The following is a 72,089-nucleotide window of genomic DNA, read 5'->3' as shown; positions in this document are numbered from 1 at the left end:
AGGAAGAAGAGGTGAATGAGCAGAGTCACTATCCAGCCATCTGTGAAAAATACCTGAAGTCAATAAAATGCAATACAACAACCGAATGGTGGGTGACAATGGTAAAGAATGCAGACACCTGTGCAGAAAGAGATAAGGAACTATGAAATAAATGCACAAGGGAAAAAATTCAGTGATAGTAATATTTACTCAAGAGGTAGAGGAGTGTATACTAATGGGCCATGCTGCACTCACCGCACTGCCCAACTAGTTTCAAGGGAAGCTGCGTCAGGGGTATCATTCAGGTCTTGGATTGCATTGTATTGCCTTCAGATATTTTTCACAGATAACCAATATTGGCAGCCCCAGTGGGAAATTCAAATGTCTATTGACGGGACTGCCAACTGGTATTGCAACGAGAACTACTGGGGATCCCCTTGCAAGATGACTGAGGAATAGAGGCATAGAACAGAAGACTAGAAGAACAGACAGAATATTCCAAATAATAAGCATAACAGAAGAACAAAGGAGGAAATTAAGTATACAGAAAAGAGTAGAGACTAGCTCATAAAATTGGACAAGGAGGTTCTGCAAAGGGTGAATGCGGAGTGCCCTCCAGCGTTATGGACCATGTGGGGTGGTATGCCATAAGGCAGGGCTGTCAGTCTCCGGTCTTTGAGGGCCAAATCCATGCCAGTGTTTTTCGATGGACAGAAAAATGGAGAAACATATTCTACTTCTTGGACCCCACCTTTCCTGATTTAGTCTCATCAATTAATTTGAGCTGTGTTAAAAAAAATTTGAGGATCTCGGCTCTGAGGGACAGGAGTTTGACAGCCCTGCCTTAAAGTGAACCTTAAGTGTAAAAAGCCTGTAAAAAGTTCCCCAGCCTGACGGGTCCTGACGGCAAAACCGGAAGTGGCCGCCAGCGGGACCCGGAGCATCAGAGCGACTCGTCGTGGGCACCGATCAGCTGCAGGGGGCCGAGGTAAGCCCCAGGTGAGTAAAACTCAATTTATTTTTTACACTTAAGGTTCACTTTAAGGCATGAAGGCACATGCTGATGGGTTCAAATGTCTTGGGTTATACCAGTCTGCACCGGGGAAAGAGGTTAATGGGGCTTAAAAAATATTAAAAACACTTTAATTTTTTATTTTTTTTAAATGTAATGAAACCCCCAAAGAGCCCTTTGTTAGTGATTTATAGATATTTTCAAGAAATTTTTAAAGGACACCCAAGGCGAAAATAAACTAATTAAATAAACAATTGTATCTATCTTCCTTCCCCTAAAAAAAAGACTTTTTAAGATATTCCACAGTTTTATTTTATGTTTAAATCTACTTTTTAACTTGAAACTGTTTTATTGTTTTTTCTCAATGACACCTTCATTGAAGTATGCTAGAGCTAAAATATATGAACTATTGACCCTTTTTATCTCTTTCCTGCACTCAGAAGCTATTTTCTGCTAGGAAAGTGTTTTATAGTTGGAATTTCTTATGAGTGAGAGTCACACTGTAGTCACTTCCTGTCTGAGTCAGGACTGAGAAAGCTACTTACATACCTGACATTTAACTCTTTCAGGCAGAGAAAGAAAAAAAGGAACACAGCACAGTTATTTGTGTGCTAGGTACTGTACATACCCATGTCTATCTCATCATGTCACATGTCACCTCAGGTATCCTTTAAAATACATACCAGCATACTGTAAATGTTTCAGTGCAACAGACAAGTCCTGCGCCATTGCTGATGGCCAATATTCCCTTACTGACTTGTGCAATTATGCATACTCCAGGTTTTACCAGCCTCTTGACAGAAGCTTAGAGAATTATGCCCCCATCTATGGTGAGAATGGGGAGAATGTAAAGTATTTGAGCTTATATTTGCTACATTATTTCTGCTTGCCGTGATGCACCACATGATCAAGATACAACATAGCTGAAATATTTTGGGCTTGTAGGACTTTGCTGTTACCTTGACAACCAAATCTGCCACATTCTTTGATGAGTTGTTTTTATTTACTAAAGTATTTCCAGGAAAAATGGATTAGTCACAGTAATGCTTTCTTGTTCATTTTTCTCTATATCAAATCTCTCTCAAACAATTCAGGCATCCATCTTTACATTGCGTATCGGCAGTATTTCACAAGAAGCTATGGACGAGACACAGCTACAACTTTGGTAAAGTCTTATCTTTACCATATTTTTCAACTTCTACAAGTGGAGTTCTGCCGATCTCCGTGTTTATAAAAGTAGCAATCAGCCAAACTCATCACTACTTTTATAAGGGATTGTAACTTTCAATTAAGTCTCATTTTCCACACATTCATAAGTGTCAATTTGTGAAATCTAAGAGTTGGAACCACCTAAACACAATAAAGAATAATAATTATTCACCAAGAGAGATGGTCAATGAGATGAAAGTTGTTTAGGCTGGGTGCACACATAACATAACATGAAAGGATGTATTTTATGTCATGTTTTATGTTAATGTTGTGTGGGTGTTTTGTGCGTTTTTACTGCGTTTTGGTGCATTTCTGATGCGTTTTTCATGCGTTTTAATTCAACTGCGGTTTGCATATACAAAACACATATGCATTCTGTATGCAGTTTTCATGCGTTTTTATAATTCCATTTGCATATCACTAGGAACACAACAGAAAGCAGAAATACAGCATAACATTTTTTTTTTGGGGGGGGGGGGACGCATATAAAAACGCATGAAAACGCATTAAAAATGCATACAATTGCGTTCCCATTGACTTTTATTATGTGTGTTTTTGATGCGTCTAAATATTATGAAACAAAACCAGCATTTTTTAAAATGAATGCAGGTTTGAAAACGCATATAAAACGTATATGCGTTTTTTATATGCATTTTTTCCTGCAGCCTATAGAATGCTATTAGCGGCAAAAATGCAGCGTGTTATGCAATGCTAGCGTTTCTGCTATGTCTGCACCTAGCCTGAGACCTGGAACCCACTACAAAACACTATCGCTAATCTCAATTGCTAGCAGTTTGTATGAGCGGTTTGCAAGAGATTTCATGAGTGTTTCAGGAGCTATTTTAAAACGTGTATTCAATATGCCAGCGGTTGTGTAGCGATTAGAGATTAGCGTTTTAATTCTAATTGGTCACTTCAATTAATTTTAATTTTGTTACAGTGTGCAGTAACTTCAAAACGCTAGCAAAATTGCTCTGTGCAGGTTTTGATGAGCGATTACGCCAGCGTTTATATACTTTACATTGCAGAAACGCTAACCCTAAATGCCTAAAATGCTGCATGTCCTGCGTTTTGCGATTTGGTAATTGCAATCGCTCCAGTGGAATTTGGCCCATCCATTAACATTACCTGGCAGTGGCTGGATAGTGTAATGGTTAAGGGCTCTGCCTCTGACACAGGAGACCCGGGTTCAAATCTTGGCTCTGCCTGTTCAGTAAGCCAGCACCTATTTCAGTAAGGAGTTTCTTGGGCAAGTCTCCTTAACACTGCTACTGCCTACTGAGTGCGCTCTAGTGGCTGCCTCACAAGTGCTTTGAGTCCGACAGGAGAAAGGCGCTATACAAATACTGCCATTATTATTATTATTATTACCTGAGCATTTAGGGAAATCGCTAGCGGTTTGAATCGCTCCCTAAACACTCATAAAATCGCTTTAGTGGGTTCCAGCCCTTAGAGTTCATGCAGCATTATGCAAATTTAATCTGCATTTTTTTTTGCAGCACGAAAATACACACTTTCGATTATGATTGGCTAATCACTCAGGGGCAAACGCAGGATTTTTAAGGGGGGGGATTCCTGAAAGGTCCAGAAGCACTTATGTCCCCGAGTGCTTCCGAATACAGGTGGCTCCATACTGCCCATGCACAAAAGTGCGCTGGCGTATTACGGAGCTGCCTATCTTTGGAAGTACTCAAGGACACAAAAGTGTTTCTGAGGGCTTCTGGTAGCAGCAAATTTGAACAGGGGACAGCGCTGGCACAACTCCCGGAGAGAGGAAAGGGAGATGGACTTAGTTTGGACAATTCAGTGGAATATGTCACATAGCGCCAGCGATACCCATATGATGCAGGGATATATGCATCTGCGGAAGATGGCGGCGCTATATAAATACTAAATAATAATAATTTGCCTCACCAGGATTGCACTTTTATTTAGCTTTCCTGTATGACAAGAAGACACAGCCAGCACTAGGGGAAGAGGGAAACAAAGGTGAATGAAAGAGGCTGGTGCCAAGCAAGAGGGCTTCTGAGCGTTTTTTCAAATCAACATTGATTTGAAAAGCGCTTGGCTAATGTTACTCTATGAGGGTGTTCCCACAGCAGCGTTGTGATTTTTTAAAAATAGCAGGTATACCGCATGTTGCATTTTTTTGAGTGATTCATTCAGAAATCGCTCTGAAAATCGCACTCACTAATTGCTAGCGATTGCTATTGTGATTTTGGCGTGCACTAGCCCAGAGACAGGAGGAGTGGAGAGAAATTGAGAATAGCCTGAGATGGAGCATTATCTGTATTGCAGTCCCACATCACACAGAGGCTACTTGCCTGTAATATGACTCCTGTCCCTGTCACAAGTCAGAAAGCAGCCCTCCTGGAGTCTAGGGACTGTCAAAAAATGTTCACCTTGTTTAACACCTTATCCACACATGCAGTCATTATAACATAGGGGAGAGACAGATTTTTGCCCATGGACCCTCCAGGCAAGCTCTGCATCATGCTGTGTATATTTACCAGCTTGCCTGCCCTTTAATTGCAGTTTTATCAGCTAGCCTAGTATTTTGCATTGCCTTACAACAACAAACCTGAATACACCAGACACCAGCCCTAAATCACTGAATGAACGGGGACCTGGAGATTGCCCCCCAGGTGGAGTGGAGAGACTGAGATAGAGCAGAGAGCGTATCTGTATTGCAGTCCCACATCACACAGAGGCTACTTGCATGTACTGTGTCTCCTGTCCCTGCCAGCCAAATCCAAAAAAGCTTTATTGGCAGGACCAAATACATTTAGCATTGCCAAAGCAAAAACAAAACATTAACAACATGGTGGTGGGGGGGTTGTGGGAATAGGGGAAGGATATAGGTATACTGTCCATAGGGGTGTGGAGAATGTAAGGGATGGTCAGCCTCTCACACAAGCTGCAGGCAGCCCTCCTGGAGTTTAGGGACTGTCAAAAACTTTTCAACCTGTGACATACCTTATGTAGCTGTCTACATTCAGTCTTTACAATAGGGAAAGAGATGAGTTTTTCCCATAGACCCTGCAGGCAAGCCTGTCTGCTTCAGCGATTTCAGGGAATTTTTTTAAAGGTACAGGAGTCTCAGGGGGGTGTTCCATACACCCAGAACCCCCGTCTGGATACGCCAGTGTCACTGACCAGTTTTCCTTCCTCCATGTAGTATGAGGGCCCGTTTCCACTTGCGTAGAAACCGGGCCGAATCCGCAGAGTTTCCCCGCAGGCAAATCATGTGGGGAAACTTTGCCGTAGGGAGTAATGGAGCTGCCGGCTGAATCGCTTGCGCTAGTGATTCGTCCAGCTTTTCCATCCGAATCTGTGTGAATCCCATAGCTGTGCATGGCACGGCTCATGGGATTCGTCAGCGTAACCCCAGATCTGGAAGTGCCGCCACGCGTCTCGCAGACGTGTTCGGCTGCAGTGGAAACTGCCCTGAGGGTTTATCTACATATTCTGCTCATAGTATTCAATATCTGTGTCTCACACTACACAGTGATTCTCGGATACCCCCAATCATGAATTCAAGTACATCCGGCCACGGCAGAATCAAAATCCGGATACGCCGTGATCGTGATCCGTATTTGAATCAGAGCTCCGAATTCGACTCAGATTTTTGCTGTGATTCCATGTAGAATCCGTGATCACGGCCATAAACACAGATTTGACTTTAATGTTAATAGCAAAGCCCTCATACATGCTACAATCACCAAAATTGCATGAATTATAAAGGTGATCAGTGGCTACAACTTAATCTTTTTTTAAAAAAGACCTTATAGTTTTTGAGAAAATTGATTTTAAAGTTTTAAATGAAAAAAGTATTTGTGATTAAAAACCGCCAAAACCCATCGAGTTTAGCGGTTAATAGCAAAGCCCCTTACATGATATACACACCAAATTTGCAGGATATGTTAAGTAGAACAGTGGAAACAAGGGGAATTGATTTTCTCAAAAACTATAAGATCTTTTTGAAAAAAAAAATTCCCTTGTTCCCACTGTTCTACTTACCACATCCTGCAAATGTGTTGTTTAAGTAAGGGGGCTTTGCTATCAACCACTAAAGTCGACGGGTTTTCAGGTTATAATCACGGCCAGCCGTGATCATGAGCCGGATTTGGACTACGATCACAAGTGCATTCGGAACTGAATCCGTGATCGAGAGGCAATCACAAATTCGGAATCCGACCTCATGATCAGGAAAAACAGCTCGTGATCACGGGTTACCCGTGATCACGAGGCTGTGGACAGCAACACTGATACTACATAGAGGTGGTAAAATTGGTCAGTAGTCTGCCAATAATAATTGAAAGCGTGTACCAGGTTTAAAGGAGAGGTCCAAGGTAAAAATACAATCAAAATCCACTTACCTGGGGCTTCCTCCAGCCCCTGGCAGCTGTCCTGTGCCCTCGCCACAGCTCTTCTCAATTATAAACTTGACCCTAATAAGGAGCAATGAGCAGCCACAATGCAAGTCAATGGGATGTGTAATACACCACTTTTTCTAGCAGGACATAATGATTGGGATTGGTGGTGGTTGAATGCAGGCTGCAGAGAGCAACTTTATAGAACTACTGCGCCTTCGTTACATGTTGCAACATTTATAAATGTGACAATTAACTTAAATGACTACTTATTCTATAAGCAATCTTAAATTTCCTGTGATCGCCACTATTGCCAATAATCATCAGCAATAAGAGTTTATCACCATAGTAAGAAAATGGGGATCAGGATGACTGCCACTTATAGAACAGAAAACAGCATTTGGCACTTTAAAAATGGAGAAAGCAAGGTGAGCAAGGAGCACGTTCCTCTGGACTGTCCCCCACAACAAGTGGTTCATCTGTGGCATTTTCAATGGGCCATTTAGGATGGAATTTTCCATGTGAACGATTGATATGCCTTTGGGCACCCTTGTTAAAGTGGACCTGAACTCAGAGTGTCCTCTCTGCTCTATAAGATACGGAACAGCATAATAGCTGTTAACCAAAAAATGTTTTTTTTGTTACAGCTGAAACAAATCCTAAAATATATCTGCTCTGTTTCTACTTCCTGATTCATGGAAGCAGACATATTGTTAACAGCCTGTGCTTTCAAATGAGCATATCTGCCTTATCTGCCATGGCAGTCATGTGACACAGAGGAGAGGTCAAATTACAATCACAATCAACTTGTGATTAGTCACAAATGAGGGGGAATTAGCCAGGATAAACTCTCCAAATATGTACAGGGTGCATTTCTCTAGGTTTTCCTTCTGTCCTGTGCAAGAGTTCAGATCCACATTAATATTGTTTATAAATGGAAATTTGGGTGCCCTATAAAATACAAACCATGGCTACAAATAGCGGACACCTTGTGCCTTCTATATGTAGCTGAAGTTTGTATAGCGGGCAGCCCCAGCACCCGCTATTTTATCGGGCACCTCTGGCATTCAATTTCCATTTATAACTGATCACATGGGTGCCTATGGGGTGCCAAAATTTCCATGGCACCTGATATTTATCATATATAGCAGTGACGTCGGGCATGGGTAGCAGTGGGTTTATGGCAGGGGTGACAGTTAGAGTTAGGCATGGGGGGAAGGTTAGTCATTGGTGGGGGTTGGTTAGGTTTAGCGATAGTAAAATATCAGTAACATTTACTGATATTTCACTATTGGAATTACCACTGCCCCGTGCCCATTGCCCAATAGTAGGATAATAGTCATTTTACAGATATTATACTAACCGGTATCCCCAGCTCCCATTTTTCTGGGCGTTTTTTTTTTCATGTGCACATTAAACCACCGTGCTGTATAGGCATTCTTTTAGCAGAGTTCTGTCTGGAAAGTTATATGTATACACTTGTTCTTGTATCTGTACTGCTTTTATGTCACAATAAAAGTTACTTTATGTTTTATTACTGTTTTTGCCACAACTAAACTCTCCTGCATTTTTTTCTTGATGTATACAAGAGTCATATAGACAGTAACAGTTGTTTTCTTTTAACTAAATGAGGAAACATTGCTTTATTTTATTTTAGACACACTGCATCTTCTGATGGGGCGTGGGTTGTCATGTTAACCTCCTGGGCGATAATCCCGAGCTGAGCTCGGGGTATGTCGCGCAGGAGGATTTCTCAGGCCTCGGTAGGCCGATTTGCATAATTTTTTTTTGTTACACGCAGCTAGCACATTGCTAGCTGCGTGTAAGTTCCGATCGCCGCCGCTCGCCGCCGATCCGCCGCTACCCACCGTGCCGCACAGCCCCCGCCCAGACCCCTTGCACAGCCTGGCCAATCAGTGCCAGGCAGCGCTGAGGGGTGGATCGGGACTCCCTCTGACGTCACGACGTCGATGACATCATCACGAGCGTCGCCATGGTGACGGGGAAAGCCTAGCAGGAGATCCCGTTCTGAACGGAATCTCCTGCTTGCGCTGATCGCCGGAGGCGATCGGAGGGGGTGGGGGGATGCAGCTGCACAGCAACTATCATGTAGCTAGCTCTAGGCTAGCTACATGATTTAAAAAAAATTTTTTTAAAAAAAGTGCTGCGCCCCCTCCTGGGCGATGTAATTGTATCGCCAGAGGGTAAAGTGGATCCGAGATAAACTTTTACTCATTGCATAATTGTGCCCCTTACATATAATTTATTGGGCATTCCTCAAGCCAAATACTTTTTTTTGTTTTAATACTCTAATTCCCTATAAACTAAACAAACCTCGACCACAGCTCCTCCAGCGCCTAGGCATTCTGAGTCCCATGTAGCAAGTGCTCATGGGAGCTCAGTCTGAGGAGGAGGAGGCTTTTCCTGAAGGAGCAGGAGGAAGCGTTACCAGCGAGAGATTTCAGAGGCAAGGGGGGGGGGGGGGGGAGAGGGGAGGAGTTTTCACAGGCTTAGAGGTGGAGATGCAGAGCAGCTTGCCTGTGTAATGATCACAATCAGAATATGGCTGCTCTCATTGTATCAAAGGAAGAAATAATCATATACTGTTGAAGCTGTTTGCAGCTAGATTTGCTGTGTAAACTATCGAAACTTTCGATAAGATATATAGACAAGTTACTTGTTATAGTTATTTTTTCATCTCAAATCCGCTTTAATGCTGCTGATCAATCAGTTACTGGTGTCCTGTAGTCATGTGACAAGTGGTGAATGGAGAGAAGAGGTTAACCTGGCAATTGCAAGTTACATTACACTGAAAGATTGCCTAGTGTGGCAGATACAAGCAGATAACTGTTATGTTCTGTATGACCCTCGTATATGATCATTGAGGGGTGTGGCTCACCCACTTTTGACTATGTTACTGTATATTTTTGGTGATCTGCCAGACTGATAAAAGGACAATCTGACTTTTTACAGCACCAATCAGCTCTTTGATCTTCTAAAAGAAAGGGTAATCAAACAATTGGTGATCTAACGCCTCTTTCACAGTGCGACGTTAAAGTCGCATGTTAGGAAATGGTTTAACGCAGACTAACGCACAGCCAATATTAATCACTTCTGGATTTCCGGTGGTTTGGCTGATCTGTGCTGTGGGGGCTCTTCAGCCCGCAGCACAGATCAGATATCAGGCAGGGCGATCAGACTTCCCCCCTTTTTTCCCCACTAGGGGGATGTCCTGCTGGGGGGGTCTGATCGCCACCGCGCTGCTGTGCCTAGCGGGGGGGGGGTCCTCAAAGCCCCCCTCCGTGGTGCTATTCCTCCCTCTGCCTCCTTCCCTCCCTCCCCTCTGCATTATGGGCTGCGCAGGACGGAAATCCGTCCTGCGCCGCCTCAGATACGCTTCAGCCTATCAGATGCCGGCGATCCCCGGCCAATCAGAGGCTGCGGATCGCCGATCTCCTTTACGGCACTGCTGTGCAGCAGCGCCGTATGTATGTAAACAGCGGGGAAGATGTTCCCCGCGTGTTTACATTTACCCTGCGAGCCGCGATCGGAGGCTCGCAGGGTGTTCACGGAGACACCCTCCGTGAACTGACATGGAACGGCTGCTTCCATGGAAACCGCTTCAGGATTCAGGGGCGTACTTATGCGTACGCAGAATCCTGAAGTGGTTAAGTCTGTGCGACATTCACAGTGCACACGTTGTGTTTGTGTGCGTAACGTGTAGCGTTATTAGAAAGTGCTGCATGCTGTGCGTTATACACATTATTAGCTGCATTGGACTGTTTGCACATGCTCAGTAATGACTTGGAAGCATACTTTTCATTGCCTGTATGATCTACTGTATGCGACGATAGCGGGGCATTAAGTTGCGTTGCGACTTTTTTCGGACGTTGCGTTGTAATTTGCGTTGCGACTTTAACGTCGCATCAAAACGCAACGTCCTATGTGAAAGAGGCATATCATAGACGGCTGATAATTATAGGCAATACCGTCACAGTAAACTGGCTCACGCTTATAAAAGTAAAAAAAAAACAAAAAACAAAAAAAACAAGCTTAAAGCGGATCCGAGATGAAAAACTAAATATAACAAGTGACTTGTCTATATATCTTATCTAAAGTTTAGATAGTTTACACAGCAAATCTATCTTCAAACAGCTTCAACAGTATATTAATATTTTTTCCTGTGATACAATGGGAGCAGACATGTTTTCTGCTTGTCACTATTACACAATCACACACACAGGCAAGCTTATCTGTATCTAGGCATGCTAATCTGCATATTCTGTGAAAACTCCACTCTTATCTCCTCCATTACACAGGCAACTGATCTGTATCTGCACTGCAGCTCTCAGATTGTGAAAACTCTGCCTCTGAAATCTATAGCTAGTAACACCTTTTTCACCTGCCCAGACTGAAATCCCACAATCCCTTGCAAGCGCCAAGGCACTCTGGAGAAGCTGTGGGTGTGGCTTATTTAGTTTATAGGAAATTAGGGTATTAAAACAAAACAAAACAAGTATTTGCCTTGAGGAATGCCCTATAAACTATATGTAAGGAACACAATTATGCAATGAGTAAAAGTTCATCTCGGATCCACTTTAAAAGCCAATGCTATCTTATGATTTGACCTAAGGCTGTAATCCTTCACTTTCTATATCAGCCCTACATTTTAACTATGTGTTTATTACAATGGTGTCCTTTTTAACATAGCTGTAGTTTGTATTAACTGTATTAATCATATTTACATTTATAAAGCCATAATTGTGTTACTATAAAATGATTACTTTGCTAACGCCTTCTTTAAATTATCTTTTAAAGCTGTTATTAATTATTAACATTTATAATTATAAATATAATGTATCCTTTTGTTTTATACAGCACAAAAGTTTTCAATGACAATTATTCTTTGTGAATTAATTATCATTAATAAACTGTTTGTTGCAGTGCTTATTTGCAAATTTAAATTTGTAAATGGCATAAATAAAAGCAAACAGAAAATGTACATATTTAAAGCGGATCCGAGATGAAAAACTAACTATAACAAGTAACTTGTCCATATATCTTACCCAAAGTTTAGGTTTACACAGCAAATCTAGCTGCAAACAGTTTTAATAGAATATGATTATTTCTTCCTGTGATACAATGACAGCAGCCATGTTGTTTGTAAACATTACACAGAGACAGGCTTATCTGTATCTTGAGCCATCAGCCTAATCCCCTCTCCACCTCCCTCCTCCCTCCTCCCCTCTGCCTCTGAAATCAATGGCTAGTAACACCTCCCCCTCCTCCTGCCCAGACTGAGCTCCCATGAGCCCTTGCTACTGCCAAAGCTCTCTGAAAACCTGTGGGCAGGGCTTTTTTTAGTTTATAGGGAATTAGAGTATTAAAACAAAAACAAAAAAGTATTTGGCTTGAGGAATGCCCTATAAACAATAGGAAAGGAACACAATTATGCAATGTGTAAAAGTTGACCTCGGATCCACTTTAACATAACTTCATTCCCACACATGCATCCTAAGCCCTGGAGCTGCAAAATCAAACTTGCTCCATAGCATGCACTAACACACCCATGTTCATGTAGGACAAAAAATAAACTAGGTCCGTGTATTTGGACCCAGTGTAGTATACAGTATTTGCATGTTTGGAGAGTATGCAAAAATAGGTACTCACAAAACTGGGTTATCAATTATAGGCAACCACTTGTACCGCCTCCTCTACAGAATGCATAACTCCCTGGTAGTTTATTGTAGATTGAAGGCTGTTAAGTGATCACATTTATCATATTATTTAATTAATATTTAAAATGTTTATTAGTTTGGATGGTATCAGATTATAAAGTAGTTAAGGTGGGATAAAATTCTGACATAACTTTCAATAAAAATGTGTTTTCCATTTATTACTCATACAGTTACCATGTTCGCTTTTGTTCAGAAGTAGTATTGCCTGTTTACAAATTACAAGTTCCCAAAGTGCAGTTTATCTGCTCTGAAAGCTGCCATTGCATTTTCTTGCATAACTACTGTATTTATGTATTAAAATCCATCTAGTGACCACTTCTCAGCTCTCTTCTTCTAACAGCAGAGAGGTCATTTTCAGCACAGCAAGGAATGTAGCAAAGGAATATAGACAAAAGATAATGTTTTCACCTCTTTGGATGTGGCCAGAAGCTGTCCACTGAAGCAAGGAGCTTTCCACTCTACTGTGCTTAACTATTTGAATGCTGTTCTGCTACAATTTATTTTGTGGTAGTAGATTTTATGCTGTAAATAGTCTTTTAAAGCAAATAAGACATGCTGAGTTTCATACCACTTTAAGAAGCTAAGCAAACCTTCCAACTGTGCAAATACGAATATGAACTTTTATTTATTTATAAGGATGTGTAGGGATGGTGGATGAAATGATAATAATTTTGAGTTTGTGTAGATTGTATGCAATTTTAAAGTTTCAAAATGAATCAATCAAATACAGCTGTCTATTTCCAAGCTGCGTAAATTTGCATAAACTTAACATGTGCTTTACATCAACTCAGACTTATTGTTAAGGTGAATAGAGATGGGCCGAACCTCCGATTTCAGGTTCGCGAACCCTGTTCGCGAACTTCCGCGAAAGGTTCGGTTCGCGAAAAAGTTCGCGAACCGCAATAGACTTCAATGGGGAGGCGAACTTTCAAAGTTTTAAAAAATTCTATCAACTGGAAAAATGATAGAAAACATGTTTCAAAAGCTCTAATACCTGGAGCCCCACCTAATTGAGTGAAATACACATCACTGCTGGAGGACCCGCCCACCTCCAAGCAAGGTCCTTTATACCATTTGCCTACCTACACTAATTAGTTATGGGACAGCTGCTACACACTCTTCTAGGGAAATTTTAATTGCCCTCCTCCCTTCTACCCATTCCCTCCTACCGGAGGGAGGAGGGTCTCTTCTGCCAGGGAATTATACTATTTTAAAAACCAGTATACATCATACCATAGCTGGTACATCATACCATAGCTGGGAATACATACATGAGTATACATCATACCATAGCTGGGAATCGAACCCAGATCTCACTGTGTGGTGGGCACGTCACCCTAAGCACTGTACCACTACAGAAGTAAGTGAAGCTAGCCTAAAATTTAACATTTATGTTCAATGCAATAGAACCATTAGGTTGCTTAAAGGAGAACTGTAGTGAGAGGTATATGGAGGCTGCCATATTGATTTCCTTTTAAGCTATACCAGTTGCCTGGCAGCCCTGCTGATCTATTTGGCTGCAGTAATAATAATAATCCAAACATTTGTATAGTGCTTTTCTCCTGTCGGACTCAAAGCGCTCAAGAGCTGCAAGCCACAGGGACGCGCTCAAGAGGCCACCCTGCAGTGTTAGGGAGTCTTGCCTTGAACTCCTTACTGAATAGGTACTTGACCTAGACCAGGATTCAAACCCTGGTCTCCCATGTCAAAGGCAGAGCCCTTAACCAGTACACTATACAGCCACTGTAGTGTGAATCACACCAGAAACAAGCATGCAGCTAATCTTGTCAGATCTTAAAAAAATGTCAAACACCAGATCTGCTGCATGCTTGTTCAGGGTCTAGGGCTAAAAGTATTGGAGGCAGAGGATCTGCAGGATAGCCAGGTAACTGGTATTGCTTAAAAGGAAATCAATATGGTAGCCTCCATATACCTTTCACTACAGTTCTCCTTTAAAGGGAACCTTAACTGAGAATGATATGGATGTTTCCTGTAAACAATACCAGTTGCCTGGCAGTCCAGCTGATCTTTGTGACTGCAATAGTGGCTGAATCACACCCTGAAACAAGCATGCAGCTAATCCAGTCTGACTTCAGTCAGAGCACCTGATCTGCATGCTTGTTCAGGGGCTGTGGCTAAAAGTATTAGAGACACAGGATCAGCAGGCGATTCAGGCAACTGGTATTATTTTAAAAGGAAAAATCCATATCCTTCTCCGTTTAGGTTCCCTTTAAGGATTTGTAGCATAAAAGCCAACTCACATTGGCTGGGATTTGAACCTGGGTCTCATTGTATGGTGGACAAGCACACTAACCACTATACCAACTGAAGCTGGCCTGAAATTGCTGGCCTAAAATTTACTATTTATGCTCAATACAAGAGAAAAAGTAGACAAGACAAATAACATTTATTTCACACTTTTCTCCTGGCGGACTCAAAGGACCAGAGCTGCAGCCACTAGGGCATGCTCTATAGGCAGTAGCAGTTTTAGGAAGACTTGCCTAAGGTCTCCTACTGAATAGGTGCTGGCTTACTGAACAGACAGAGCTGAGATTTGAACTCTGGTCTCCTTTATCAGAGGCAGCGCCCTTATCCATTACACCATGCAGCCACTGCTTACAGATATTTAGCCAAACATGGCATTCTCTTTTGTGTTATTTGTCTTGTCTACTTTTTCTCTTGTATTGAGCATAAATAGTAAATTTTAGGCCAGCACACTAACCACTATACCAACTGAAGCTGGCCTGAAATTGCTGGCCTAAAATTTACTATTTATGCTCAATATGAATGATCCCACACCTCTCATACTGGCTGGGAGATCAATCGCGTTAATTTTCTTGGACAATGGGAATGGTCCTATAAATCTAGGACCCAGTTTGGGTGACAGCTGCTTCAAGGCCAAATGCCGAGTGGATACCCACACCAAATCTCCTGGAGAGAACTTCCACTCTACGGACCGCCTTTTATCTGCCTGTCTTTTCTGGTTTTGGAATGCTTTCCCCAGGTTCCTCTTAACCATTCTCCAAATTTCCTTTAAAGCCCTCTGCCAATCCTCCAAAGCCGGGAATGGTGTAGATGCCACCGGCAATGGAGCAAACTTAGGTGATCTTCCCAAGACTACCTGGAATGGGGAAAATCCTGAAGAGGAGCTTTTCAGATTGTTGTGCGCAAATTCTGCAAACGGCAAAAATTTTACCCAATCGGATTGTGCATCTGCAACATGACATCTGAGAAACTGTTCTAGGGATTGGTTAACTCTCTCGATCTGGCCATTGGTCTGTGGGTGGTAGCCTGATGAGAATGCAAGGTCCATATCCAGCTGATGGCAAAAAGCTCTCCAAAACTTAGAAACAAATTGGACTCCCCGATCTGACACTACATTTTCCGGAATACCATGCAGCCGGAAAATGTGCTGGATGAAGAGATCAGCCAATTTCTGGGCCGAGGGGAGTCCTCTCAAAGGAACAAAATGAGCCCTCTTACTGAATCTGTCCACTACCACCAAAATGACCGTCTTGCCCCCATACCTGGGGAGTTCACCCACAAAATCCATGGACACATGGGTCCATGGTTCACTTGGGACTGGCAAGGGTTGTAAGGTACCAACAGGGGCCTGACGAGAGGGTTTACTCCTAGCACATACTGCACAGTCTCTTACAAACTCATTACAATCTGTTGCCAATGTAGGCCACCAAGCACATCTGGCCAGTAAATCCTGAGTTCTGGTGGCCCCGGGATGACCAGCATTCTTGTGGGAATGAAACAGTTGCAAGAGTTGTAGATGGAAAGGCAGTGGCACAAACATGACCCCATCAGGCTTCCCCTCTGGAATATCCTGTTGGTAAGGACTCAGAGTGACTGTCCAATCCTTCCAGGTCTCAGTGGCTGCCAGAACTACCTTCTGAGGTAGAATGGTCTCAGGGGCTGAGGGCTGTACTGTCTCGGGTCCGAAACACCTGGACAAGGCGATGTTTTTACTACCAGGGGTATACGTAATTACAAATCTGAATCTTGCAAAGAACAGGGACCACCGGGCCTGATGGGGCTAAGTCTCTTGGCACCCTCTATGTACTCCAGATTCTTATGATCTGTATAAACTGTGATAGTGTGTTCTGCACCTTCTAGCCAGTGTCGCCATTCCTCAAAAGCTCATTTGATGGACAAAAGCTCCCGGTTGCCTATGTCGTAGTTTTTCTCTGCGGGTGAAAACCTACGAGAAAAGTAGGCACATGGGTGGAGTTTGCCCTGCAAGCCTGATCTCTGAGACAATACGGCTCCCACTCCCACCTCTGAAGCATCAACCTCCACGATAAAGGGAAAGGTGACATCAACATGCCTCAATATAGGTGCGGAACAGAACAGTTTTTTCAGTGTAGAAAAGGCAGCATGAGCCTCTGCTGACCAGTGGTGAGTATCAGTCCCTTTCTTGGTGAGACTGGTGAGAGGTGAGACCACAGTAGAGTACCCCTTTGTAAACCTCCTGTAGTAGTTGGCAAAGCCCAGAAATCTCTGGAGTGCCTTCAGTCCTACAGGCTGAGGCCACTCCAGGACAGCAGAAACCTTCCCTGGATCCATTGAGAGGCCAGATGTAGAGATAATGTACCCCAAGAAGGCAACTGAGGTCACTTCGAAGAGGCATTTCTCCAGTTTGGCATAGAGCAGATTCTGTCTTAACTTCTCTAGAACAAACCTAACATGCTTGCGGTGTTCCGAGAGATTGGATGAAAAGATCAGTATATGGTCCAGATAGACCAAGACGAACTTCCCCAACACCTCCCTGAATACCTCATTAATCAACTCCTGGAAGACGGCCGGAGCGTTACACAATCCGAAAGGCATCACCAGATACTCGTAATGCCCGTCGGGCGTGTTAAAGGCCGTCTTCCATTCGTCACCATCCCTAATACGAACTATGTTGTATGCACCTCTCAGATCTAGCTTCGAGAAAATCTTGGCATTGGTAACCTGAGTGAATAAATCGTCAATCAAGGGTAAAAGATATCGATTTTTCACTGTGATCTTGTTTAAGCCTCGATAATCAATGCAGGGACGAAGGCCTCCATCCTTTTTTTTTTTTTACAAAAAAGAATCCTGCCCCTGCTGGTGAACGGGAGGGATGGATGAATCCCTTAGCCAAGTTTTCTCTGATGTATTCCTGCATAGCTAGTTTCTCAGGCCCAGACAGATTATAGAGGTGACCCCTGGGAGGCAAACAACCAGATCTCAAATCGATGGGACACTCGAAGGTACGGTGGGGGGGAAGTTTATCTGCCGATTTGGGACAGAACACGTCAGCAAATTCTGCGTATTGTTTTGGCACACCTTTAATCTGAATCTTGGTGTTACTCAAGGTTACTTTCGCTAGACAGTGATGATAACAATGGGTAGACCAGCTCGTTAGCTGACCTGAAACCCAATCTATCTGAGGGGAGTGAAGTTGTAACCAGGGCATGCCAAGAATGACGGTGGAGGCTGCCATGCGCAGGACCAGAAATTACAGATTCTCCTTATGTAGCACCCCAATACTGAACCTCAAATTCGGGGTTCGAGAAAGAGGATGTCTACTTTGCAGAGGAGAGTTATCTACAGCGGTGACCAAAACCTGTTGGTCTAATGGGAGTATAGGAATCCCCAAATTTTTTGCAAACTCGTAATCTATAAAGTTAGCCGCTGAACCAGAGTCTACGAAAGCTTCAGTGGTAACAGTCTGGCCCTCCCATGTGACAGAATAGAGAAGAAGCAAACGATTGTTGTTTAGAGGTAAAGAAGACTGCGCGCCTAGGGTATTACCTCTGACTACACCTAGGCGGCAGCGTTTCCCGACTTCTTGGGACAATTCTGCACTTTATGACCCTCCTCTGCACAGCATAAACGGAGCTGTTCTGTTTTCCTGCGATTCCTCTCCACCCGTGTCAATTTGGACTGTCCAATTTGCATTGGCTCTGGCGGAGGTGAGACGGGTGGAGGTGAGGCATAGGAGACATATCTTACAGTGTTCTTACCACGGGTTTGTTTCTGATACCGTAAATGGCGATCAACCCATACTGCTAAAGCGATTGCCTCATCAATAGTTTTTGGTTCAGGGTGTCCCAACATCAAATCCGAGACTGCGTCTGACAACCCTGATAAAAAACAGTCTAACAGTGCAAATGACCCCCACCTAGCTGACACAGACCACTTCCTGAATTCATCTGCATAGACTTCTACTGGATCCTTGCCTTTACGCAAGGTCTTGAGCTTCCGCTCAGCAGTGGAGGCAATGTCCGGATCATCATAAATTATGGCCATGGCCTTGAAAAATTCTTCAACTGATGTTAAAGCCTCATGCCCTACCTGCAGGCTATATGCCCAAGTTTGAGAATCCCCTGACAAAAGGGTCCTAATAAATGTAATTCTCTGTGCCTCAGTTCCTGATAAATTGGGTCTCAGTTCAAAATACGACATTACTCCAATTTTAAAGTTCTGAAAGTCAGATCTATGACCAGGAAACCTTTCGGGTACAGACATGCGTAAATCTGTAACTGGAGGGGATCGCACTGCGTTTACAGTGGTCTGAAGGACATGTATGGACCCAGACACTGCTGTGATCTGGGTCTGATGACCGTCCAGAACCCTGATGAAATTTTCCACCAAGGTGGTGAGTGCATCAAGACGGCTGTTAAGTGCGTCCATTTTGTTTTTCAGGTCTGCCGTTCTGTAACGATTGGTGTCAGCACACAGAGAGAATCTGATTGTTAATGATCTGCAGAATCATCAACAATACAGATGTATACTTGATTATGGATGATCTGCAGAATCACCAATAATACAAGTATGACTAACCTCTGGACACCTAATGAGTAAAGTGCTAGATGAACTGAGGGCTATCTCGCGAGGAGCGGGAGATGTAAACGGCTCGGCCAAGAGCCACCTGAGGGGCAGGTGGCCCTGGGCAGTGCAGAAACTATCTCCTCGATAGTGAGGACCTGGTAACCAGGGATAATGATATCAGATGTTAAACAGTACTGCAGCCAGAGTAAGAGACCACTGGCTGCTAACAGGCCGGACTCTCTGAGGAGCAGGAGTCCTGGTTGCAGCTGACACCTGGTGGAATGGTGTTACTGCTAGTACCGATAAACTGAGCACTCAGGGAGAGTGACAGCTAGAGTGGTCGGGCAGGCCAGGTCAGCAACACATGAGCAGATCAGGTACAGAGAGAGAGAGACTGATTCGGTAACCCGGGTACAGGCAGGGTCTGGCAACAGGTGGGCAGATATGCAGAGGTACCGAATCAGAAAGCAAGAGAAAGGTCGACAGAGCAATTGGTCATAACATATAAGTATAACAAAGTCCTAGACTGGGGTGTGAGTTCCTTGGTCTCGACACCCCGGAACTGGTCTAAAGTATAACACAGCAATAACACAGTATCCCTAAGCTTGGGTGTGAGGTCCTTGGTCACAACACCCTGGAACTGGTCTAAAGTATAACACAGCAATGACACAAACGTAATCTGGCTAAGTGTGAATTCCCAGGTCCTCCTGGTTCTAACACACTGTGAGATCTGACTGGTCTGAGTGCTCACACGTTAGTATTCAAACGGCAGACAACCAGCAATTGACAGGCAAGAAGTATATATAGTGCAGCGCTCCTCAGCGCCACCCAGTCCCACTCAGCCAATCACCCATTGCGCTGGGATCAGCTGATCGTCCTGATCAGCTGATCCTTCTCCTATTGGCATAAAGGTCCTGCCTCCTAGCGTGCGCACGCGTAGCTCTCCATCTGTGTGCACTACTAGGCTCAGACAAACCAGACGCATGCTGCTGTGCGGAAACCGCCGGTCTGAACGCGGAGACAGCCGCCCCGCTGCCAGACCGCGCGGCGGTGTCTCCGCAATCCATTACACTTTCACTACATTTTTATTGTGTATAACTTCTGTAAAATGTCCAAAACATGGAACAATTTCAGGTGTACAGGGCTGAAGAAATGTGTTTAAAGTAAAACTGAATTTATGGAGAGGCCCGTCTCCCCAACCCAGAAGTCTCCCCAACCCAGAAGAGAGCAGTCCACGACCAATTGCGGAGGAACGCGGACACTGGAAGGAGAACTGGAAGGCTCTATAGCAGGGGTCCCCAACCTTTTTGAGCCCGGGGCCCACTATCCCGACCAAAATTTTCTCCGGGGCCCCCCTGGGGGCGGGGTGGGTGGGGGTGGGGTGGGAGGGGTGAGTGGGCGTGGCTAGTGTTAGCGGCAGCAGCCCCCCCTTTTTTTTCTTAGATTCCACAGTATAGCAAGTACAGTTTCCACAGTATAGCAAGTACAGTTAGCCTAGTATAGCAAGTATAGTTACCCCAGTATAGCAAGTACAGTTACCACAGTATAGCCAGTACAGTTAGCCTAGTATAGCAAGTATAGTTACCCCAGTATAGCAAGTACAGTTACCACAGTATAGCAAGTACAGTTACCACAGTATAGCAAGTACAGTTAGCCCAGTATAGCAAGTACAGTTACCACAGTATAGCAAGTACAGTTAGCCCAGTATAGCAAGTACAGTTAGCCCAGTATAGCAAGTACAGTTACCACAGTATAGCAAGTACAGTTAGCCCAGTATAGCAAGTACAGTTACCACACTATAGCAAGTGCAGTTAGCCTAGTATAGCAAGTATAGCTACCCCAGTATAGCCAGTAGTTACCCCAGTATAGCAAGTACAGTTAGCCTAGTATAGCAAGTATAGCTACCCCAGTATAGCAAGTACAGTTAGCCTAGTATAGCAAGTATAGTTACCCCAGTATAGCAAGTACAGTTACCACAGTATAGCCAGTACAGTTAGCCTAGTATAGCAAGTATAGTTACCCCAGTATAGCAAGTACAGTTACCACAGTATAGCCAGTACAGTTAGCCTAGTATAGCAAGTATAGTTACCCCAGTATAGCAAGTACAGTTACCACAGTATAGCAAGTACAGTTACCACAGTATAGCAAGTACAGTTAGCCCAGTATAGCAAGTACAGTTACCACACTATAGCAAGTACAGTTAGCCTAGTATAGCAAGTATAGTTACCCCAGTATAGCTAGTACAGTTACCACAGTATAGCAAGTACAGTCAGCCCAGTATAGCAAGTACAGTTAGCCTAGTATAGCAAGTATAGTTAACCCAGTATAGCAAGTATAGTTAGCCCAGTATAGCAAGTATAGTTAGCCCAGTATAGCCAGTAGTTATTCCAGTATATCAAGTATAGTTAGCCCAGAATAGCAAGTATAGTTAGCCCAGAATAGCAAGTATAGTTAGCCCAGTATAGCAAGTATAGTTAGCCCAGTATAGCAAGTATAGTTAACCCAGAATAGCAAGTATAGTTAGCCCAGTATAGCAAGTATAGTTAGCCCAGTATAGCAAGTATAGTTAGCCGAGTATAGCAAGTATAGTTAGCCCAGTATAGCAAGTATAGTTAGCCCAGTATAGCAAGTATAGTTAGCCCGCAAACAAGCCAGCAAGAGGTGGATCAAAAACTGCACATAACTATGATCACTGCATACTTGTTAAATTGCATGTGTAACAATCCCAGGCCTAAGGCCTGACCTATGCAGCACAGAAGTATCGGAACAGGTAGTGAGGCTAGATTGGTATATAGACAGCCGCCTTACCGAGAAGAGAATGTATTTTGAATACGGTCCACCACAGCCACGCTATCACGGCACGCTATCCCCCTGTCTCGCTGCCTCACACTGCCCGGGAAAAGCGCAGCTGCATAGGCTACACACGCTGACGCCGAGAAAGATGGGATGGGCTGGGCTGGGCGTGACTTCCGGCTTCCGCGGCTGCGCTCTAATGCGTGCAGACGGAGATGTAGCCGCATGCACTCGCGGCTAATGAAGGAGGGGGCGGGACGGTAGTCACCAGCAAAAAAATCATTGTGAGGCAGGGGATTTGCCGCGGCCCGGTGCGAAACGCCCCGCGGCCCGGTATTGGGTCGCGGACCGGGGGTTGGGGACCCCTGCTCTATAGGACCCAGAGCCTTCCCTCTCCTTAGGTGAGTATCTGTTTTTATTTTAGATTTCACTTCAAAATCTCTTTAAGCCAATAAATGTACATTTTCCATTTAGCCAAGCTATACAAGTCTGTAACTAATCAGAAATGAAGTCTAAGCATCAGCCACTGTATCTCTATCTCTTTGGGCTATATTTATTTGTAATTTTAAAAATGCTTTATTTTACAGATTGATTCGGTTTTAAATAACAAACAAACAAAAAAAAGATTATTTTTTTTTTTAGTAAAATACAAGGATGGACCTGCAATGCTATACTGATTTTCAGGACCTCTATCTCTTTTCTTTACAATTCTGGCACAGTATAGCTGCACAAAAATGAATCTCCCAATATTCTCAAACTGCCCTTCTCCAAATGGCTTACCTTGACTTGAAAGTGTATCTGAGGTGAGGAAAATGTATGCAAAGATGGTTAACCTTTAAAGTGCTCAGACATTTGAAACCCCTTACTGTGCCTGGCCTCCCATCTGTGCTGTCGCTGTTATGCCCATTCACAACTCCAACTGAATCAAACACTAGATGTGTGATTCAGAAAGATTGTGCATGCCCAGTACACTCCTGGCTGCATTCCGTGCAGGAGGGCACACAGAGAGGTACTCTGGAGGGCTTGTGGAGTGGGCAGAATAGGAGCTACATTTGCAGCTCAGAGGGGAGGCTGGGCACAATAAGGGGATATCAAGTGTCTGAGAACCTTAGAGATTAAGCATGTATACATAACTTTAGTTTTTCCTCATCTCAGTTTGCTGTACAAAGTTTGAGGTGAGGTTGACCCTCACTTAGAGTCAGTATTGGCTCAAAATCTGTTCAGCAACACCTGACCATTTCTGGGATCGAGAAGTCAAAAGTAAGGTAAAAACTGCAGGATTTGCTGAATTTGAATGTTGTTGAGCACCTGATATTCTGATCTATGGTAATTATAAGGAACCTGCCTGTTTCTGGTGATGTTTCTGCTGAGACCCAGGCAGAATCCGTTGCTTCCGGGTCTCGCGCTTGTTCCCCACTGATGACGCTGCTTTTGAGACACAGGCCGCACATTCTGATAGGCGGAGGGCGCGTTCTCAGTATGCCCTCCACAGATGTAAACAATAGTCAGCTGACTCCGGTCAGCTGACAGTGTGGTGTCAGCTGACGTAACAGATACTCTTGTCTGCCGCCTGGACCGACCTCTGCCTGTTACTGGATACTCTTGCCTGCTACCTGGACCAACCTCTGCCTGTTAACTGGATACCCTTATCTGCCGCTTGGACTGACCTCTGCCTATTACTGGACACTCTTGTCTGCCGCCTGGACATACCACTGCCTGTTTACTGGATACTCTTGCATGCTACTTGGACTGGACACTCTAAGTATACTTGAACTATCCTTGTCTTTTGCTTGAATAACCTTGCATGCAGCCTTTGGATAAACTCTCTCATATATTACCTGGATCATCCATTACCTGTTGAATAACCTTGCATGTGGACCTTGCATGAACTCTCTCATTACCTGGATCATTCACTGCCTGTTGAATAACATTGCATGTGGACTTTGCATGAACTCTCTCATATATACCTGGATCCTTCACTGCCTGTTCCTGATACATCTGTCATTACTGGCAATCGAATCAAGGTAATAGCCCTGTGTGATACTTATAATCTATTGAACTGTGTTACTTGCCTCATTGAGGTTCTGGTGGGTTATTGTCCTCTCTACTTCAGTCTGTATGCCTTGCACATGAAGACCTGGGGGTAACCGTAGTCAGGAGACAAATACCGTGTCCTGTTCACGCGGGGGCTTGTCTATAGGTGAAGACCATGGGCCAGGCTCAAAGCTGTGGCAATAGATTGGGGCATAGAGACTGATTGGGGACATTACCTGTCAGGTCTTACAGTAATGTTATGATTCCAGATGGGTAATATGGCTGTTAAGACAGGGATTCTACAAGAAACATGACACAAACTGGGTCCTGTCAGCTAGGAGAGGGATACTTATTGATGTGCCTGAAAAGGTTTTGTTGGAGAAAGGTGCAAGGATGTTATTTTCTGGTCCTTAGTGCCAAATGGACAAGTTACATAGTTACATAGTTATTTGGGTTGAAAAAAGACATACGTCCATCACGTTCAACCAGAAAACAAAGTATTCATGTGAGCTACAGGAAACATGTCAGAATGAATGTAACTGTCTAGAGTAAAAAAAAAGAGTACCATATTAGCCCACAACCTACCTAAGTATGACTGAAGGGACTAATCCTTGCTTAAAACTCCTTATCATTGAGGCTGATGCACATAAGACCCTATAGACACTGCATTATTCAAGAACCCAAGTAGTCATTTAAGAAATAATAGGTCAACGTTTGAATGACAGAAAAGAGTGTGACAGTGCTACTTAATTATAACACTGAGCCGAGGATTGCTAACTCATTAACTTATTGAGCCTCTTAGGATTGTCTGTAATAGATATACCTGGCAGGTTAATAATAACTGTATTAAGTGGAGATACTATGTCACACATAGATGTCTGAGGCCACAGAGGGCCAGCTATAGGAATCCTGTTTTACTATCTTACTAGTTATTTCCAGTATTTGGATGTAAGTGTGCTGACAGTGCATACTGCTGTGCTAAAACTTGGACTAATGATGCAAACTCCAGCTAAACAGAAACCAGAATTTTAAGGGGAAGAAACAAAACTTCAACATGGGCAAATCACTGCAGTTGGTTAGTGAATTAGTTGCTGTTTGATTGATAGTCAGTCCCAAATGGTATTTGCCAGCAGCTAAGCTCTGGTTCAGCCTCCACAAATTACATTTCCTGTTGAGCTGGAATTTGCATTTTGGTTGCATTTTAGCTCATTGCTGATGGGGAACTAAATGTGGGTGTATGAGATGGAAGTATGGAAATCTTACCCACGCAGGCCTGGGAAAAGTTGCAGTTCTTGAATTTGTCATTTTATATCTTTAATTTTCTTGCTAATCATTGCAGGGATATGGTGGAACCCAGGGCCGGGCCGAGGCATAGGCTGGAGAGGCTCCAGCCTCAGGGCGCAGTGTAAGAGGGGGCGCAGAATTCATTCAGCTGTCATTCCTAATTGTGTTTGAAGCAGAAATAAATAAGAAAAGGGGATACATGGCAGTGACTGCAAGCCAGATAACTAGATATTAAGCTGTTGGGGAGGTTGTGGGCCCTGTGGCGCCTCTTAGTCTAATAGCAATCAGTGTGTGATGGCTGGGGTGGCAGGGATGGAGGGGTGCACTTTGGTGTCTCAGCCTTGGGTGCTGGAGGACCTTGTCCCGGCTCTGGTGGAACCACAAGCAAGCGTGTAGTCGATTAAATGTAAATTAATATTTCATGCACTTGATGATAGTTCCTGAGTAGCCCAATCTGAGTTTTCAGAGTACTGGTGTTAAATACCTTAATCTATGGGTCAAACCAGTAGAGATAACACACTTCTTTACCTGTCACTACTAAATCATAAAGCAAACAGGAACTACGGGGAAAAATAAGCAAACATAATATAAAAGAGCTGTCAATAACACACAGTTCCATCTACATAACAACTAGGTTCTCAGTGACAACTAGATAAGCAGCTATCAGGAGTAAAAAGGAGTAAAAACCCATTTTCTGTTCTGGATAATAGTAGTAAAAATGTTTCTGTAAAAGGTATTACTTTTACAAGACTTCGTTTTTTTCTACCTACATGTTCTGGATAACAAAAGAGAAATACATTTTTTTTAACACGTTTATTGAAACATGGAGCAATAGAAAAAATATCACATTACAATAAATGACTCCACATTTACAAAATCAAAATTGCATTAATAGCTCCACAATTCATGGAAACAATTATAGAGACATTTTTAAAACAAAACAAAATAGGAAACAATGCCGAAATGGCATCAGTTCTTCTTCCATTGCTCAAGGTTTTCTTAAAAGTTATCATTACGCCATCATTTCACTTTACTGATACATTATCCAAATCAACATAAATCAAACCTAAACAGTTATGCTAACATATAACTGTATACTAGTTCACTCTCTTCTACCTTGCCTGCCAGATATATTCTTAAAGGAAACCAGAGATGGGGGATAGAAAAAATGTATACATACCTAGGGCTTCCTGCAGCCCTCTCTGGCCTGATCACTCCAGCGCCGTCGTCCTCTGCCTACTGGATATTTGGTAACAGGTCCCGTAAGTTCTGCACAGTACTACTTTATCTCTTCAAAAATTTTACAGGGGGGGAGGGGGGTCAGGGAGAAGGAAGGGAGAGAGAGGGAAAGAGAACGATCCCCCTTTTCTGTCAGTTATTTTTACTAGAGTATAACAGGAAGTGGGTGGTAGGTCCTAGTGATGGTTGTGGTGGGTTCTGGAAAACCCCTTTAACAAGTGGGATCTCAGATATCCAGCACTCAGGGGGGGATGAGTACAGAGGTACATTAGTACTCCACTGCCCATGCCTGCAGATTGCTGAATGTTAACAAAAGTCACACATGCCTTAATAGCATCCATACTAATAAGGCATCTGGAAATTTTGGTGCTGGGTAATATTGATAGTAAAATATTGGTAATGTTACCGACTTTCTGCTATTGCCTTCCATAACACATCTCTCAAACTAGCACTCCCCACCACCTACCAAGAGCAATCTACTGGCTACTATATGTATACGTGTTGGCTTTGGGCCAGATAAAGAGGGTAGTGTTAGTCATTAGGAAGTGGGTTAGTGTTCGGCATTGGGAAGAGGGATAATGCTAGGCATAAGGAAGGAGTGTAAGTGCTAGAATTAGGTACTGGGTAAATTGATAGTGAAATATCAATAATATAATATTACCAATATTCTAACTATTGGCATTACCTGGCGCCCAAATCAACAGCACTGTGACCGTCACAACACCTACGCGTACATGCGTCTTTATCAGGAATAATAATAATAATTGTTATGCATTTAAAGAGGAACTCCAGTGAAAATAATGTAATAAAAAAAGTGCTTCATTTTTACAATAATTATGTATAAATTATTTAGCCAGTGTTTGTCCATTGTAAAATCTTTTAAATCCCTGATTTACATTCTAACATTTATTACATAGTGACATTTTTACTGTTGGCAGGTGATGTAGCTGCTGCATGCTGTTTTGGCAGTTGGAAACAGCAGCTGTAAACAGCTATTTCCCACAATGTAACAAGGTTCACAGACAGGAAACTACCAGGAGTACCACGGTCCTCAGAGTTTCTTGTGGGAGGGGTTTCACCACAATATCAGTCATACAGCGCCCCCTGATGGTCAATTCTTGGTCGGAGTTTCTCTTTAAAGAGAATCTGTATTGTTAAAATTGCACAAAAGTAAACATACCAGTGCGTTAGGGGACATCTCCTATTACCCTCTGTCACAATTTCGCCGCTCCCCGCCGCATTAAAAGTGGTTAAAAACAGTTTTAAAAAGTTTGTTTATAAACAAACAAAATGGCCACCAAAACAGGAAGTAGGTTGATGTACAGTATGTCCACACATAGAAAATACATCCATACACAAGCAGGCTGTATACAGCTTTCCTTTTGAATCTCAAGAGATCATTTGTGTGTTTCTTTCCCCCTGCAGCTATCTTCCATCTTCCTGCAGAGTGCAGACAGCTCTGCCTGTATGTAATTCCTCAGTATGTGAAAGCCCAGCCAGCTCAGAGGACGATTTATCCAGCTTGTAAAAGATAAGAGAGAAGAGAGAAGCTGCCCTAATCTAAATAATACACAGGCAGTGTGCAGAGAGGGGCCTGGAGGGGGGAGATGCATCACAGAACCACAACACTGAAGAACTTGGCAGCCTTCCAGACACAGGCCGACAAGTCTGACAAGATAGAGATAAGTTGATTTATTACAGAGATGGTGATAGTAGAACGTGCTGCAGTGAGCCAGAACACATTAGAATAGCTTTTGGAACTTGTAGGATGATAAAAAACAGGATGCAATTTTTGTTACGGAGTCTCTGTAAAGAATTGAACTTTATCCCAATCAGTAGCTGATTCCTTTTCACAAACAGACCATCAGGGGGCGCTGTATGACTGATATTGTGGTGAAACCCCTCCCACAAGAAACTCTGAGGACCGTGGTACTCCTGGCAGTTTCCTGATTGTGAACCTTGTTGCATTGTGGGAAATAGCTGTTTACAGCTGTTTCCAACTGCCAAAACAGCATGCAGCAGCTACATCACCTGCCAACAGTAAAAATGTCACCATGTAATAAATGTCAGAATGTAAATCAGGGATTTAAAAGATTTTACAATGGGCAAACACTGACTTAATCTATTATACATAATTATTGTAAAAATTAAGCACTTTTTTTATTACATTATTTTCACTGGAGTTCCTCTTTAAACATGCTAATACTGTTGATTAGGGCCTGAGCCCACTAACGCAGTTGTGCACAGTTGTGTCCGCTTTTCAGAAACACATCAATGTTACAGATGCTGAAAAGCGGACACAACTGCGTACAACTGCGCTCAACTGCGATAGTGGGCTCAGGCCCTAAGAAAGGTTTTTTATCACTTAGTTGCTTGTAAAGGTTCGTACACACACGTCAGACTGTAGCAAGCTACCAGTCATCAGACCCGCCCGCGGGGCGGTCGTTCTGACGACAGTTTTCTGGGGTGTACCCTCTGTCGTCAGGCTAATAAGCCAAGCGGATCAGTCAAAACCAGCCTTATCAGCCTGACGACAGACTGTACACCCCGGCAAACTGTCGTCAGAACGACTTCCCTGCGGGGGCGGGTCTGACGACTGGTAGCTTGTTACAGTCCGACATGTGTACATACTTTAAATAGATCTACTCAGCACTATCTTTGTTAATTGTAGATCTTTAGATTGTGAGCCTTTGGCAGGACCCGCCCTCCTTGTGTATCCTAACCGATTGTGCATACTGCTCGCACAATACTGTGAACTTGAATTACTTGTACTACTATACTAGTCCAGTGTATGATCTGACATCGTGGGCCATATGCAATTCACCTTTTCACCTGAGTTTTCTCCTAGGAGATAATTTTTCATCTTTGATTTAAAATAACTTTTCAGCAATTTTCAACTAAAAAATTACCAAAAAGTTGGTGAAAAAGTACTTTCTTGCTTTCTAGTGGCTTAAAAAGCATTTTATCAACAAGTTTAAAATTATCACCTAGGAGAAAATTCAGGTGAAAAAGTTAATTGCATATGGGCCTGTGTGTCTTACTGCTTTTGACCTGTATTGTTTGTCATAGTATCATTGCCTGTAGCTTTATGTATTGTCCAGCTCTGAGTAATATGTTCTTTTCAATAGTTAATCAGTTTGTTTCTCAATTCAGTTTTTCATTGCAATATTGTGCAATATGTGGATAGTTTGGGAGCCCTGATAGGTTATCATTAGAGATTGTAGTGGAGAGAACTTGCCATTTCAGGAGGAACGGCAATATGAGAAGGCGTAGTGCAGAAAACATGGCTTTGTAAAAGAGTTGCCCTCAGTTGGACCCACAGTCCACGCTGAGCTATGATTCATGGATTAATGTTTCTATGGTAAGAACGCTCTGAAAACAGCACTTAGTAAGGACAATAATTAAAGTGTTTGCATCAAGCTGAATGATAAACAATATTTTCAAAGCAACAGTCTGTTTTTAAACCACAGTTCATGGAAAAAGGCTCTTCATCAACAGTCAATGAACCTGGATGGAGATCATGCTGCATCAGTGCTATTAGCCTTCTAATGTTTTTACTTCAGTGAATTACTCATCTTTTTGTTTTCTTTGCAGCTAAAAGTAGAACATATAAATTACCGATATTCAACATATTAGTTGCAAAATGTCCCACTGAGAAATGTTATCTCTAATATGTAGTAATGCAATTTACAGGATCTTCTCAAAAATTAGCATATTGTGATAAAGTTCATTATTTTCTGTAATGTACTGATAAACATTAGACTTTCATATATTTTAGATTCATTACACACAACTGAAGTAGTTCCAAGCCTTTTATTGTTTTAATATGGATGATTTTGGCATACAGCTCATGAAAACAAAAATTCCTATCTAAAAAAATTAGCATATTTCATCCGACCAATAAAAGTAAAGTGTTTTTAAAACAAAAAAAGTCAACCTTCAAATAATTATGTTCAGTTATGCACTCAATACTTGGTCGGGAATCCTTTTGCAGAAGTGACTGCTTCAATGCGGCGTGGCATGGAGGCAATCAGCCTGTGGCACTGCTCAGGTGTTATGGAGGCCCAGGATGCTTCAATAGCGGCCTTAAGCTCATCCAGAGTGTTGGGTCTTGGGTCTCTCAACTTTCTCTTCACAATATCCCACAGATTCTCTATGGGGTTCAGGTCAGGAGAGTTGGCAGGCCAATTGAGCACAGTAATACCATGGTCAGTAAACCATTTACCAGTGGTTTTGGCACTGTGAGCAGGTGCCAGGTCGTGCTGAAAGATGAAATCTCCATCTCCATAAAGCTTTTCAGCAGATGGAAGCATGAACCCACTTTTGAACCAGAAACAGCGGCAGAGGCGCCTGACCTGGGCTACAGAGAAGCAGCACTGGACTGTTGCTCAGTGGTCCAATATGAAAGTAGACAGTGAATAAAAGATTTCGGAAGGTAGAGTTTTCCAATCACAATCCTCTTTGTTAAGAGATTACTCTGCATGCCATAAAATACAACTATTTAACTGTTACTCTATATAACTGTATGAGTATATGATGGAAAGAGGTTGGAAGACTTGAAGCACTATACAAATTTTGGAAGACATGCTGTATTTACACAAACACTCTATAAACAGGCATTCATGTACCTTCTATCAATACTATGGTGAAAAGTTACCCCAAAGCATGGATAAGACGTTTCTCAACTAAAGTGTACCATTCATTGACAGGTACTGCTGAGATGCATCTCGTCAAGGCTATCAAAGGGTTAAAACCAGTGTATAGCAAAAAGATTCACCATCCAATGCTTTATATCAATTGTCACAAAGTGCCGAACCCTACACACACACACACGGCCATGCTAATGCTGTTGCCATTTGTTTCCCGCTCTTGTCTCTCCATACTAATGGCAAGAGTGTATGATTGGGTGGCTAGAGTGTGTGCTCCTGATGTCCATAACTGTCGTGGGAAACACCATTGGTCTCATTATTCGGGGGGCATATTTTTACGGCGTCAGGCAGTTCGGCGCAGGGCGAGTCGAATGACAGCTCTCCCTGTGGCCTCTAAACTCCCCAGCGGCATTAAATACTATTCCCCCTCCGAGTTGTCACAACTCGGAGGGAGATTGAATTCGGGGTTTTGCAACCGCCAGAGCCCGAATTACTGTTACATGGGGCGTGCAACATAGCATTGCTGCTATGATGATGCCCAGCTTTGGTGACTCTATAAAGGAGTGTGTCAGCAGAAACAAAAATAACAATTTTTTTTTAAAATATATATATATATATATATATATATATATATATATATATATATATATATAAAAAACTGGAATAAATAGGAGTATATTGAGTAACAACGAACAGGATGATGAGATGGGGCTAGTGTTGAGCTGAAATTTTCGTAATTTCGCATTACTATAATTACGCATGCGAAATTTGCGATTACGATGCGAAATTAGCGTAGCGAAATTGCCATTAAAATCGTAATTGGAAATACCGTAAGCGTAATTTTCAACGCGAAATTTCGCGTTTCGTTCATGCCGTACTTTCGCGTTAAACCATGCCGTAATTTCGCGTTTACCCATGCCGTAATTTCGCGTTTACCCATAACGTAATTTCGCGTTACAACATACCGTAATTTCGCGTTAAACCATAACGTAATTTCGCATTTCATCGTAATTTCGCGAATTTTGTAATTACTTGTTAGCTTTAAACAGAAATACGTTTTAATTTTGAAAATGAAAGTAATTTCGCTTATAATAGTAATTACTAGACACCGGAAAGTGTCTGGGTATTAGAGATTGTCCAATCATATTACAGGCTTCTTTTGAGATACATCCTAAACAACCAATTGTAGTTTGACCCACCCTCCTAGCATATAATCTGGCAGCCATGTTAGTTTCACTTTGTGGGTTGTTGTTTCTGTAGGAGAAGGAGTGAGAGAGAGCACATTGCAGAACTCATATACACCATTTCTTTGCCTTTTCTAGCATTTTGTTTTATTGTAGTCATTGCTATAGACTGTGAGGAAGTTTATTTGTTTATTTAACTAGTAGGGCATTATTCAGACTGGGATTTCTTTGTTTCAGTGTTTATCAGCTATTTCAGACAGATAGAGACCCAGTGGTAGAGGCTCTGTCTGTGTTCAACAGCCAGTGATATGTTTCAGTGTTTATCAGCTATTTCAGACAGATAGAGACCCAGTGGTAGAGGCTCTGTCTGTGTTCATCAACAGCCAGTGATATATATATATATCTGTTTTTTTCTTCAAGTACTTGTTTTAAGTGTCAGTAACAGGCAGACACATATAACCCCTGTATGAAAGTTTAGTTTTTTCCACTGAGCCAGTGAAAGTTATTTAGATTTATTTTCCTTTTTTTTTTCTCATTTTCGTTTTTTGTACTTTTCAAATTGTTTTATTTAATTTAATTTTGCTAGTTTTATTTTTTTCCAACAATTTCTATTGTACTGTTGCCCATCCCCTACAATAAAGTTCTAGCTGTGTTACTACTCCCCAAAACTTTAGTAACATGTCTGGAAGACGTGGTGATCGTGGCATAAGCAGGGGAAGTACTGCTAAAAGATCTCTGTTCGGTGATTTGTCAGGCAGGGATCAGCCAGCCTCAGGCAGGGGACACTCCACATCAAATGTGGGACAATCAGTGACAGGCAGGGGAGGGTCTGATACAGGCAAGGTACAATCTGCACGAGCCAGGGGACAGTCCACAGCAGGCAGGGCTACATCATCAGCAGGTAGAGTCGGCTCAGCTGCAGCAGGTGCTGGCCACTCAGCATCAGGCAGTTGTGATGAATCACCAAAAAGAGGCTTCAACCTAATGCGGTCCTTTATATCTTCAAAGGCACCACAGCGCATTGGTGAAAGACAGGCTGATGAAATTGTGGCCTGGGTGACAAGGGACACTAGTAGCCAGTCCCCTGATGTCGATTTACCTAGCAGCTGCAGTACCATGAGTAGCACACCCATGCCTGCTCAAAAAGCTGGCCCCAAAACTCCTGAACCTGTGGAGTCTCCAATGTTATATGATGACGATTTTCACAACCTTGAGGATGAAGCTCTTCAGCAGGCACACATAAATCTGCCTGATGGCCAGAGTTTACTGGAGGTTGATGTTGAGGAGAATGCTAACCTTGACATCACGCATGCAGTCGTGGCAGGTGATAATGAGAGCATAGCGTGCAAACCCAATAATCCATTGCAGCTGTCAAGGGAGCAAAATTTCAACCCGCCGTGTGAAGTCTCCCCACAACAACAAGTTCCTGCCTTTGGTGTTCATGATGAGGGGGTGGGTTCTGAAGAGATAGACATTGATGATGAGGTCTTGGATCCAAATTATTCTCCTGACTGTGATGCCAGTTCTGATGAATCCAATCGGCAGAGGGTGCATCAGCGTATTATGGCGTCTCAGCCTAGTGCCCACACGGTCTCCTCTGGTAGTGTAGGTGCAGCAAACAGTAGGCAGCAGCCGCAGACAGAGCCTTCATCTGAAGGCACCCTCTCCCATACTGGAGGGCCTGGGACTGTAACCTCATTAAATAAACCTTCAAAGAAGAAATCACCAATTTGGAAATATTTTACCGTCTCAACCGTTGATCCTCTGATTGTCATTTGTACTATTCCAGGGTGCGGTCTCAGGATGCGCAGAGGGAAAAAATTGTCAAACGTGGGAACAGGTGCACAACACTCCCACCTAAAAAACTACCACAAGAGGCAGTATAACCTTATCCAAGAAGTTCTAGAGGGCAGACAAAGCAAAGAGAGTAATACTGTACAGTCCCATTCGCCTTCCCTTTCTTCTCCAGCGTCTGACATTGTCCCGCCTCTTCCAGCTAGGTTTCCCTCTGCAACACAGTCAGGTAACAGAGGGCAGACCACATCCTCCTCCATTGCACGATCCTCATCATCTCGCAGCACCCAGCCCTTGATCAGCGAGGTAATGCGACCGACAAGGCCACCACTTCCCTCCAATCGTAGAATCCGTAGGCTAAATGGCCTATTGGCACAGGCTATGGCCCAGCAGCTGCTGCCCTACTCTATTGTGGAGGAGGGGTCCGCTATTCGCCAATTACTTGAGTATGGAATACCAGAATGGCGGATCCCAAGTCGCCATTATTTTTCTAAGACCGGGGTCCCTGCTCTGTATCAACACACGCTGGAGAATGTTACTCTGTCACTTGATCATTCAATAGGTGACAGGGTACATTTCACCATGGATGGATGGAGCAGCAGCCACGGGCAGGGACATTACCTCTCATTCACTGCGCATTGGGTCACCCTCCATAATCAGGAGGAGGGTTCCGGTCCTGGGCCTGTCAGTGATCTGGTTTCACCACCTCGTGGTGTCAAGGGGAACAGTTGTGCATTTCCCTGTGCCAATGTCTCTACTGGTACTGTAACCCCCACCCCCGCTAAGCGAGCACGCTGTTACACCAATGTGTCTCACCGACGCTGTCAGGCGGTGCTCCAGCTTGTGAGTGTTGGGGAACACAGACTTACTGCAGTCAACATCCTTTCCATGCTACAGCAACAGGTGCAGAAGTGGCTAACCCCACGAAGACTGCAGATTGGTCACGTCGTTTGTGACAATGCTGCAAACATGCAGGCTGCCCTTAGAAATGGCAATATCACTCATGTGCCTTGTTTTGCACATGTACTTAACCTAGTGGTTCAGCGATTTTTGCGATCCTACCCAGGCCTGAGTGATTTGGTAAAGACTGCAAGGAGTATCGCTCTTCATTTCAAAAATTCCTCAGTTGCCAACACATTGTTCACTCAATTGCAGCGGCGCCATGGCCTGCCCCCCCACAGGCTAATGGTAGATAGTCCAACAAGGTGGAACTCCACCCTCCACATGCTGGAGAGGTTATGGGAGCAGAAAAAAGTAGTAACTGAGTATATCCTGGAGCAAAGCACCCAGAGATCAGGTGCAAGTGCAACACTCAGATACATCACTGGGGAAGAGTGGCATATGATCCATCAGTTCTGCTATATTTTGGCTCCATTCCATCAGGCTACTCTGATAGTGAGCAGTGACCAAGTCAGTATTAGTGATGTGCTCCCTCTTGTGTTCATTCTGGATGAGTCACTCAATAGCCTGTTGACAGCTGGACAGGATGCCCTTGCTGCGATGGAGCAACAACAGTCACTCCAAAGCAGCCAGTCTCAGCCACAGGTGGAGGATGAGGATGTAGATGTTGTGGAGGATTTCCTGGAGGTGCCTGAGCATGATGAGGAGGGAGAGCAGAGTAGTGCGCCATCTCTGGTTCATGGTTGGGGTGAAACTGTAATGCAAGATGAACATCAGGATGATTTAACAGTTTTAAGTGCACGTGGGGAGGAAGATGTGGAGGAGCAGGCTCTGGTCTTCCCAATGGCTGTTCACATGATAAGATGCTTCCAAAGGGACCCCCGGATACGCTATATTAAGGATAGGGAAGAGTATTGGTTGGCCACCCTCTTAGACCCGCGCTGCAAGGGTAAGCTTGTTCAATTCATTCCTTCCAGCCGGCAGGAGGAGAAGATGGGTGAGCTACAGCAGGCCCTCGTCCAGCGTCTGGTAGCGGCTTTTCCAGTGCCTCAAAGCACAGATATCCTCACTCATCCCACGCAGCAGGTGTCTGTGCCAAGCAGAGCCAGTAGACCAGGAGACCTGTTTGGTGCCATGAGGCAATTTTATGGTTCAGATCAGCCTGCTGCAGCAGCAGCAGTACCAGGAAGTCAGGAGCAGCGGCTTCATCGTATGGTTGCTGACTATATGGGGTCACTCAGTGCACCAGACAGCATGCGCACAGAGGACCCCATGGAGTATTGGGCCGCCAGACTTGATACATCTCGTGAGCTGGCTCAGTATGCCCTTGAACTCCTTTCATGCCCACCTTCCAGTGTCATATCAGAGCGGACATTCAGTGCGGCAGGCGGTGTGGTCACGAATAAGCGATCCCGTTTGTCCACGGATTCGGTGAACAGACTAACATTTCTAAAAATGAACCAGTCCTGGATTGCCAATGACTACTTGGGTCCTCCTGTCATATCAAGGGACAGAATGGGTGCACATTAAATTCCCTCTCCATCGCTAGTCCTGTTTTTATTCTTAGCAGTGTTCCCACCATTAGGAAGCTCGGGCAAAAAAAAAATTCTGCCAAAAAACTGTTGATCTTAATAATGGTGTTGTCATCACCATATACATATACCAAAAAGCAGCGTTGGTTCGTCACAGCGGTGTTCCCACCATCAGGATTCACTGCCCCCCCACCACCACCACCACATAAACCATAACTATAGCCTGTTGCTGTCATTCATCTCAGTGTTACCACCATCAGGGTGCTCTGCTGAATACAATTTTATACAAAAACCTGCTGCTGTCTTTCATAGTAGTGTTTTGTTGCTACTCCCCTCTCATGGCTAAGATTAATTTTTTTTTTCATACTTTTGACAGAAATGTCCTGGGAATGAGGGTGATGGTCTATGTCTAGGCTGAGCCGCTGCTCCCCTCTTTGTGTCACAGATTAATAGTCTGTTAACTTACACTATAAGTGTCCTGGGAATGAGGGTGATGGTCTATGTCTAGGCTGAGCCGCTGCTCCCCTCTTTGTGTCACAGATTAATAGTCTGTTAACTTACACTATAAGTGTCCTGGGAATGAGGGTGATGGTCTATGTCTAGGCTGAGCCGCTGCTCCCCTCTTTGTGTCACAGATTAATAGTCTGTTAACTTACACTATAAGTGTCCTGGGAATGAGGGTGATGGTCTATGTCTAGGCTGAGCCGCTGCTCCCCTCTTTGTGTCACAGATTAATAGTCTGTTAACTTACACTATAAGTGTCCTGGGAATGAGGGTGATGGTCTATGTCTAGGCTGAGCCGCTGCTCCCCTTTTTTGCTAAGATAATTAGTTTGTTAAATGAGTCCAGAAATGTCATTAGAATGAGGGTGATGGTGTAGGCTGAGCCGCTGCATCCCACTGTTGTTTCTGACTGTTTTTTTTCCCCCATATATCCGGTTTGAAGTTGTTTATTAAGCACATAGAATCCAAAAAAAAAAGTTATTAAAAAAAAAAAAAAAAAAAATTATAAAAAAAAGATATAAATAAATAAAAAAAAAAAAAAAAAAAACTGGGCATAGCTGCTACCTCCACGTGGTGCCTGGTGGAAACGGCGAAAGCTGGCAAAATGCAGTCTCAAAATACAGCAAAATTTACCAATTGTGTCCAGAGAAAAATGTGTCTATACAATGTCTGTAACGTATGTAGTCATTTATCATGTATAACATACCATATCGCCGTAGACGGCTGAAGGGGACAACAAATATTTCTCTGCCCAGGTCAACCTCCACGACCCTAGAGCCGCCCACGCTGTACATTTTGTACTCCGATATTTCTTCACATCGATTTCACCACCATCAGTGTGCTGTGTTTTAAAGAATGTTATCCAAAAAACTGCTGCTTATTGGTTGAGATGATGTGTGGCCAGCCATGGTTTTTGTAATACTAGCCGACCCGCGGCGTAGCATACGCCGCATAAGGGGGTAGAGGGCAGGAAGGGGGTATTGGGCACAGCGGCGGGGAAGGGGGTTGGACCCCCCCTCAACTGGGTCCCTCATGTGTGCTCCCCCTCCAGCTTAAGCTCAGTAGGAACCCCCCCTTCCCTCACCTGGGACCCCCATGGGCACTCCCCCTCCTGCTTAAGCACAGTAGCAGCCGCCACTATTAGTAAGAGGCAGTGGGCGGGGATGCCTCACCTCTTCCGTGTTCCAGCGTGCATTCCACTGTCGTAACTTCCTGCAATGCTGCACACTGTATTGGTGTAATTTGCCTTTCTAAAAAAGAAGGAAATCTGCAATAATTCAGCTATAAGTGAACATTTGTGGTTACCCACAATGCAATACGCCAGTTATTCTTTTTCATCCTTAGTAACCCAAGCAAGCATCCAGATCCACTGGTGTATAGCAAGCTTACAGCTTTAAATTTTGCACAGCCATATCAAAACAACATGTGACAGCCTGTTTCCGACTTTTGGTCCTCATCTGTACATGGCAAGGATTGCTATGGCTGTATGAGATAAGGCTTGGACCAGTACAACAGAGTAACCAAGCAGCTTAGGGTGACCCAAACCACTCGGAATGTATATAGGAGGATAAAAGAGACCAAAAAAACCTCATACTAAAAAAAGAAAAGCTTGGTGTAATTTTCCTTCTTAAAACAGAAGCAAATCTGCAATAATTGAGCTATAAGTCAACATTTGTGGTTACCCACAATGCACGGCTACTGAATATGCATGCACATTATCCCTCTTTGCCCTTGGTTTGATATGGCACTACTTCTTCTTGCTTGGACCAGCCCCTTCTTCTTGCTTGGACCGGCCCTGGGGGCAGGACGCTACTTCTTCTTCTTGTTTGAAGGTTGAGGCATTTACTCTATTATATATATAGATTGTATTTAAACATGGTCATTCAGTGATTCAGTGCCTGTTATAGTATGTAGCTGGTGCTGTGCTGCTGGGTGTGGTCTCATTATCTTTTCTTGTTGCTGAACCTTGGCTGTACTTTTACTACCTTTGAGGCTTCATGTATTGATCTCAGAATTTCCTTTACCTATCCTGTGAATGACCCCTTGTGTACTGCAATACCTCACCTGTGTATGACCCTGAATTCTTATTGGTTTGGCCCAGTCTTACGATTCTGTACCTAAATTACCTGATGTACTGTGTATGCCCCTGGCCATGTTTGTGACCTTTCCTGACAATTTATCCCCGGATTCTGTGGTTTTCCTTGTCCTTCAACCTATCAGCCTTTGCACATTACACAGTAATATATATTTGAAACCTTGAAATTATCATAAAAATATCTTGTGTTATCCACAGAGGGTTAAAGGACAACGGTAGTGAGAGGTATATGGAGGCTGCCATATTTATTTCCTTTTAATCAATACCAGTTGCCTGGCAACCCTGTTGATCCTCTGCCTCTAATACTTTTATCCATAGCCCCTGAAAAAGCATGCAGCAGATCAGGGGTTTCTGATATTCGTGTCAGATTTTTTTTACAAGATTAGCTGCATGCTTGATTCAGTTTTGATTCTGATACTACTGCAGCCAAATAGACCAGCAGGGCTGCCAGGCGACAGGTTTTGTTTTCCTATCAATATGGGCCGACATTTCTAAAGAATGCTTTCAGCACCTTGTTGAATCAATGCCACGTAGAATGAAATCAGTTTTGAAGGCGAAAGGGGGTCAAACACTGTATTACTATGGTGCTCCTAATAATCCTTTAGTTAAATGTATAGTGAGAAGTGAGATCGTCCTATTGTGCTCTAAAAGATACACAAGAGTATAGTAACCTTTAAACAAAAAAGATTTATTTTTTTGTGGGAGGGGTATCACCACAATATCAGCCATACAGCACCCCCTGATGCTCTTTTTTTTTTTTTTTTTTTTTTTTTTTTTGTAAAAGGGGTTACCAACTACTAATTGGGATGAAGTTCAATTCTTCTGAAACAAAAAAAAACTATTTACAATAAAAATAAAAAAAAAGTAAATAAAAATTATGCATCGGGTCTCCCCCCGACACCCATCAGCCGCGCAATTAGCTCTTCATGCCGAGCGTAGCCTTCCCGCAGCTCCAGGACCTGCTGCTGGAGGATGGGGATCACCCGGACTTTCCTCCTGAGCCTCCTCACCTCTGCGGTCACCTTATGGTAGGTGGCAAGAGAAACTGTAGAAAAAAATGGGGAAAATAGTGTAACCAGTTGGTATACAATGATTATACTTTTTATATGAAACAATGCCACCATTACACTAATAAATGTAGTTAATCATGTGATTGATATTATGTGTTTGGTTTGGTTTCTTTGGGGAATAAAAAAGAACCTATAATGCCCAGCTTACACAATAACATTTAGTGCCCATTGCCACTATCGTAGTGATGCTGATGCAGCTACCTCGTCTTATGAAATCACTTCTGCTTGCCTTGGCATCACTTCTGCATCTCCTGATAGAGGAGAGGGGACACGTGTACAGGTGGATGCAGTTGTGTGAGAATCTGTAGCATGCTGCACATTCTTGGATCAATGCGCCGCTCGGCATAAACCCACATGCAATGGAAACTGTTCCATTAACGTGCATTGGTTTACGGACAGCCGCGGTGGTATGCGGCTATGTAGCCGCATCGCACGTAATGGAAACATGACCTGACTTCAGTTAACCTAATATGGGATATTAATTATAAAGTTTAAGATTTTTACCATAACGGCCTGATGTCCGTCTAACCCGCCGCTCGCTGTGGTGCGAAGGCCCAGGAGAGGAACCCCGGGAGGAGCTGGGCCTGGCCACTCTTCTGCGCTGCTGGCGCTGGGGCTGTGCAGGGGGGCCAGCATGTCCAGCTGTAATTGAAAATAATACATAATATATTGTGAAACATATACAGTATGTCATAAAATGGATACAAAGGATTAACTTTTTAGTCTAAATACAAATATTTTTTATTAGTATTTTAAAAAATGATTAGAAAAGACTCTACTTCATTTAAAGTGAACATTAAACAGAGTGTGAAGCAAGAAAAAATATCTCAGTTTTTGTCTTATAAATAGCAGGGGCATGTGTGCCCTTGCTAAACCGCCGCTATCCCGCCGCTGAACAGGGGTCGCTTACCTCCCAAATCCCCTCCGTTCTGCCCGGGGATCACTTCCTGGTGAGGCAGGGCTAACGGCTATAGCCCTGCCTCTCAGTGCATCTATCAGCGCTGACCACCGCCTCTGCCCACCCCTCTCACTGTGCCTTCACTGAGAGGGGCGGGGAGAGGCGGAGATCAGCCGCCTTGTAGACGCGCTGAAAGGCAGGTCTGCGGCCATTAGCCCTGCCTCCAGCAGCAGCAAAATCCACGACCAATAAAGTAGTGGGTTTTGCAGGGGGGGGGGGGGGGGGTTGGGGGATAAGGGACCCCCGTTCAGCGGCGGTTTAGCAGGGGCACACATGCCCCTGCTATATATGAGAAAAAGTGAATTTTTTTCCTCCCTTCAGAGTCTCTTCAAATGTGAACCCCCCCCCCCCCCAAAAAAAAAGAGTCACATACCTGGGGCTTTTACCAGCCTCCTTAAAACATCCTGTGCCTGTGCAGGACAGAAACGGGAGCAAGGATGCACGGTGGCTCGAAAAACAAAACTCAGCCATAGCAGTGGACCAAATGATCATTAAGTGCCGGACGTCTTCAAGAGATTGGTAGAAGCACCAGTTAAGTGACTTTTTTTGGGGGGGGGGAGGGGGGTTTAGAGTTTAAGAGGAACTCCATCCTAAACAAACATAGTCTCATTGCCTATACAACTCCGCTCTGTAAAGCAATACAGTGTACACTGGCTCCACATCAGCTTTAGGATCAATTTCAAAATCCTGTGGTTGGCCTGTAAATCAGTGCATAAGACCTGCCCGACTTACATCTCTAATCTGGTCCACAGGCACATACCGGCCCGCCCCCTCCGATCCTCCAATGACCTGCGCGTATCTCAGTCCCAATGGCATTTTGTATAGGATCAATAGATACAGTGCATAACACCCAAAATAGACCTACATATAGTAATACTATGATGACTTACATCGGATTTCTGCGGTCATCCTGGCCACCAGATCCCTGTTCCTCCGTTTAATGTCGGACCAGAGGATCTGGATCTTTAGGGGGCTGAGGACACGGTTGTATTGTGTCCTCAGCACCCCCTGGAGCCTCTCAATCAGGACATGCTGGTCCCTCCTGCATACCTGGTCATATCGACCTCGGATGAAGGTCTGTAAAATAAATTAAAAAAAAGTATTAATACAAAATATATGTATTACACAATAGTTAATTAGTGTTTTTCTTACATACAACTAGATGAAATACACATGTAGAATATGATATTATTAATAATTACCGTGTTTAAAAATTGTGGTAGCCAACTATAACTGCTGCTAGTAATTTGAGATTAACAATGAGTATTAGAAGATATAAGGGAACACGATGTTGGGGCCTACCTTTGGATAGGGACAGATTTTAAGAACCACCAATGGCTATAACAGAAACCGATTATTGCTTTCTATAAATAGAGTTGATGGCTATTGGGAGAGATTATGCACAAGATATGAGTGACTATAAAAACCATCTGCACCCCTACACTGGGTGGCATAAACATACACTGCTCTCATCAGTAGATGCCAGTATGGGGTCCACTGTATCACAGGGCAAGCCAAATCCATCTCCAATTGCTACTGCCTTTCTCATGCCTAAATGAACCAAAAAATTGTTAAAAAATAAAAAATTGACGCAATATTAAACGCCAGGGTGGTTAACAAAACTGTATATCAATCAAGGTAACCAGTGGCTTAGCTAAGCCTAAGGAGCTATGGGCTCCGGGGCAAATTTTATACGGGGGCCCCCCCAAGCACTATATACATAACAAAGATAACCGCAGTGTCAGAGGAGCAAGTAGGGGATGGTTTGTTAATAATTACTACTATAAAGGATCTATAGAAGTGATAATTAACAGCACAGGACCAAAAAAGAGCTAATATTATGCTTGATGGAGGGCCGCTCGCAGGGGCGGCGCTACACTGGGGCTTGCCGGGGCTGAAGCCCCAGCTGAAAAACTGTAAGCCCCCATGAAAGCCCCCCCCCAGTCGCTGCTGCCCCTGCCGCTTTGCTTGGCTCGCCTGTGGCCTCAACCCCTGCAGGGTGCTCGGGTTGGGCTGCCGCCTGGCCCCCATGTTCCCCTCCCTCTCATCAGACCTGCAGATCAGCACGGCGAGCGGAACAAGCAGAACTACAGACAGCGTGGGACCCGACTACGTCATATGCGGAAGTGACGTCACTCGTCACCTCCTGCATATGAACTGACTCGCGCGGCTGCTCACTGTGTGCCGCTCTGTCAGCCGGGTCCCACGCTGATCTGAGGTCTCTGCCCCTGCTCGCCGCGCTGATCTGCAGGTCTGATGGGAGGAGGAGGGGGGAGAGAGAAACACTACCTACCTACATAACCACTTACTGCTACCTACCTATCCTCTCTACCTACCAGAAACCACCCACTGCTGCCTGCCTGCCTACCTACCTACCTACCTAAACCTTACCAACCTACCTAACCACCCACTGCTACCTAAACTTTAGCTAGCTACCCAAATAACCACCCACCCAAACACTGCTACCTACCTACCTACCTATCCGCACACTTACCTACCTGCCTACCTAAAACCCCACAAGCTCCTACTTATCTACTTTAACCCACACATTGCTATCTACCTACCTAAAAAAAAAACCACTGCTACCTACCTACCCACACAGTGCTATCTACCTACCTAATACACTGCTACACACCTACCTAAACCCCACACACTGCTACCTACCTACCCACCCAACCACCACCTGGGGACACCCTACTACCTGTACTGGGGGGGGGGGGGGGGCACCTTACCACCTACTGGGGGCAGAGTCACTGACTTCTAGTCAGTAACACTCAGTCACATCCAGTGGCAGTGAGTGACCCAGGCACCCACGGACAGCGCACAGGACTGAAGGCTGAACTCTGGAGCCGAGCCAGTCAGTCAGCTAGACAGCCAGCAGGACTCAGGAGTCGGAACTCCGACAAGGTGGGTGTGGTGGGTCAGGGTGTCCTGTCCTGTTTACTCCAGCCAACCAACTGCTAAATTGTTTTTTTGCAACTGTGCACCAGGCAGCCACCCAGGCCTAGGGCAGCTCAGCAGGCACCACCACCAACCACCAGGCCTGACTCTGAGCACCCCCCTGGGGGGCCTCAGAACACCCACCACCCAGGCCTGAGCTGTGCTGCGGCCCCCAGCCCACAACCAGCCATGCCTTAGCTGCCCTGGGGCCCCCACCCTACCACCACCACCACCAAGGCCTGAGGCCTTCAGCCCACCACCAGCTAGGCCTGAGCTGCCCTGGGGGTCCCAGCCCACCACCACCAGCCAGACCTGAGGCCTCCAGCCCACCACTAGCCAGGCCTGAGGTGCCCTGGGGCCCCCAGTCCACCATCACTAGCCTGACTACATATACTGGGGACATCTATACACCTGGGGACACTGGCTGTCTGTCATTATGTGCATTAACTGGTGAAATGCTGTCTCTCATTACATGCATTTAATGGGGAAATGCTGTCTGTCATGTGCATTTACTGGTGAAAAGCTGTATCTTATGTGCATTAACTGGAGAAACGGTGTGTTTCATTACGAGCATTTACTGGTGAAAAGCTGTCTCTTATGTGCATTTACTGGTGAAAAGCTGTCTCTTACGTGCATTTACTGGTGAAACGCTGTCTCTTATGTGCATTTACTGGTGAAACGCTGTCTGTCATGTGTATTTACTGGTGAACCGCTGTCTGTCGTCATGTGCATTTATGTAACTACATTAGCTGGTACAACTTCATTACAGTTATCCCCGCCCACATGATGTCATGACCACACCCATTTTATCGCCGCGGCACAGATTCCCCCTGTAAACCCCACCTTCCAGCCCTTGTGCCCCCTTTGAGCCCCCCCAAAAATCTGAAGCTGGAGCCGCCACTGGCCGCTCGGGGCTCATATGGACCAAGGGCCGCGATGCGATCGGACAGTCGCAACCTCTGCACCCCTATTGATACACCACTGAGGCCGCGTCACATGGCAAAAAACGCTTGCAGGGAAAAATGCATGTAAACAACGCTTATGCGTTTAAAAAAAAAAAAAAAAAAAAAACATAAATAGTTACCCAAGGGTCTGAACTTTTTAATTATGCATGTCAAGAGAATATGTTATTATATTATTTAAAGTTATAAGCTTATAAATAGTGATGGACACAAATTGAAAAAATGCACCTTTATTTCTAAATGAAATATCGGCACCATAAATTGTGATAGGGACATCGTTTAAATGGTGTAATAACCGGGACAGATGGGCAAATAAAATACATGCGTTTTAATTACGGTAGCGTATATTAATTTCAAACTATAATGGCCAAAAAATGAGAAACAATGAATTTTTTCCGTTTTTCTATTATTCTTCCTGTTAAAATGCATTTACAGTAAAGTGGCTCTTAGCATAATGTACCCCCCAAAGAAAGCCTAATTGGTGGCGGAAAAAACAAGATATAGATCAATTCATTGTGATAAGTAGCAATAAAGTTATAGGCGAATGAATAGGAGGTGAACGTTGCTCGAATGCATGAGATTTTCGGCACTGCGGTGCTGAACCGGTTAAAGATCTATGATGTTTTTCCACTTTCTGCTGTTTACCCAACCATTTTTCATATACTAAAAAAAAAATGCAAACAGATACGCGAACCGCAAATGCATACAAACACACGCAGTAAGCATGAAAAAGGCACCTGGATATAAAAAAACGCAACACCCAAACACACCAAAAAAAACAGTAAAAACAAATTACCCTAACACAAACGCACCTGCGGAAAGCGCTATGTTATATTTTATGTGAAGCTAGCCTGAAGGTAACAATGCTACAATACAAACCCTCTGTAAAACCTGTCAGCCTTTTAGATGGTAAAGACATTCACAAAAACAGTTTAAAAAATGATATACAATGTGTTTGATTCATTACCGTAATCACCATCTCCTTCATTCCTCGAGGCATTCTGGGAGGCATCTTGCAGACAGTCTGTGACACACCCTGCTCAGCTCACTCTCCTGTCCTCGATTCTGCTGTAGAACGTGCAGGCAGCCTCTTCCCCTATGAGATTGCTCAACTTCCTGTTATTGTTCGCATCAGCCAATCAGAAGCGAATCAACAGTAGTCAGACGAACGCTAACATATTTTCGCATACGAACGCTTACATTACACTGTGATCAATGAGAGTAAAAAGAACTATCGCGAAATTACGTTATGTTACTAAGCTTAAAAACGGTTGCATGCAAGGCAAACGTAATTTCGCGATACCCACCGTAACGCGAAAACTAAGCGAAAATTAACGCTTACAGTAATATGAAGTATCGCGAAATTACGTTATGTTACTAAGCTTAAAAACGGTTGCATGCAAGGCAAACGTAATTTCGCGATACCCACCGTAACGCGAAAACTAAGCGAAAATTAACGCTTACAGTAATATGAAGTATCGCGAAATTACGTCATGTAACTACGCTTACAAACGGTTGCATGCAACGCAAACGTAATTTCGCGACACCCACTGTAATGCGAAAAATACGCGAAAATTACGGTTACGCGAAATTTCACGAAATACTTCTTCATTACGATTATGTACTTACGGCCATAATCGTTATTGCAGTAATTACGCGAAATTTCGCGTAAGCGAAATTAGGTCATTACGCTCAACTCTAGATGGGGCATTCTTAAGGGACTATTAGATGGTAAATAAATCATTTTTGAGATGAAATATGAAATCGTGAACTGGGGGCTTCTGCTTGCTGCCCCTCCCCCTTCTCCCCGCCTAACATGGGATGAGTACGGAAGATGTGGTTACGTGATGAATGAGAATAGAAAGGGTTGTGAGAAAGGAAGGTAGATTAGAGTGAATGAGAGGATGTTTGGGAAAAAGATCTGAAGCAAAATTAGTTATATAAAGTAATAGGGAGGCAATGGGATTAACCCCGAAGCTGTGCTGTGTTCTGGAGGGGTGTGGTTTGGAGGGGGTTGCAGGAGGGTAATAGCCTACCAATGTTGCCGTGTTTTTATTAGATGAAATATGCAAACACAATATGGTATGTATGTTTTGAAGTGTTTATATGTAATAATATTAATTTTCTAAGAATTTATTATTAAAAAAAAAAAAAAAAAAGAAGGGGAAAAAAAAAAAGAAAAAAACTGGAATAAAAAATAAATCACCCCACTTTCCTTACACAAAGACATATCCCCACATGCAACAAATATTTTAAAGGGATTTTGCGCCCATAATTTTAGAATAATAGTAACCAGATGACTTTAATAAATCTTTACTAGCATAGGCTATCTATTTATGCTTTTCCATGACAAAAGGACTAGAAATGTTATACATATATGTACATGTGTTTTTTGTGTGTGTGTGTGTGTGTGTGTGTGTCAGTATATATTATATACGAACTAACTAGATACAGTCTCGTATTTAGTGGGAATATACAAGATGTTTTTGTTTTTTGTAAGCACCAGTAGGGATTTTAGTGGATTTTAAATTAAAATATTAATTAAATAAATATTGCCACAATGACAATGAAAAGTAATAAATGTATGAAACTAAATTTTAATTTGACAGGCTATGCACTTTCAGGAAATACATATTTTAGAGGGGTGTTTGAAAAACTTTAACGCATACCTGAAGTAAGAAGAATATGGTGGCTGACATATTAACTTCCTTTTAAATATTTCAAATTGCCTAACTGCCCTGTTGATCATCTGCCTCCAGTACGTTTAGCCATAGGTATTAAAGAGGAACTCCAGTGAACATTTTACTGTTGGCAGGTGATGTAGCTGCTGCATGGTTTTTGGCAGTTGGAAACAGCTATAAACAGCTATTTCCCCAAAAAGTTCGAACTTTTCTTGTGGGAGGGGTTACTTGTGGGAGGGGTTTCACCACAATATCAGTCATACAGCGCCCTCTGATGGTCTGTTTGTGAAAAGGAATAGATTTCTCATGTAAAAGGTGGTATCAGCTACTGATTGGGATAAAGTTCAATTTTTGGGCGTAGTTTCTCTTTAAATGCATGCAGATCGGGTGCTCTGACTGAAGTCTGACTAGATTAGCTGCATGCTTGTTTCTGGTGTGATTCAGACACTACTGCAGCCAAATGGATCAGTAGGACTGCCAGCTAATTGGTATTGTTTAAAAGGAAATAAATATGGCAGCCTCTACATGGGTGCCACCTCAGGATCCCTTTACGTTTGCAAAGTGTGTTTTTATGATGAATGTGAAAAATCCTAAAACTGCATTGGCCTGCAAAGGTGCAAGTTGGGAGCGAGAGCTTGGAATTAAAAGGGCTAATGCACATGATAGCAAATTTGAATTCATTAGCAATGTGCATTATTAACTGCTTTGTATGTCTGCACTTTTTGCAATGCATATAGTGAAAATTCCCCCCTGGCAGCATCCAGCAGCTACTTATTGCCAGTAGTGGGGTAGATACTTCTCCCGTATACACAGAAGATCACCCGGCCCAACCAACCTCCTCCCACTGCAGCATTGCACCTCTTAAGTTCCTCCCTTCTCAATATGTACTGAAGCCTTCTAAAAACCATGAGTGCCTCTCATCATCCTGACCTTCCTGAAATAATGAAACACCTGTCACTACTGTTTTTTTTTACTAACTGGGGGGGGGGGGGGGGGCGAAGGGGGTAGGGAGGTGTTAATGCAGACTGGGTCAGCTCTGTGCTCACAGAGAAAGACTAGTTGATGCCCCCTGAAAACTCCCCCTGCCTACCTCATACAGGGCTAGTTTTTTGGTACAGTCCGTCTAGGAAGGTGTCTAGGGCACCACCTACTGGAGAGAGAGCCCAAAAAATGTGGCAGGTAGTGTTTTTATTGAATTATTGTACAGAGCTCTTGGTTACATGATGGAAGAGATAAGATGGAACAGTGGTGTAAGCCAGTGGCGTACCAATAGGGCTGCAGGCACCTATCTGCCTCCCTCCCAGCATCTTCAAGGAGGCCCTAAAAACTCACCTTTTCACTCTGGCCTACCCCTCCCCCCCTCACTAGTGCTCTAAACCTCCGGTCCCCTACCTTTTGTGTCCCTACCTCTCCCTTTAGATTGTAAGTCTTCAGCAGGGTCCTCCTCCTTATGTCTCCTACCTGCTCACACATGTCCATTACTGTACACCCATCCTATAGATCTGAGTGAACTCGACTTGCCTAATCTCCATGCTCCAATCCAGTGACTGACTAAGCATTATCTTGTACTCATACTGTGCTATGTGATCTGGTTTGCATGTATTCCTGAATTGTCTTATTGCTGTATGTCACCCCTAAATATTGTCTGTAACCTTAAAGTGAACCTCCGGACTAAAAATCTACTCAGCAGAACTGAAAAAGCTTGGTGTTTCTTTAACAGTTTCACAGCATCAGAATTTTGATTTTCTTACCAAAGCATCGTTTTTAGCTGCATTTTTAGCTAAGCTCCACCCATCAAAGAAAAAAAGCCCGGGCTTTTGTTCCCTGATGCTGTGCAGAGCATGATGGGATTTCCTATGTTGTTATTCACGTTGCCTAGCAACTGGGAGAGGTGCTCAGGACACAGGACAGTTGGAACTGTGTCTCATGCTCCCTGTCACCTCCTTACAACCAAAAAGATGGCTGCCATCATGAAATCAAACATTTGCCTTTTCTTTTAAAACAGTGTGGGTAAGAGATTATATTACCTATCTATTTTAATTAACATAACTAAGGTAACTTAATGACAGCATGTTTGTTTAGGCTGGCGTTGTACACAGTAGGGAGAAATGGCAGTGCATCCAAAACCAGGCTGCATTTGAATGGATTAACAGGTCCCCCTTCCAATAGAATGAGCTCACTGTGGTGGAAGGGTCTAGTATGATTTTTTTTTTGCATGCAAACTGTTTTAGAAGCTAACATCCTTCATTAGTGAAAACTGTAGCACCTGTTTTGGATGTTTAACGTTTCTTTTGTGTAAAATAACCTGATTATTGTTTACAACAATACAATTCTTCCTTTAGAAAATTTCACAAATGACGCCTATAATAAGGTTTGCATCCTTACATCATGTTGTATAAATAAAACAAAAAATAAAAAGAGGAAAAATAGCTTTCACATATAAGAAACTGTTGTTATAAAGGTAGAAAATATAAAGCAGTGTCTACTGTAGGCTGGATGCCTACTGCACTGTGCAGCGCATTAAGGACACAACATGAGGCCTCCGGGGAGATGCTCCTGACTCTCATGTATAAAAGTCTGTTTGCTTTGCAAGAGAATAATTCCTGAGGACACTGCATAGAAAGAGGAAAAAAATGAGTACCGCTAGTAACAGATGTGAAATTATATTAGATAAATATAATCATTAGTTTCAGTCTCACCCTGGTTAATTAGTTTGTGGAAACGTGCAACCATTATTCATTAGTTAATTCTTCACACACTGATTAGAGAGCCATGTCCAATTGAGGCCTAGTGAATCTGGTCTCGCCCGGCTTATGTGGAGCTGTGCAAAAGCTACAACGGTGGAAATAGGGAACAAACTGTTCATCTCAAGATGATTTTGTTTCAATAAACAGAGTAAATCAATGGCCAGTGGAGTGTGAACGACATTTTGCCGAGGTATAATGCCGGTTTGGGGCTGATTCGCCATGCTTTGTGGGGAAACAAGGATACTGAATAGGAAAGTAATAAAAGAAAATCAGGCTGGTAACTTTCTTGTTATTACACCGCCATGTTTGCCTGTAGCAGACAGCTTCATACGGCGGCAGGATATCAAATCAAATGAAGGGTAACTACAATCCCCTCCTATTTAATTACAACATTTCAGCCTTGATCTTGTAGCTGATTATGCCAATCATACATGAAGTCTTGTGGTAAATCAGTTCTGTTTCACACTGACCCCACTTTAGTGAGAATTACAAAGCATGTCTTAAATATCTTTAACTACACACAGTCCTGAGAGCATCAGTTCAGCCATATTTATTTGCTGCACAGCACTGGAGTGAGACAGATTTAGCACTCTACAGATGGCACTGAACAATACTTTTTATGACATTCAAAAAACACATATATTATGTAGAACATTTATATGGCTGACAACTTGCTGCAAAAATGTCTAGGGATATGTCACTTAAAGTGAACCCAATGTGAAAATAAACGAATGAGATAAACAATTGTATTTATGCTCCGCCTCCTACTCATAAAATGACATTTACAAACTAGATTGACTGTTATAGTGCCTCTGCTCAGTGGCAGCCTATTACGTGTCCCAGAGTTAAAAAAAGGTCAATAGTTCATGTATTTTGCTCTGAGAAGTTGTATTCTGCCAGGAAAACTTTTATGGCTGTAATTTGCTTATGATGTTTACTATATTCCTGACAAGGTACTGACAAGACAGAAGCTGCCACTTCCCTGCCTAAAAATAAACTCTTTCAGGCTGCAAAATACAGCAAGTAAAACAGCCTGGTTATTAATATTTTTACACTATACATACACGTTTATCTCATCATGTCACATATCACCTCGGGTACACTTTAAATAATTCCTGAGGAATGCATAATTCTACTTTAAAGGAATACTATCGATACCCAAGTGTTCTAAAATGACAATGTACATATAATGTCTAAGTAGCTGTGTAAACATTTTCCTACTTTGATGTTAAATATCAGAGGCAAAAGCTGTAATTTATTGAGGGTAGGATTTAGCTATATTGGGACAAATCAATTGCAGAAGGGGTGTCTGCTTCAATGCACAGCCAGAGTTGCATATCAGACTACAGAAAGCAAATATCAAACATATCAAACTCTGAAAGCAAAAACAGTATGAAAAAGCTGTGACAATTAGTTACATTTCCTCTGCTTTCTTCAGACAGTCAGTCAGAAACACAGGACATAGGATCTGCAGCTGTTGGGAGCTCTCTCTCTCTGTCACACACAGAGCTACACATAGAGTTAACTGATCAAGTGTGAGGGGAATTTCCCCTCTCCTCATTGCTCAGTCAGCCGTCAGTTTTGGCATCAGTAAAGATTGAATGTATTTTAATAACAGTAAACAAAGAAGTTGCTACTAAAATGTATACACCAGTACTTAGCAGCACTTCCCAAACACTTCCCAAACAATTCCTGTGTCAATTGAAAAAAATATGTAAATCGATAGTATTCCTTTAACCACGCTGTATTATAAACACACTATATTATATCTATAGTACTAGTACAGGTGTCTTAGGCTTTAGGTAACTGCTGTAGCTGTAAAAGGGAACATATGGGAGTTTGTCACGAACATGGAAAATTTAATTTTAGGTGCTCACGTTCGGACCAAAAGCTCCACAGGCACTTGTATTGAACCGAGGAAATGGGCTGAGACCAGTGAAACGTGTTGTCTATTGTGCATGAATAAGCAATATTTTTTCCATTAACTTCTGGTTTATCCTTCTGAGAGGGTAAGACATTACACTTCTCATACATATAACATCTTGCAGTATTTTTATCATTAAGGGTGCCTTCACCAGTGTTTTTATCATTGAGTGTGTATGTGTGAGGTTGAGAAAGGGGGAACCAAAGGGGGCAATTTATCCAGGCAAAGAGCAATCTCAGGCCTGCAATACCCTTCAAAAACTCAATCACTGATTTAAATCTTTGAGAATCCATTGTAAAAGAGCAAGTGTGAGATTAAATGTTATTTTAGGCATTTCATCTCAATTTAAGTATGAGATGGATTGTTCAAAGAGAAAGAAAATATGTTCCCTATTTCTAATGAGCATTTCCTGCTTTAAATTCTTTTGGCGGAGTGATTAATAGCCATGCTAATCATCTCTATGGAGAAACAAATCACCTGAAGTTCAAGCGAGGTTATCTTGCAGCATTGTGCGGTTGAGGTTGATAATTGTGCAAATTTCACAGATTGTAAACCAGACCTGTAGTCAAAGTCTAGGCCCACATTCAATGAGTGATGAGTGAGTGAGCATGGGAAAAAGGCTACAGGTTGTAAAATAAACAGGTCTTCACAGGAGTGCTGCCATCACCTAGCTGTTCATTGAAAGAAATTGAGTCCCCATTGAATGGCTTGGCTGCCACAACAGAAACTGGACACAGACAACCACAGCATCTTTTTATTATAACTTCTAGGTAAGTATTACCAACCTTTCTATCTGACCTTGCTTGTCCATTCCTAGTCTCATGAAACAGAGAGTTTCATGAGACACACACACACACACACACACACACACACACACACACACACACACACACACACACACACACACACACACACACACACACACACACACACACACACACACACACACACACACACACACACACACACACACACACACACACACACACACACACACACACACACACACACACACACGCCGCTTACTATGGTCATGATTTTGTTGTTAGAATTTCACTATTTCACTATGAAGCCTATGTATGATGCACTTGTTATATGACCAATATCACCATATTTGGCTTGTTCAAGGGCCAGCCCTTAACAGACTTAAAGAGGAACTGACATGCAAATCTTAAAATTAAAAACATATACAAATAAGAAGTACATTTCTTCCAGAGTAAAGTGAGCCATACATTACTTTTCTCCTCTATTGCTGTCACATACAGTAGTAATCTGAAATCACCGACCAGTTTTGGGTTAGTCCATCTCTTCATGGGGGATTCTCAGCATGGCCTTTATTCATTTTTATAAAGACATTCCCTGAAAAAGATTTATACAAAGATGCTGGTCAGCCTCCCTGATCGTTGCACACCTATTTGGCAGTTGGAAGGAGCAACTGCCAGTCACTAAGTGCTTTTATAAATAAAGAAAACCCTTAAAACCCCCCATGAGAAGATGGGCTAGTCCAAAATCTGTCAGTAATATTAGATTTCTACTACTTACTGTAAGTGACAGCATCATAGGAGAAAAGTTATTTCTGGCTCATTTTACTCTGGAAAAAGCATACTTCTTATTTGTGTATGTTTACATGCATTTTAACCACTTAAAGAAAACCTGAACTGAAAATTAAAAGTCAAAATAATCATACACAAGTCATACTTACCTCCTGTGTAGTCTACTCCTCAATCTATTTTACCTCTCCAGCGTCCTGTTTGTCCACCGTGATCAATGGAATTCTCCGTCCTCCATTTTGAAAATGGCCATTACCCCATAACAGCTTCCTGGTCAGCACACAGTTAAACTGTAACATCGCCCACTTGAGCCATAGGGAAACATGGACACATCAGTTCTCCTCTCAGCTGTAACTGACAGCAACTGATATATAACTGACAGCAACTGATATATTTCAGTTCTGACAAAATGTTGTCAGAACTGGAAGGGATCACTGTAAGAAGAAAATGGTGAGCTTCTGAGAGGAACTAATGGCAAGGTAACTATGTAATGTTCATTTGAAGCTTCTTCATGTGTTTATTTTAAATAATTTTACTCATTACAGGTTCTCTTTAAGGACTGCAGCCTTAAAACCCCTTAAGGACCAGACACTTTTTTCCCATTCAGACCACTGCAACTTTAACGGGTTATTGCTCGGTCATACAACCTACTATCTAAATGAACTTTACCTCCTTTTCTTGTCACTAATACAGCTTTCTTTTGGTGCTATTTGATTGCTGCTGTGATTTTTAGTTTTTATTATATTCATCAAAAAAGACATGAATTTTGTCAAAAATTGATTTTTTTTAACTTTCCGAGCTGACATTTTTCAAATAAAGTAAAATTTCTAAATACATTTTTCTCTAAATGTATTGTGCTACATGTCTTTGATCAATAAATAGACACTTATTAGATTTTTTTGTTTGGGTAAAAGTTATAGAGTTTACAAACTATGGTGCAAAAAGTGAATTTTCCCAGTTTGAAGCATCTTTGACTTGTCTGAGCACCTGTCATGTTTCATGAGGTGCTAGAATTCCAGGATAGTATAAATACCCCCCAAATGACCCCATTTTGGAAGAAGACATCCCAAAGTATTCACTAAGAGGCATGGTGAGTTCATAGAAAATTTTATTTTTTGTCACAAGTTAGCGGAAAATGACACTTTGGCCCATATGCAATTAATTGTTTCACCTGCTTTTTCTCCTAGGTGATATTTTCAAAATTGTCAATAAAATACATTTAAAACCACCAGCAAGCAAAAAAATACTCAAAATAATTTTGATAATATATTTTCACCAACCTTTTGGTACTTTTTCAGTTGCAAAGTGCTGAGAAATTATTTTAAATAGAAAATGAAAAATTATCTCCTAGGAGAAAACTCAGGTGAAAAAGTGAATTGCATATGGCCCTTTGTGACAAAAAAATAAAATTAAAAAACAAGTTTCCATTTCTGCTGACTTGTGACAAAAAAAAAATGAAATCTGCCACAGACTCACCATGCCCCTCTCTGAATACTTTGGGGTGTCTACTTTCCAAAATGGGGTCATTTGCGGGGTGTGTTTACTGTCCTGGCATTTTAGGGGGTGCTAAATTGAAGTAAAGCCGAAAGGTGCTCATGGGACTTTGGGCCCCTTAGTGCACCTAGGCTGCAAAAAAGTGTCACACATGTGGTATCACTGTACTCATGAGAAATAGTATAATGTGTTTTGGGGTGTATTTTTACACATACCCATGCTGGGTGGGAGAAATATCTGATTTTTTTACACACAATTGTCCATTTACAGAGATATTTCTCCCACCCAGCATGGGTATGTGTAAAAATACACCCCAAAAACACATTATACTACTTCTCATGAGTACGGCTATACCACATGTGTGACACTTTTTTGCAGCCTAGGTGCGCTAAGGGGCCCAAAGTCCAATGAGTACCTTTAGGATTTCACAGGTCATTTTGAGGCATTTGATTTCCAGACTACTCCTCACGGCTTAGTGCCCCTAAAATGCCAGAGCAGTATAGGAACCACACAAGTGACCCCATTTTAGAAAGATGACACCCCAAGATATTCCTTTAGGAGTATGGTGAGTTCATAGAAGATTTTATTTTTGTCACAAGTTAGCGGAAATTGATTTTTATTCTTTTTTTTCCACAAAGTGTCATTTTCCAATAACTTGTGACAAAAAAAAAAATCTTCTATGAACTCATCATACAACTAACGGAATACCTTGGGGTGTATTCTTTCTAAAATGGGGTCACTTGTGGGGTTCCTATACTGCCCTGGCATTTTAGGGGCCCTAAACCGTAAGGAGTAGTCTAGAAACCAAATGCCTCAAAATGACCTGTAATAACCTAAAGGTACTCATAGGACGTTGGGCCCCTTAGCGCATCTAGGCTGCAAAAAAGTGTCACATATGTGGTATTGCCATACTCAGGAGAAGTAGTATAATGTGTTTTGGGGTGTATTTTTACACATACCCATGCTGGGTGGGAGAAATATCTCTGTAAATGACAATTTTTTGATTTTTTTTTACACACAATTGTCCATTTACAGAGATATTTATCCCACCTAGCATGGGTATGTGTAAAAATAAACCCCAAAACACATTATGCTACTTCTCCTGAGTACGGCGATACCACATGTGTGACACTTTTTTGCAGCCTAGGTGCGCTAAGGGGCCCAAAGTCCAATGAGTACCTTTAGGATTTCACAGGTCATTTTGAGGCATTTGATTTCCAGACTACTCCTCACGGTTTAGGGCCTCTAAAAAACCAGGGCAATTTAGGAACCCCACAAGTGACCCTATTTTAGAAAGACAACACCCCTAAGGTATTCTGTTAGGAGTATGGTGAGTTCATAGAAGATTTTATTTTTTGTCACAAGTTAGCGGAAATAGATTTTTATTGTTTTTTTTCACAAAGTGTCATTTTCCACTAACTTGTGACGAAAAATAAAATCTTCTATGAACTCATCATACACCTAACGGAATACCTTGGGGTGTCTTCTTTCTAAAATGGGGTCACTTGTGGGGTTCCTATACTGTCCTGGCATTTTAGGGGCCCAAAACTGCGAGGAGGAGTCTGGAAACCAAATGCCTCAAAATGACTGTTCAGGGGTATAAGCAACCTCGTCATTGCTATTGGTCAGAGAGCCACTGCTGTTCACCGGTTCGTATTCTGACCTGGATGATTCGTCGGATAAAGCTTCCCAATCGCACTCACCCCACTGGACCAGAATCTCGGCGGCCTCTTCAGCGGAATAACCCTTTTTTGCCATGGTGGACTGCTAAATTTAGAGGGTATTCCTCTGAGACTACCCAGGAAAAAGAGCACCTACCTAGCAAAAGGGAGTACTTGTGAAGTAGAAAGCTGTGGTCACTGAGTTTTGACCGGCGTTACGCGGTCCTGGGGGAGCCACCTTGCCGACGCCCATAGGTAGTGGGCGGTCGTCAAGTGGTTAAATGTTAAGCTTTTCATGACAGAGGTACTTTAACAGACTTTGTCACTAGTGTTATTGTAGCTGAAGGATATCAACATCTAAGAATCTCTAAATAACAACTACAGTATATCAATCCATGAACAGAGCCAGACAAATAGAGTTTGTGGGTACATGAACACACTTAAAACTGACCACATTAGCTGATCTAGAAACCAGTCATTATGAGATTAGCATAAGAAATATGGGGGCATGACTGCAGAGAAAGAGAGCGGAGGGAGTAAGGATGCATTTTATAAAGTGATAGCTATAAGAATAATGGTATATGGCTGTCTATGTTGAATTAGGAAGGGAACAATATAGCGTTAAACCTCTACTGGTTACATTTTAATCGGCATTCCACAAAGTACATAACGTACATTTTGCAATTTGCGTAACTCGCATTATACACACAACACACACGTTGCTTATATAACATTATGCTATTTGTGTAACGTGCGTTAGCAAAGCAATGTGTGCACTGTGTCTAGGGGCATCGTCACGAGGCTGAAATAATTCAAGAATCGGTCTGCAGTGTATGGACAGCCAACAGATCTCTCTCTTATCAGATTCATTCAGAGAGAGATCTGTCTCTTGGTCCGTTGGCCTCCAAACTGCTTAATGTACGGTCACATTTAGTAACCTCAGACATCAAGTTTGATTTAAACAATAAACTAAAAGAGGCGCCCACTAAAAAATAAAGCCCACAAAGACAGAGCACACTTGTCCATGTGATCGCATTAGAAATTGCACTTTCTTCGTTTGATTTTCCACGTTTGCTTGCAATTTTTTTCAGTGCACATTTTGCCATGTGCAGCAAAACTCGTGGGATTCAAACAAGTGTGTGCTCCCTGCCACAGTCATAAAAAAAGGACACTTTTACTTACCTCAAATAAAAAATAAAGGTTGATAATGCTACCAAAACAAATATTTAATGGAGCACTGCTTTCCTACATCAGGGCCTTCACAACTCACCATCACAGAACCCACTATGCACACTGTGTCATGGGGTGCTTGAGCATAATGTGAGGCTGTCAGAAGAGTGAAGCACTACTGAAAGTGGATCATGCAACATGACAATAGACAACATGACAGTTAATCCACCAAACAAAAGATATGTCGGGTTCTAGATTGGCCAAGTCAGAGTCCAAGATCTAAATTCTGCTGAGGTGGTTTAAAATAGGCTGTCCAAACAAGAAACCCCCAAACATTGCTTAGCTGAGAACAATTCTGGATGGAGTACTGGATAAAAAAACAAAATGTCTGCTTGAAATTGATTCTGCCCAAGGGAAAGATATAAGGGTGTACTCATTTTTTTCCATAGAAGAAAATGGCTTATTTGCTAATTTTTGTAGTTTAACGATCTGCAAAGGCAGCCATTTTTGAATATTTTTTTTTCAGAACTGCCACTTTAATCATTAACTTAAACTTATTTAAAGAAGACAAAATATTCATAAGTCTGAAAAATAGAAAAAGTTCTAAAGAAGTATTACTTACTTTTCACATGGTGCCATTTCCGCATCAGTGCACACATGCAGCCTTCTGTTCATTTATTGTCCCTTGGTTTTGTGACGACCAGTTACATGGCATAGATCCTGGGTTGGACACGGCCTGACATGGCAGATTTCAGCAAGTCTCTTCTGCCAAATGGTTGCATGGTTTTATGTGATATGGCTACATAAGTAGATGCTGTCTTGGACCTTAAGAATGAGGTTTCCTGTTTGTATAATCTCTGCCATTTTTGTTGTGATTTTATTACAAAAAAATAAAAAGTAAAAATAAAATGCGCTCTTAGAAGCAGTATTCTGCTTTATATATAACATGACCATTAAGCTGTATAAAAGATGTGAAACAGTAAAAATACAAGCTACTTGATTTACAAAGTTTCCTGGGAAACTTCATGTTTCTCAGCAGCATCTGAAAATGTTTATTTCTTTGCAGGTATTTAGAAACTCAGCATTTCTTCTTTGTGATACAAGATTATTTACAGCATAGAACATACTAGCACAAAAAAATGTTATCAGAACAGCATTCAAACAGTTAAACACAGCACTTTCTTCTTCAGTGGAAACCTTCCTGCTGCAATCGAAGAGGAGATTCGTTTGTTAGCTACAATTAGTATACATCATCAGCGTGCTAACACTGGCTGCACACACAGTAGATGCAGAGAGAGCTTAGAAGTGATCACAGGATACATTATAATAATATAATTATATTATACAGGAGCTTTGCAGTAAAATGCAATGGCAGCTTTCGGAGCAGATAAACTGTACTTGTAATTTGTAAATGGACAATATTACTTGTGCACAAAAGCAAATATGATAAAGTTATGGGTAATAAAAAGTAGGAAAACACATTTCACTGAATATTTTGTTAGAGTTTAATCCAGCTTTAATAAACTAGTGACTATAGCTTAAAGTGGATCCGAGATAAACTTTTACTCATTGCATAATTGTGTCCCTTACATATAGTTTTTTATTATTATTTAGCATTTATGTAGCGCCAACATCTTCCGCAGCGCTGTACAGAGTTTATCGTTTTGTCACTAACTCACCCCTCAGAGGAGCTCACAATCTATTCCCTACCATAGTCCTATGTCTGTGTATGTGTTGCAGTCTAGGGCCAATTTAGGGGGGAGCCAATTAACCTATCCATATGTTTTGGGAAGTGGGAGGAAACCCACGCAGACATGGGGAAAACATACAAACTCCTTGCAGATATTTACCTGGCTGGGATCGAACTGGGACCCAGTGCTGCAAGGTGAGAGCGCTAACCACTACACCACCAGCCCTGTGTATTAGGGTCTCTGGAAACCCGATGTTTGGTTTCCCCATTATAGGGCATTCCTCAAGCCAAATACATTTTTTGTTTTGTTTTATAACCCTAATTCTCTATAAACTAACAAAGCCTCGCCCACAGCTCCTCCAGTGCTTAGGCATTCTGAGACCCATGTAGCAAAGGGCTTATGGGAGCTCAGTCTGGGCAGGAGGAGGTGTTACTAGCCAGAGATTTCAGAGGCAGAGGGGAGGCGGGAGAAAGAGAGGGGAGTGAAGTTTTCACAGGCTGAGGGCTGGAGATACAGTGCACCTTGCCTGTGTAATGATGACAAGCAAAACATTTCTGCTGTCATTGTATCACAGGAAGAAGTAATTATATAGGCTTTGATTCACTAAAGGGTGCTAAGTGTAAGCATGCCAGTGAAAAAGGCACTTAGGACGCGAAAACGGCCGCTTCACTAGAGATGCCCCAAACTGTTCGCCCGCGAACGTTTCCAGGCGAACTTTAGGTGGTTCGCGTTCGCCAGCGAAGGCGAACTTTTGCGGAAGTTCGATTCGTCCCATAATGCTCCATTGAGAACAACTTTGACCCTCTACATCACAGTCAGCAGGCACATTGCCGCCAATCAGACTACATTCACTCCTGGAGCCCCACCCCACTCATCTGCCTACAGTAATTACTTAAGGGACAGCTGCTGACAGACTCTGGTAGGGAAAGCTTAGTTAGGCTCTTGTAGGCTTGTGCCTAGCTGATCGTTATTTATTATATTCCTCCCTCACTCCCTCACCTCTCCTCCCAGAGGGAGGAGGGTCTTGTCTTCCAGGGAATTGTAGGATTTCAAAAGCCAGCTTACATACCTTGGCCGGGAATTGAACCAAGGTCTGAGTGCTTGGTAGGTAGCTCTCTTCACCACTATACCACCACCAACACTGCATGCTGAATCCAGCCTACCATGTACCATTATGATATATCCAAGAGAAAAATGAGCTTGCTTAAGGATTTGTTGGATGTCAAAAGCCAACTCACATTGGCAAGGAATCGAACCCAGGCCTACCACTCTGTAGGCTGCTATCCTAACCATTATACCACCAACACAACACACTACAATGCTACATGCTGAAGCCAGCCTAGCATGTACCATTATGATATATCCAAGAAAAAAAAGAGCTTGCTTAGGGAATTGTAGGATTTCAAAAGCCAACTCACATGGGCCAGGAATCGAACCCAGGCCTACTGCATGGTAGGCTGCTATCCTAACCAATATACCACCAACATAACACACTACAATGCTACATGCTGAAGCCAGCCTAGCGCTTTTGAAATCCTACAATTCCCTGGAAGACGGAGGGAGGGACGAAGCACACTTCCTGATGTTGTAAAGCAGTGTAGGCCTGCAATTGAACATTCAATGAGATTTCTGACCTTAAAACACTGCTTTGTGTCAAATCCAGATTTTTTTCCGGGACTTTTGATGTGTATTCCATTCAACCATGTCTCTTTCCAGGTATTATACCCCTTGGAACATGTTTTCCATCACTTTTCTGGCCAGCATGAGTGTTTCCAGTTTTCAAAGTTCGCCTCCCCATTGAAGTCTATTGCAGTTCGCGAAAGTTCATGCGAACCGAACCTTCCGCGAAAGTTCGCGAACGGGGTTTGCGAACCGAAAATCCGAGGTTCGCGACATCTCTATGCTTCACGCGTTAATGTGCGCGCAAATGTTAGCGGTGCACGAGAAACATCGCACCATTACGCACGAAAAGCTATTTTACACGTGAACAGTGCGACATTTCGCGCATAATGGTGTAACGTTTCGGGCGTACCAACTTAACGCGCGATCAGTAACAGCTTGGGACATGCAAACTACTACTTAGTACCCTAGTTTGCATGTCCAAAGCTTTTAGGCATGCTGACTGTGTTAGCACCCTTTTGTGAATCAAGCCCATACTGTTGAAGCTATTTGCAGCTAAATTTGCTGTGTAAACTATTTAAACTTTAGATAATATATATCAACAAGTTACTTTTATAGTTAGTTTTTCATCTATGATCCGCTTTAATCTCAGGTTTCTGGTGTGGGTTAGGTCAGGTTAAATTTAGGGATAATTGTACAGGTTACCTGAGTTATTTTCTAGGTTATGTTCTAGGTTAGAAAATAATGTCACAGAACTGTCTGTGCATCTAATTGCAGGTTCATCGTGCATGCAACTGTAGATGGACCATCAGAATTTGCTGGAGATGGTAGAGTAAAACTTTGTAACTACTGAACAAGTTCAACTGGCACCAAAATGAATGTATAGCTGTTCCTATAGAAACTGGAGTGGAGGAACCCCAAAAAGATTAAGAATGTTTAAACCTTCATAGAAGTGCTTATATATAATGTTTGCTTATGCCTAAGTCTTGTACCTGAATGGTAAATGTAGTATTACAATGGGGAGGTAAATGTAATATTACATTTCTGTTTACATTTCAGATGATTTACTCTTTTCCAAGAAGCTGTGTATTAGTTTAGTGTAATTCTGTACCTTTTCAGTCTGGTTAAGGTGTTGTTCCTATGGTATTTCCTCTTTTTTTGAAAAAACAAACAAACTGTAACGATCGGTGTAACACAGAGAGGGTCTGATTACCGGTGATCTGCAGTATCACCGAGAATACAGATATATACCCGATTATAGATGATCTGCAGTATCACCGATAATCAGATATATCTCTAACCTCTGGACACCTGAGTAAATATGAGTGTTTGGTGCAACAGTAATACCTTGAGGAGAGCCCTCGTATAGAGGGTGCAAGGCAGTAAGAGATACTGCCCAAGGAGCAGGCTCCTTCCAATGGCCTGAGGCTCCCCAAGGGGAGGAGTCAGGCTGAGAGTGGGAAGGACCAGAGTGTGAGTGACACCAATGGTGGAGTGTCACTGACAATACTGTGAACTATCTCTAAACAGAGGAGATAGTTCTCGAGGTCGGACAAGCCAGGTCGGCAACAGACAGACAGATCAGATACAGAGGAAAGAGACAGATACGGAATCCTAAGGCAAGCAAGGTTTGGCAACGGAGTATCAGATATAGCGAAGTACCAGATCAGAGATCAGAAGAGAGGTCAGGAAAGCAGAAGGTCATAACAAATAATCAACAAATGTCTAGTCTAAAGGTGTGAGCTCCTTGATCATCAACACCCTGGAACTAGTCTGAAGTAATAACAGGATGGTAAAGCTAATTCCTAGTCTTGGGTGTGAGCTCCTTAGTCATCAACACCCTGGAACTAGTCTAACGTAATAACACAGATAATATACAGAATTCCTAATCTGTGGTGTGAGGTCCGTGATCATCAACACCCTGGAACTGATCTAGAGAATAACACAAATTCTGACAAAAGGTCTGAGTGCTTCCATGCAGACAACCAGAGAATGACCAGCACCCAGTATATATAGCAAGGCGCTCACCAGCGCCACCCCTAAGTGCTGGACCAATGGGAAGTGGTGGAATTGTCAGCTGACCAGCTTGGTCAGCTGACTCCCTTCTGGCTGTCATAAAAGCTCTGCCTCTCAGCGCGCGCGCGCATCCTTCTAAACCTGTGTGGACTATCAGTCCCAGCCACACCAGACCTGTGCTATAAACCATCCGCTGTGCTGGGCGCGGAACCAGCCGCACCGCTATCAGAGCACGCGGCGGTCCCTCCGCGTTCCGCCATACTGTCAGATGTAGGCCTATGCGTGCAAACTGCCGTGTCGGACGCGGAATCCAATGCCTTGTTCTCAGGACATGCAGCGTTTTTTCCGCGGTGGTTTTTCCGCGTTCAGTCATGCCAGCAGATGCAAGCGGAATCAGCCGCCTTGCTCTGAACCCTCGCGGCGGCTTTTCCGCGTTTTCTCACACAAACCCCCAAAACAATCATTTCTTTATTATTTACTGAAGAGACTGGAGAGCAGTCTCATGGATGGTGAATATACTGTACACTGGATTTACCCAAATAATTACAAATTGACATTTTTGAAGAAAAAAAATCTTATGCTCCATAGACATGTATTCATTGTTATGAAAATTTGCAAATACGTGCACATTTTGACATACATATTTGTTGAAGCAAAAAAAATGTCCATAACCTCTCAGCACTATTGAATCACTGGGTGTTGTTCTGAACCTTTGTGTCTTTAATGGCCAGACAGGGCCAAGTGAGCTGCATGGATGTTCAAGTACTGTGCATCCAGTGGCATAGCTAAGAAGCTGTGGGCACCTGATGCACGTTTTAGAATGGGGCCCCCTAAGCACTCTATATATAACAATGGATACGGCGCACCAAAACCTGCCAATGGCAACTACAGTGTCAGAGGTGCAAGAAGGGGATGGGGAACAGTGTGTTAATGATTACCACTATTCAAAGTATCTATAGAAGTGATTATTATGAGCACAGGACCAATAGAGAGCTAATACTGCGGTTGAGGGAGGGCTCTTTGGGGCCCCTCTGTCCCATGGGCCCTGATGCAGTCGCAACCTCTGCACCCCCTATTGCTACGCCCATGTGTGTATCATTATTGGAACCATACAGGTTTTTTTCTAGCCCTTTGCTATTGTCACACTATTCCTATTTGTTCTGATGGTTGTTTGCATACTAAACCATTGTTTATCCTACTACATTTTGTTTTGAGGCCCAATTTTATACTATGAGACAGATTCACTAATTGCTGGTAAAATGTATGTGTGCAAAATATGTAAAGGGCAATGGGCAAATAACCAGAGTTGCACTATTTGCCCGAAATTTTGGAATTCTTAACCATTTTCAGAGACTATGAATGATAACACAAACACTTTCATTTCACTTATAGTTAGTGGTTGTCTGAAGTCATTTATTGTCTTTTTAAATCACAATCCCTACAAAAACTACCCAAATGGTCAAAAGTTTACATACCCTGGTGATTGGCCTGATAACATGCACACAACTTGACACAAACAGGTTTTAATGGCTATTAAAATGGACCTAAACCCCAAACTTCTCTGCTGTAAAATAAAATCAACAGCATAATAACTTTTGAAGAAAAACATTTTTCTCTGTGTTTCCCTTCTCTCCCGTGGAAAAGTTTAGGTCTGCTTTAAAGGTAACCATCTACTTCTGTTTGCTTAGTGGGTGTGGATAAAAGGTCAACGTGCATATGGACTCCTGACAGACCCTTGCTTTTTTCATCCAGTGCTGCAGTGATGTTTTTTGGATTCTAAATCATGGGGAAAGCAAAAAGAAATACCAAAGGTTCTGTGGAAAAAGGTGGTTGAACTCTATAACACAGGAAAGGGATATAAGAAAATATTCAAGGAACTTAGAATGTCAATCAGCAGTGTTCAAACTCTAAGAATTGAAAAATTATGGGTTCTGTTGAAACCAAACCACGATCAGGTAGACCAACTAAAATTTCAGCCACAATGGACAGAAAAATTGTTCTGGTTGCAAGGAAGAACCCACTAATAACTTTAGGTGGAATGCAAGACTAAAAAATGTGGTGTGGCAGTTTCAAGATGTACAATAAGGAGAAAGCTATTTCTAGGCAAATGCCACAAAGTATTCCACTTACAATATGTCAAACAGCACAGAGACAAGCCTTAAACCTTCTGGAACAAAGTCTTTTGGAGTCATGAGACAAAAATTGAACTTTTTGGCCACAAAAGAGGAGCCAACAAGGTCTATGATGAAAGGTACACCATTTGTACTGTGAATCATGGTAGTGGATCACTGATGTTTTGGGGATGTGTGAGCTACAAAAGCACAGGAAATTGGGTTTGAATTGGCAAAAATGGTTAAGGTCGCATAATACGTGGTGCGACTTTTTTGTTCCATTGCGTCACTGTTTTTACAGGGAACACAACACAGCTTCCAATGTGAACATATCCTAACTATCCTTTAATTCTATTAATACCGAAGCACAATACATCTCTTCCTGAGTGTAAGATCTTATTCTGTCATTTGCCCTCTTCGCATTAAGCATGTTCACCTACATACAGCTGACCCGGCAATCCTAAACATGGTTTAATTTTTTTATTGTTTACAACAAAGAGAGGGAGAAAAAAACCTCAATAAATGTCTTTTCCCATCCCAAAGCACACACACACACAAAACATCCAGATTCTACTCTTCACGACTCGAATGTCAACCTTTACATTTAGATTAAAATAACTCTAGTTTTTCCACATAATTCAGAATGCATTAAACTAATTAAGAGCTAATTAAGAGCAGGTTTTGCTCCGCAGATCGGATTCTGTGGGGTTTAGTGCGGTTGCCATAGAAAGCAGGAGGTTGTATCATTTTGTTTCCAGTGAAGGAGCAGCTGTGCCTTGGCCATCGCTTCTCCAAATTACACAAGGAGTAACCCTGCTCTCCAAATAGAGAAAGGCTGTCAGTGTCGCAGAGACCATGTAATACTGTTGGAGAATGTCATTTTCTCTAGCTATTCATGCATGTTTTTTTAAGTAATTGAATGCTGGGATTTAAAGTCTTCATGACACATAGTAAATGAATTTAACCGTTTGGGTCTGCTACATTTTTTCCCGCTCTTAAATGATGTTACCTTATTATATTCTCTCTTTCTTCCACTATAATTCCAGCTGCCCACTTCTTGATTTTTTTTTTCTCCCCATGTTAATAGCTGTGTGATTAGTTAAAAAATAATGCTATTGTAAATTAAAGTCAGGCCTAGAGCTGTCATTCCGGGCAAGAAGGCTGTTGCCATGGCAATGGTACTGGATTCTGCCGGCTGTACTTTGAAGGTTAAAGAGATGTGAGGCTGTACCTGCTCCAGAATTAACACATTTTAAATATAGGCTTATCAGAGTTCATGTTTCAGTCACTTAAAGTCACTCTCGTAAATAACACTTCTAATTAGGCATGAAAACATTTAACAGGTGGCAACTCGTGGGAATACACCAAAAGGAAGCTTTGTTATGTACAGCACTACGAAAAGCGACAGGCTGGATACTGTTTTCTTCTGAATGCCATATTTTTGTACATATTGACATACCGTAACTGTGATTTCCGGAATCCCCCTTAAAGGGAACCTCAAGTGACATGTGATGAGATAACATGTGTATGTAGACTGGCAAGCGAAAAAATACATATGCTGTGTTCCTTTTCTTCATTCTCTGTCTGAAAGAGTTAATTTTCAGTTGCGCAACTGACAGTTTCTCTCCAGCCGGGACCCAGTTAGACTATACTGTCCCTCACTGATAAGGAATTACAGACATAAAATACTTTTTTTAATAGCAGGGAAAGATTACCCATTTTAGCCTTTTGGATGTTGCTCTTACGTCCAAAAGGCTGCTGCCGCGCGCTCCCACTGCCAATCACGTGCGCTTCCATGCCATCGTCTGTTAGCCCGGAGATCAATAAATAGGAACTCGGTTCCCATTCATTGATCTCAGTCCCCATTAGAAAGACTGACAGCTTCTATGAGAATGAATTATGACATGACAGAGAATGACAGCTTCTGTCTGAATGAAAAAAGAAATCACGTGCTCCTTATACGCACTCTCGGTTACAGGATGGAATGAAAAAAAAAAAATGACTGTGGCCATTTTGTGGCCAAATAGTAAAACTAAACGTACATACATTTTTTTTTACACAAACACAATACATTACATTTAAAGTTAATTGATTACCTTCCACACCCAAAAAATACTCAAATAACATGTTTAACTAAAAAAAAATAATTTAAAAATTACAATAAAAAACAAAACAAAATCATCAATAAAATAGTTACCTAAGGGTCTGAACTTTTTAAATATGCATGTCAAGAGGGTATATTACTAATATTTTTAAATTATAAGCTTGTAAACAGTGATGGACGCAACACTGAAAAAATGCACCTTTATTTCCAAATAAAATATTGGCGCCATACATTGTGATAGGGACATACTTTAAATGGTGTAATAACCAGGACAAATGGGCAAATAAAATATGTGGGTTTTAATTATGGTAGCATGTATTATTTTAGAGCTATAATGGCCAAAACTGAGAAATAATGATTTTTTTTCCATTTTTTTCTTAATATTCCTGTTAAAATGCATTTAAAAAAAAAAATTCTTTGCAAAATGTATCACCCAAAGAAAGCCTAATTGGTGGCAGAAAAATATGATATAGATCAATTCATTGTGATAATTAGTGGTAAAGTTATTGGCAAATGAGTGGGAGGTTAAAAATCATTCAGATGCATAAGGTGAAAAATAACTGAAGGTTGAAGTGGTTAAAAAAAGGTCAAAAGTTCAGGTTAGGCAAACACACAGTGTAATAGCTACAGACTGATGTGAAGTTTGGACCTGCCCCCCCCCCCCAATAATAACACCACCATGTGCCTCCATATTAACAAATTAAATAGCCAGGTGCCCAGATAAAATAATTAAGCACCTTACATGAGAAACAGGATGATGGTATTGAGTAGTTGCACCTCAAATAGCAGTATTAGGCCCCTTTCCCACTTGAGTGTTGCTGGTCACATTTTCAGCAAGACACCCCGCCCCCTTCATAGGCAAACTCAGGGGGGGGGGGGGGGGTTACAGCTGCCCAGAATCCCCCCTCAGACCAGGACCAGTGCAGTGTCTAGGGACAGGCACAAATGGAGACACCAGAATATCTGCAGGCATCCTGCAGCTCACAGCATCGCCCCCTTTCTTTCCCTGCAACAGTTAACGTTTGATTTAGCAGCAGCGTGTGTACAAAGCATGGAGTAGCTCTGGGGAACTTAACAGAGTCAGGTATAAGCAAAGCCCTGCACCCTGCTTTGTGAATGCTTCACTTTCCCCTTCATTACCAATGTAATGCTGTCCTCTTTATTATCTGTATCTAAACTGCTCCTGATCAATCCCTTTGGATAGGAAATTGCATTTTGTGTACCCAGTATGATGTCCTACCATATTATTATAATGTATTGTGCGTGACTGAGGGAGACCGTTTAGGAATTCCCCCCTTAAAAATCCTGTGTTTGCCCCTGCCCCTTCTACATGGCCAGTCATTCACTCAAACCTCCTCCCTGCTAACAACAACTTTCATGCCCTTAACTGAACAGTGGCTTTCATCACTAATGTCTACACACCTCCCTACTTGTGCCCTGGACCATATTGCCTGTTAGGGCTCATTCACACTATGTGAGCTGCAGGGAGTTTTGACACACTGCTCATTATTCATTTCATCATTCACACTACAACAGTGAATTGCTGTGCAGTGCCTTTCAACTCGTTGGGAGTTATAACTCATGGAAATGCATGGAAACTGACAAACTCATTAATGAGTGTGAATGAGCCCTTATATTATCCCTCAGCTCGCCTCTTATTTCATTCCTGCTTTAAAGAGAAACTCCGACCAAGAATTGAACTTTATCTCAATCAGTAGCTGATACCCCCTTTTACATGAGAAATCTATTCCTTTTCACAAACTTATTATCAGGGGGCGCTGTATGACTGAGATTGTGGTGAAACCCCTCCCACAAGAAACTCTGAGGACCATGGTACTCCTGGCAGTTTCCTGTCTGTGAACCTTGATGCATTGTGGAAAATAGCTGTTTACAGCTGTTCTCAACTGCCAAAAAAGCAAGCAGCAACTACATCACCTGTCAGCAGTAAAGATGTCACCATGTGATAAATGTCAGAATGTAAATCAGGGATTTAAAAGATTTTACAATGGGAAAACGCTGACTAAATCATTTATTCAAAATTATTGTAAAAATGAAGCCATTTTTTATTACATTATTTTCACTGGAGTTCCTCTTTAACACCACCTTTTAACCTTTTCATATCACCTGTCCATTCAAACAAAAAATCATGGCAATGATGGCCCCACTGGCTCCTAATCCAATGATGATCTGCAGGAATGCACCCCTCAGCACACGATTCCACCATGCACCACTGATGAAATTTGATGTCCTCCCCATCTCTGCTATACCCCTCTGTCCCTTACTTCCCCATGGACAGCACCTGACTTGCTGTGTAGCTTTAAGTGCCACAGATGGCACCGCTTAATCAGCACTTAATCAGCACTTCATACTACCCCTCTGGTCCTACTTTTCTTGCTACTAAAATTACGTTTATTATGTGTAATGTATTGTTGAAGCCACTCTATGAGCATCCTACTGTACTGTTCTGTATGTTATTTTGTTCCATCACCCACCCTGATTGTGCCAAAACCAATTCCAGGTTCAACCCCTGTTGTACTTGGCGTTTGGCAAATAAATCTGATTCTGATCATACAAAGCTCTACATAACTTGTCACCTCCTTACATTTCCTCATTAATCTTCAGATACCATCCCACCCAAGACCTTCTCTACTCTCAGGAGACCCTCTTGTCCTTTAGCATGGTCACCTCCTCTCATCCAGGACTTCTCATGAGCATCACCTCTCCATTGGGACGCTCTCCCACAACCTATCCGTCATGCTCTGAGCCTGGAAACCTTCAAACGTTTTCTCAAAACACCTGTTCAGACAAGCCTATAACTTCCTATAGGTAGCAATGGAGGTTCACTGCTTCATCTGATAACCCGTGTCTCCTTCCTTAGTGTCAAGAACCTCCTCCTAGTGTTCCTTATTCTGGTGTAATTGTAATTGGTGATTTCTCAAACCACACATCAACTACATATGTATTTGTATTGCTGAATGTCCCGATTGTACAGTGTTTTGAAGTCTCATGTATCTATGGTCCCCATTGTTTTGTAATATGTACTGCATCAGGGAAGAGGTTGGCACTATATAAAATAAAAATAATAAATAATAATGATTTTCAATAGCCTAACGCTTTGGGAATCACCAGTGATTCCTTGAAAGGCGCAAATTGCATCTGAAAAATTCTCCAGTGGCCAAGGGCCTGAGAAATATGCGCTAAAAAAATGCCAAATTTAAATTTGATGTAAAACTTCCCTTCTGTATATTTTTTATAAGATTCATCACTCCATACCAAAAACAGGCATACCAGGTAATACAGTAGCATCTTCAGAATGTAAATCAGGGAGAGGAAAGATTTTACAATGCGCAAACACTGACTGAATAATTTATAAATGAATATTGTAAAACAAAATAGCAATTTTATTCATTATGGTACTTTTACTACAGTTCCTTTTTAATATGTCAGCTAGGCTTCTATCCAAGTACGAGCCTGGGTATCCAGAGTAGAGATGGCCCGAAAACTCAGATTTTCGGTTTGCGAACCGGGTTTGCGAACTTCCACGAAAGGTTCGGTTTGCGCAAACTTTCGCGAACCGCAATAAACTTCAATGGGGAGGCGAACTTGGAAAACTAGAAACACTTATGCTGGCCAGAAAAGTGATGGAAAAGATGTTTCAAGGGTTCTAACACCTGGAGGGGGGCATGGCGGAGTGGGATACATGCCAAAAGTCCCGGGGAAAAATCTGGATTTGACGCAAAGCAGCGTTTTATGGGCACAAATCACATCGAATGCTAAATACAGCTGTTTGCGGTGCGTTACACAGTGAGTTTAGTGTGTCAGTGTCAAGCAGTACACTAATTACACTACCTGATTGGTGTATATGTTACGGCCAGAACCCGAAGTTTGGCCCTTTGTGTTCTGGCCGGCCACTTCGGGTTCTGGCCGGCCAATGTGCGAACTGACCCCGGCGGTGCGGCCAATGTTAGAAATGAAATGATTCCAGTAAAGATTTATGTATGTTCTGGCCGTCTCGCTGGCCAAATGTGTCAAAAGTGCGCACTGCCGCGGCCAGTTCGCACATTGACCGGCCAGAACCCGAAGTGGCCGGCCAGAACACAAAGGGCCAAACTTCGGGTTCTGGCCATAACATACAGTATACACCAATCAGGTAGTGTAATTAGTGTACTGCTTCACACTGACAGACCAAACTCACTGTGTAACGCACCGCAAACAGCTGTTTGTGTAGTGACAGCCGTGCTGGACTACTGCGCACCATGGCG

The sequence above is a fragment of the Hyperolius riggenbachi genome, chromosome 1 (assembly GCF_040937935.1).
Source record: "Hyperolius riggenbachi isolate aHypRig1 chromosome 1, aHypRig1.pri, whole genome shotgun sequence".
NCBI lineage: Eukaryota > Metazoa > Chordata > Amphibia > Anura > Hyperoliidae > Hyperolius > Hyperolius riggenbachi.
This window is presented reverse-complemented; position numbering follows the sequence as displayed.